The sequence below is a fragment of the Canis lupus genome, chromosome 20 (assembly GCF_048164855.1).
Source record: "Canis lupus baileyi chromosome 20, mCanLup2.hap1, whole genome shotgun sequence".
Taxonomy (NCBI): Eukaryota; Metazoa; Chordata; class Mammalia; order Carnivora; family Canidae; genus Canis; species Canis lupus.
Window position 1 is genome coordinate 111121 of NC_132857.1, and position 71543 is coordinate 182663.

Here is a 71543-nt window from a genome sequence, read left to right on the forward strand (position 1 = left end):
GTTGAATACAGCGATTTCCAAAGTCCTTCTTCATCAGAGTGTAGCTAGGTTCCCACTCGCATGTCCGAGTGGGTAGCAGACATCTGCCTCCCATGCATACCCACTTCTGAGAGTTGAGCTTATGGCCTGTAACCCTACCTCCTGCCTGCAGCTACCTTTCGCTTCCAAAAGGCCTAGGCTCGCTGCTTCACCGAAGTGTTGGGAGAGGTAACTGGAATCTGCCGGCACACAAGACTAGTGCCTCCAAGCTCAATCCAGCGATTTCCCAGTAATTCCTGGGGTAGACTGGTGCTACATACTAAGTTCCATATGTGAGAAGGTAGCTGAACGCCTTGTCCAAAATCATCTTACTGCTGAGAGTTGAGCTCACCCTCAGTCCCTCACAGTTCCACACTGCCTGCAGAGTGAGTTTCGCACGTCTTCACCAGAGACTTTTGCCAGAGGCCTCTGAGACGCAAGTTAACAATGCAGACCTGTAGGGTATCTCCAGGTGCAGTAGAGTGGTAATCTGGGAACCTCCTTACTCAGAATACTGCTACCTTCACACTGTCATAAGAATGCAGCTAGTTGAGAGCTGGCTTCTAGGCATGCTTCCCTGTGAGAGCTGAGGACAGGGCAGAACCCTCCCGCATCCTGCCTGACTGTAGACGTACCTGCTAACCTCCTTATGTTAGTGGCTGGGATAGGTTGTGGGAAACGCTTGTGTAAGCATTGGGCCTGAACTCCCGTGTATCTGAGTTGAATACAGCGATTTCCAACATCCTTCTTCAATAGGAGTGTAGCTAGGTTCCAACTCCCATGTCCGAGTGGGTAGCAGACATCTGCCTCCCATGCATACACACTTCTGAGAGTTGAGCTCATGGCCTGTAACCCTACATCCTGCCTGCAGCTACCTTTCACTTCCAAAAGGCCTAGGCTCGCTGCTTGACGCAAGTGTTGGGAGAGGTAACTGGAATCTCCCGGCACACAAGACGAGTGCCTCCAAGCTCAATCAAGCGATTTCCTAGTAATTCCTGGGGTAGACTGGTGCTACATACTAAGTTCCATACGTGAGTAGGTAGTTGAACGCCTTGTCCAAAAACATCTTACTTCTGAGAGTTGAGCTCACCCTCAGTCCCTCACAGTTCCACACTGCCTGCAGAGTGAGTTTCGCACGTCTTCACCAGACACGTTTGCCAGAGGCTTCTGAGACGCAAGTTAACAATGCAGACCTGGAAGGTATCTCCAGGTGCAGTAGAGTGGTAATCTGGGAACCTCCTGTCTCAGAATACTGCTACCTTCACCCTGCCATAAGAATGCAGCTAGTTGACAGCTGGCTTCAAGGCATGCTTCCCTGTGAGAGCTAAGGACAGGGCACAACCCTCCCGCATCCTCCTTGACTGTAGAAGGAGCTGCTAACGTCCTCATGTTAGTGGCAGGGAAAGGTTGTGAGAAAAGCATGTGGAATCGTTGTGCCTGAACCCACGTGTATCTGAGTTGAATACAGCGATTTCCAACATCCTTCTTCAATAGGAGTGTAGCTAGGTTCCCACTCGCATGTCCGAGTGGTTAGCAGACATCTGCCTCCCATGCATACCCACTTCTGAGAGTTGAGCTTATGGCCTGTAACCCTACCTCCTGCCTGCAGCTACCTTTCGCTTCCAAAAGGCCTAGGCTCGCTGCTTCACCGAAGTGTTGGGAGAGGTAACTGGAATCTGCCGGCACACAAGACTAGTGCCTCCAAGCTCAATCCAGCGATTTCCCAGTAATTCCTGGGGTAGACTGGTGCTACATACTAAGTTCCATATGTGAGAAGGTAGCTGAACGCCTTGTCCAAAATCATCTTACTGCTGAGAGTTGAGCTCACCCTCAGTCCCTCACAGTTCCACACTGCCTGCAGAGTGAGTTTCCCACGTCTTCACCAGAGACTTTTGCCAGAGGCCTCTGAGACGCAAGTTAACAATGCAGACCTGGACGGTATCTCCAGGTGCAGTAGAGTGGTAATCTGGGAACCTCCTGTCTCAGAATACTGCTACCTTCACACTGTCATAAGAATGCAACTAGTTGAGAGCTGGCTTCAGGCATGCTTCCCTGTGAGAGCTGAGGACAGGGCAGAACCCTCCCGCATCCTGCCTGACTGTAGACGTACCTGCTAACCTCCTTATGTTAGTGGCTGGGATAGGTTGTGGGAAAAGCATGTGTAAGCATTGGGCCTGAACTCCTGAGTATCTGAGTTGAATACAGTGATTTCCAACATCCTTCTTCAATAGGAGTGTAGCTAGGTTCCAACTCCCATATCCGAGTGGGTAGCAGACATCTGCCTCCCATGCATACACACTTCTGAGAGTTGAGCTCATGGCCTGTAACCCTACATCCTGCCTGCCGCTACCTTTCGCTTCCAAAAGGCCTAGGCTCGCTGCTTGACGCAAGTGTTGGGAGAGGTACCTGGAATCTCCCGGCACACAAGACGAGTGCCTCCAAGCTCAATCAAGCGATTTCCTAGTATTTCCTGGGATAGACTGGTGCTACATACTAAGTTCCATACGTGAGTAGGTAGTTGAACGCCTTGTCCAAAAACATCTTACTTCTGAGAGTTGAGCTCACCCTCAGTCGCTCACAGTTCCACACTGCCTGCAGAGTGAGTTTCGCACGTCTTCACCAGAGAGGTTTGCCAGAGGCTTCTGAGACGCAAGTTAACAATGCAGACCTGGAGGGTATCTCCAGGTGCAGTAGAGTGGTAATCTGGGAACCTCCTGTCTCAGAATACTGCTACCTTCACCCTCCCATAAGAATGCAGCTAGTTGACAGCTGGCTTCAAGGCATGCTTCCCTGTGAGAGCTAAGGAAAGGGCACAACCCTCCCGCATCCTGCTTGACTGTAGAAGGAGCTGCTAAAGTCCTCATGTTAGTGGCAGGGAAAGGTTGTGAGAAAAGCATGTGGAATCGTTGTGCCTGAACCCACGTGTATCTGAGTTGAATACAGCGATTTCCAAAGTCCTTCTTCATCAGAGTGTAGCTAGGTTCCCACTCACATGTCCGAGTGGGTAGCAGACATCTGCCTCCCATGCATACCCACTTCTGAGAGTTGAGCTTATGGCCGGTAACCCTACCTCCTGCCTGCAGCTACCTTTCGCTTCCAAAAGGCCTAGGCTCGCTGCTTCACCGAAGTGTTGGGAGAGGTAACTGGAATCTGCCGGCACACAAGACTAGTGCCTCCAAGCTCAATCCAGCGATTTCCCAGTAATTCCTGGGGTAGACTGGTGCTACATACTAAGTTCCATATGTGAGAAGGTAGCTGAACGCCTTGTCCAAAATCATCTTACTGCTGAGAGTTGAGCTCACCCTCAGTCCCTCACAGTTCCACACTGCCTGCAGAGTGAGTTTCGCACGTCTTCACCAGAGACGTTTGCCAGAGGCTATGAGACGCAAGTTAACAATGCAGACCTGGAGGGTATCTCCAGGTGCCGGATAGTGGTAATCTGGCAACCTCCTTACTCAGAATACTGCTACCTTCACACTGTCATAAGAATGCAGCTACTTGAGAGCTGGCTTCAAGGCATGCTTCCCTGTGAGAGCTAAGGACAGGGCACAACCCTCCCGCATCCTGCTTGACTGTAGAAGGAGCCTCTAACGTCCTCATGTTAGTGGCAGGGAAAGGTTGTGAGAAAAGCATGTGGAATCGTTGTGCCTGAACCCACGTGTATCTGAGTTGAATACAGCGATTTCCAAAGTCCTTCTTCATCAGAGTGTAGCTAGGTTCCCACTCGCATGTCCGAGTGGTTAGCAGACTTCTGCCTCCCATGCATACCCACTTCTGAGAGTTGAGTGGCCTGTAACCCTACCTCCTGCCTGCAGCTACCTTTCGCTTACCAAAGGCCTAGGCTCGCTGCTTCACCGAAGTGTTGGGAGAGGTAACTGGAGTCTGCCAGCACACAAGACTAGTGCCTCCAAGCTCAATCCAGCGATTTCCCAGTAATTCCTGGGGTAGACTGGTGCTACATACTAAGTTCCATATGTGAGAAGGTAGCTGAACGCCTTGTCCAAAATCATCTTACTGCTGAGAGTTGAGCTCACCCTCAGTCCCTCACAGTTCCACACTGCTTGCAGAGTGAGTTTCCCACGTCTTCACCAGAGACTTTTGCCAGAGGCCTCTGAGACGCAAGTTAACAATGCAGACCTGTAGGGTATCTCCAGGTGCAGTAGAGTGGTAATCTGGGAACCTCCTTACTCAGAATACTGCTACCTTCACACTGTCATAAGAATGCAGCTAGTTGAGAGCTGGCTTCTAGGCATGCTTCCCTGTGAGAGCTGAGGACAGGGCAGAACCCTCCCGCATCCTGCCTGACTGTAGACGTACCTGCTAACCTCCTTATGTTAGTGGCTGGGATAGGTTGTGGGAAACGCTTGTGTAACCATTGGGCCTGAACTCCCGTGTATCTGAGTTGAATACAGCGATTTCCAACATCCTTCTTCAATAGGAGTGTAGCTAGGTTCCAACTCCCATGTCCGAGTGGGTAGCAGACATCTGCCTCCCATGCATACACACTTCTGAGAGTTGAGCTCATGGCCTGTAACCCTACATCCTGCCTGCCGCTACCTTTCACTTCCAAAAGGCCTAGGCTCGCTGCTTGACGCAAGTGTTGGGAGAGGTAACTGGAATCTCCCGGCACACAAGACGAGTGCCTCCAAGCTCAATCAAGCGATTTCCTAGTAATTCCTGGGGTAGACTGGTGCTACATACTAAGTTCCATACGTGAGTAGGTAGTTGAACGCCTTGTCCAAAAACATCTTACTTCTGAGAGTTGAGCTCACCCTCAGTCCCTCACAGTTCCACACTGCCTGCAGAGTGAGTTTCGCACGTCTTCACCAGACACGTTTGCCAGAGGCTTCTGAGACGCAAGTTAACAATGCAGACCTGGAAGGTATCTCCAGGTGCAGTAGAGTGGTAATCTGGGAACCTCCTGTCTCAGAATACTGCTACCTTCACCCTGCCATAAGAATGCAGCTAGTTGACAGCTGGCTTCAAGGCATGCTTCCCTGTGAGAGCTAAGGACAGGGCACAACCCTCCCGCATCCTCCTTGACTGTAGAAGGAGCTGCTAACGTCCTCATGTTAGTGGCAGGGAAAGGTTGTGAGAAAAGCATGTGGAATCGTTGTGCCTGAACCCACGTGTATCTGAGTTGAATACAGCGATTTCCAACATCCTTCTTCAATAGGAGTGTAGCTAGGTTCCCACTCGCATGTCCGAGTGGGTAGCAGACATCTGCCTCCCATGCATACCCACTTCTGAGAGTTGAGCTTATGGCCTGTAACCCTACCTCCTGCCTGCAGCTACCTTTCGCTTCCAAAAGGCCTAGGCTCGCTGCTTCACCGAAGTGTTGGGAGAGGTAACTGGAATCTGCCGGCACACAAGACTAGTGCCTCCAAGCTCAATCCAGCGATTTCCCAGTAATTCCTGGGGTAGACTGGTGCTACATACTAAGTTCCATATGTGAGAAGGTAGCTGAACGCCTTGTCCAAAATCATCTTACTGCTGAGAGTTGAGCTCACCCTCAGTCCCTCACAGTTCCACACTGCCTGCAGAGTGAGTTTCCCACGTCTTCACCAGAGACTTTTGCCAGAGGCCTCTGAGACGCAAGTTAACAATGCAGACCTGGACGGTATCTCCAGGTGCAGTAGAGTGGTAATCTGGGAACCTCCTGTCTCAGAATACTGCTACCTTCACACTGTCATAAGAATGCAACTAGTTGAGAGCTGGCTTCAGGCATGCTTCCCTGTGAGAGCTGAGGACAGGGCAGAACCCTCCCGCATCCTGCCTGACTGTAGACGTACCTGCTAACCTCCTTATGTTAGTGGCTGGGATAGGTTGTGGGAAAAGCATGTGTAAGCATTGGGCCTGAACTCCTGAGTATCTGAGTTGAATACAGTGATTTCCAACATCCTTCTTCAATAGGAGTGTAGCTAGGTTCCAACTCCCATATCCGAGTGGGTAGCAGACATCTGCCTCCCATGCATACACACTTCTGAGAGTTGAGCTCATGGCCTGTAACCCTACATCCTGCCTGCCGCTACCTTTCGCTTCCAAAAGGCCTAGGCTCGCTGCTTGACGCAAGTGTTGGGAGAGGTAACTGGAATCTCCCGGCACACAAGACGAGTGCCTACAAGCTCAATCAAGCGATTTCCTAGTATTTCCTGGGGTAGACTGGTGCTACATACTAAGTTCCATACGTGAGTAGGTAGTTGAACGCCTTGTCCAAAAACATCTTACTTCTGAGAGTTGAGCTCACCCTCAGTCGCTCACAGTTCCACACTGCCTGCAGAGTGAGTTTCGCACGTCTTCACCAGAGAGGTTTGCCAGAGGCTTCTGAGACGCAAGTTAACAATGCAGACCTGGAGGGTATCTCCAGGTGCAGTAGAGTGGTAATCTGGGAACCTCCTGTCTCAGAATACTGCTACCTTCACCCTCCCATAAGAATGCAGCTAGTTGACAGCTGGCTTCAAGGCATGCTTCCCTGTGAGAGCTAAGGAAAGGGCACAACCCTCCCGCATCCTGCTTGACTGTAGAAGGAGCTGCTAAAGTCCTCATGTTAGTGGCAGGGAAAGGTTGTGAGAAAAGCATGTGGAATCGTTGTGCCTGAACCCACGTGTATCTGAGTTGAATACAGCGATTTCCAAAGTCCTTCTTCATCAGAGTGTAGCTAGGTTCCCACTCACATGTCCGAGTGGGTAGCAGACATCTGCCTCCCATGCATACCCACTTCTGAGAGTTGAGCTTATGGCCGGTAACCCTACCTCCTGCCTGCAGCTACCTTTCGCTTCCAAAAGGCCTAGGCTCGCTGCTTCACCGAAGTGTTGGGAGAGGTAACTGGAATCTGCCGGCACACAAGACTAGTGCCTCCAAGCTCAATCCAGCGATTTCCCAGTAATTCCTGGGGTAGACTGGTGCTACATACTAAGTTCCATATGTGAGAAGGTAGCTGAACGCCTTGTCCAAAATCATCTTACTGCTGAGAGTTGAGCTCACCCTCAGTCCCTCACAGTTCCACACTGCCTGCAGAGTGAGTTTCGCACGTCTTCACCAGAGACGTTTGCCAGAGGCTATGAGACGCAAGTTAACAATGCAGACCTGGAGGGTATCTCCAGGTGCCGGATAGTGGTAATCTGGCAACCTCCTTACTCAGAATACTGCTACCTTCACACTGTCATAAGAATGCAGCTAGTTGAGAGCTGGCTTCAAGGCATGCTTCCCTGTGAGAGCTAAGGACAGGGCACAACCCTCCCGCATCCTGCTTGACTGTAGAAGGAGCCTCTAACGTCCTCATGTTAGTGGCAGGGAAAGGTTGTGAGAAAAGCATGTGGAATCGTTGTGCCTGAACCCACGTGTATCTGAGTTGAATACAGCGATTTCCAAAGTCCTTCTTCATCAGAGTGTAGCTAGGTTCCCACTCGCATGTCCGAGTGGTTAGCAGACTTCTGCCTCCCATGCATACCCACTTCTGAGAGTTGAGTGGCCTGTAACCCTACCTCCTGCCTGCAGCTACCTTTCGCTTACCAAAGGCCTAGGCTCGCTGCTTCACCGAAGTGTTGGGAGAGGTAACTGGAGTCTGCCAGCACACAAGACTAGTGCCTCCAAGCTCAATCCAGCGATTTCCCAGTAATTCCTGGGGTAGACTGGTGCTACATACTAAGTTCCATATGTGAGAAGGTAGCTGAACGCCTTGTCCAAAATCATCTTACTGCTGAGAGTTGAGCTCACCCTCAGTCCCTCACAGTTCCACACTGCTTGCAGAGTGAGTTTCCCACGTCTTCACCAGAGACTTTTGCCAGAGGCCTCTGAGACGCAAGTTAACAATGCAGACCTGTAGGGTATCTCCAGGTGCAGTAGAGTGGTAATCTGGGAACCTCCTTACTCAGAATACTGCTACCTTCACACTGTCATAAGAATGCAGCTAGTTGAGAGCTGGCTTCTAGGCATGCTTCCCTGTGAGAGCTGAGGACAGGGCAGAACCCTCCCGCATCCTGCCTGACTGTAGACGTACCTGCTAACCTCCTTATGTTAGTGGCTGGGATAGGTTGTGGGAAACGCTTGTGTAACCATTGGGCCTGAACTCCCGTGTATCTGAGTTGAATACAGCGATTTCCAACATCCTTCTTCAATAGGAGTGTAGCTAGGTTCCAACTCCCATGTCCGAGTGGGTAGCAGACATCTGCCTCCCATGCATACACACTTCTGAGAGTTGAGCTCATGGCCTGTAACCCTACATCCTGCCTGCCGCTACCTTTCACTTCCAAAAGGCCTAGGCTCGCTGCTTGACGCAAGTGTTGGGAGAGGTAACTGGAATCTCCCGGCACACAAGACGAGTGCCTCCAAGCTCAATCAAGCGATTTCCTAGTAATTCCTGGGGTAGACTGGTGCTACATACTAAGTTCCATACGTGAGTAGGTAGTTGAACGCCTTGTCCAAAAACATCTTACTTCTGAGAGTTGAGCTCACCCTCAGTCCCTCACAGTTCCACACTGCCTGCAGAGTGAGTTTCGCACGTCTTCACCAGACACGTTTGCCAGAGGCTTCTGAGACGCAAGTTAACAATGCAGACCTGGAAGGTATCTCCAGGTGCAGTAGAGTGGTAATCTGGGAACCTCCTGTCTCAGAATACTGCTACCTTCACCCTGCCATAAGAATGCAGCTAGTTGACAGCTGGCTTCAAGGCATGCTTCCCTGTGAGAGCTAAGGACAGGGCACAACCCTCCCGCATCCTCCTTGACTGTAGAAGGAGCTGCTAACGTCCTCATGTTAGTGGCAGGGAAAGGTTGTGAGAAAAGCATGTGGAATCGTTGTGCCTGAACCCACGTGTATCTGAGTTGAATACAGCGATTTCCAACATCCTTCTTCAATAGGAGTGTAGCTAGGTTCCCACTCGCATGTCCGAGTGGGTAGCAGACATCTGCCTCCCATGCATACCCACTTCTGAGAGTTGAGCTTATGGCCTGTAACCCTACCTCCTGCCTGCAGCTACCTTTCGCTTCCAAAAGGCCTAGGCTCGCTGCTTCACCGAAGTGTTGGGAGAGGTAACTGGAATCTGCCGGCACACAAGACTAGTGCCTCCAAGCTCAATCCAGCGATTTCCCAGTAATTCCTGGGGTAGACTGGTGCTACATACTAAGTTCCATATGTGAGAAGGTAGCTGAACGCCTTGTCCAAAATCATCTTACTGCTGAGAGTTGAGCTCACCCTCAGTCCCTCACAGTTCCACACTGCCTGCAGAGTGAGTTTCCCACGTCTTCACCAGAGACTTTTGCCAGAGGCCTCTGAGACGCAAGTTAACAATGCAGACCTGGACGGTATCTCCAGGTGCAGTAGAGTGGTAATCTGGGAACCTCCTGTCTCAGAATACTGCTACCTTCACACTGTCATAAGAATGCAACTAGTTGAGAGCTGGCTTCAGGCATGCTTCCCTGTGAGAGCTGAGGACAGGGCAGAACCCTCCCGCATCCTGCCTGACTGTAGACGTACCTGCTAACCTCCTTATGTTAGTGGCTGGGATAGGTTGTGGGAAAAGCATGTGTAAGCATTGGGCCTGAACTCCTGAGTATCTGAGTTGAATACAGTGATTTCCAACATCCTTCTTCAATAGGAGTGTAGCTAGGTTCCAACTCCCATATCCGAGTGGGTAGCAGACATCTGCCTCCCATGCATACACACTTCTGAGAGTTGAGCTCATGGCCTGTAACCCTACATCCTGCCTGCCGCTACCTTTCGCTTCCAAAAGGCCTAGGCTCGCTGCTTGACGCAAGTGTTGGGAGAGGTAACTGGAATCTCCCGGCACACAAGACGAGTGCCTACAAGCTCAATCAAGCGATTTCCTAGTATTTCCTGGGGTAGACTGGTGCTACATACTAAGTTCCATACGTGAGTAGGTAGTTGAACGCCTTGTCCAAAAACATCTTACTTCTGAGAGTTGAGCTCACCCTCAGTCGCTCACAGTTCCACACTGCCTGCAGAGTGAGTTTCGCACGTCTTCACCAGAGAGGTTTGCCAGAGGCTTCTGAGACGCAAGTTAACAATGCAGACCTGGAGGGTATCTCCAGGTGCAGTAGAGTGGTAATCTGGGAACCTCCTGTCTCAGAATACTGCTACCTTCACCCTGCCATAAGAATGCAGCTAGTTGACAGCTGGCTTCAAGGCATGCTTCCCTGTGAGAGCTAAGGACAGGGCACAACCCTCCCGCATCCTGCTTGACTGTAGAAGGAGCTGCCTACGTCCTCATGTTAGTGGCAGGGAAAGGTTGTGAGAAAAGCATGTGGAATCGTTGTGCCTGAACCCACGTGTATCTGAGTTGAATACAGCGATTTCCAAAGTCCTTCTTCATCAGAGTGTAGCTAGGTTCCCACTCGCATGTCCGAGTGGGTAGCAGACATCTGCCTCCCATGCATACCCACTTCTGAGAGTTGAGCTTATGGCCTGTAACCCTACCTCCTGCCTGCAGCTACCTTTCGCTTCCAAAAGGCCTAGGCTCGCTGCTTCACCGAAGTGTTGGGAGAGGTAACTGGAATCTGCCGGCACACAAGACTAGTGCCTCCAAGCTCAATCCAGCGATTTCCCAGTAATTCCTGGGGTAGACTGGTGCTACATACTAAGTTCCATATGTGAGAAGGTAGCTGAACGCCTTGTCCAAAATCATCTTACTTCTGAGAGTTGAGCTCACCCTCAGTCCCTCACAGTTCCACACTGCCTGCAGAGTGAGTTTCGCACGTCTTCACCAGAGACGTTTTCCAGAGGCTATGAGACGCAAGTTAACAATGCAGACCTGGAGGGTATCTCCAGGTGCCGGATAGTGGTAATCTGGGAACCTCCTTACTCAGAATACTGCTACCTTCACACTGTCATAAGAATGCAGCTACTTGAGAGCTGGCTTCAAGGCATGCTTCCCTGTGAGAGCTAAGGACAGGGCACAACCCTCCCGCATCCTGCTTGACTGTAGAAGGAGCCTCTAACGTCCTCATGTTAGTGGCAGGGAAAGGTTGTGAGAAAAGCATGTGGAATCGTTCTGCCTGAACCCACGTGTATCTGAGTTGAATACAGCGATTTCCAAAGTCCTTCTTCATCAGAGTGTAGCTAGGTTCCCACTCGCATGTCCGAGTGGGTAGCAGACATCTGCCTCCCATGCATACCCACTTCTGAGAGTTGAGCTTATGGCCTGTAACCCTACCTCCTGCCTGCAGCTACCTTTCGCTTCCAAAAGGCCTAGGCTCGCTGCTTCACCGAAGTGTTGGGAGAGGTAACTGGAATCTGCCGGCACACAAGACTAGTGCCTCCAAGCTCAATCCAGCGATTTCCCAGTAATTCCTGGGGTAGACTGGTGCTACATACTAAGTTCCATATGTGAGAAGGTAGCTGAACGCCTTGTCCAAAATCATCTTACTTCTGAGAGTTGAGCTCACCCTCAGTCCCTCACAGTTCCACACTGCCTGCAGAGTGAGTTTCGCACGTCTTCACCAGAGACGTTTGCCAGAGGCTATGAGACGCAAGTTAACAATGCAGACCTGGAGGGTATCTCCAGGTGCCGGATAGTGGTAATCTGGGAACCTCCTTACTCAGAATACTGCTACCTTCACACTGTCATAAGAATGCAGCTACTTGAGAGCTGGCTTCAAGGCATGCTTCCCTGTGAGAGCTAAGGACAGGGCACAACCCTCCCGCATCCTGCTTGACTGTAGAAGGAGCCTCTAACGTCCTCATGTTAGTGGCAGGGAAAGGTTGTGAGAAAAGCATGTGGAATCGTTGTGCCTGAACCCACGTGTATCTGAGTTGAATACAGCGATTTCCAAAGTCCTTCTTCATCAGAGTGTAGCTAGGTTCCCACTCGCATGTCCGAGTGGTTAGCAGACTTCTGCCTCCCATGCATACCCACTTCTGAGAGTTGAGTGGCCTGTAACCCTACCTCCTGCCTGCAGCTACCTTTCGCTTACCAAAGGCCTAGGCTCGCTGCTTCACCGAAGTGTTGGGAGAGGTAACTGGAGTCTGCCAGCACACAAGACTAGTGCCTCCAAGCTCAATCCAGCGATTTCCCAGTAATTCCTGGGGTAGACTGGTGCTACATACTAAGTTCCATATGTGAGAAGGTAGCTGAACGCCTTGTCCAAAATCATCTTACTGCTGAGAGTTGAGCTCACCCTCAGTCCCTCACAGTTCCACACTGCTTGCAGAGTGAGTTTCCCACGTCTTCACCAGAGACTTTTGCCAGAGGCCTCTGAGACGCAAGTTAACAATGCAGACCTGTAGGGTATCTCCAGGTGCAGGAGAGTGGTAATCTGGGAACCTCCTTACTCAGAATACTGCTACCTTCACACTGTCATAAGAATGCAGCTAGTTGAGAGCTGGCTTCTAGGCATGCTTCCCTGTGAGAGCTGAGGACAGGGCAGAACCCTCCCGCATCCTGCCTGACTGTAGACGTACCTGCTAACCTCCTTATGTTAGTGGCTGGGATAGGTTGTGGGAAACGCTTGTGTAAGCATTGGGCCTGAACTCCCGTGTATCTGAGTTGAATACAGCGATTTCCAACATCCTTCTTCAATAGGAGTGTAGCTAGGTTCCAACTCCCATGTCCGAGTGGGTAGCAGACATCTGCCTCCCATGCATACACACTTCTGAGAGTTGAGCTCATGGCCTGTAACCCTACATCCTGCCTGCCGCTACCTTTCACTTCCAAAAGGCCTAGGCTCGCTGCTTGACGCAAGTGTTGGGAGAGGTAACTGGAATCTCCCGGCACACAAGACGAGTGCCTCCAAGCTCAATCAAGCGATTTCCTAGTAATTCCTGGGGTAGACTGGTGCTACATACTAAGTTCCATACGTGAGTAGGTAGTTGAACGCCTTGTCCAAAAACATCTTACTTCTGAGAGTTGAGCTCACCCTCAGTCCCTCACAGTTCCACACTGCCTGCAGAGTGAGTTTCGCACGTCTTCACCAGAGACGTTTGCCAGAGGCTTCTGAGACGCAAGTTAACAATGCAGACCTGGAAGGTATCTCCAGGTGCAGTAGAGTGGTAATCTGGGAACCTCCTGTCTCAGAATACTGCTACCTTCACCCTGCCATAAGAATGCAGCTAGTTGACAGCTGGCTTCAAGGCATGCTTCCCTGTGAGAGCTAAGGACAGGGCACAACCCTCCCGCATCCTCCTTGACTGTAGAAGGAGCTGCTAACGTCCTCATGTTAGTGGCAGGGAAAGGTTGTGAGAAAAGCATGTGGAATCGTTGTGCCTGAACCCACGTGTATCTGAGTTGAATACAGCGATTTCCAACATCCTTCTTCAATAGGAGTGTAGCTAGGTTCCCACTCGCATGTCCGAGTGGGTAGCAGACATCTGCCTCCCATGCATACCCACTTCTGAGAGTTGAGCTTATGGCCTGTAACCCTACCTCCTGCCTGCAGCTACCTTTCGCTTCCAAAAGGCCTAGGCTCGCTGCTTCACCGAAGTGTTGGGAGAGGTAACTGGAATCTGCCGGCACACAAGACTAGTGCCTCCAAGCTCAATCCAGCGATTTCCCAGTAATTCCTGGGGTAGACTGGTGCTACATACTAAGTTCCATATGTGAGAAGGTAGCTGAACGCCTTGTCCAAAATCATCTTACTGCTGAGAGTTGAGCTCACCCTCAGTCCCTCACAGTTCCACACTGCCTGCAGAGTGAGTTTCCCACGTCTTCACCAGAGACTTTTGCCAGAGGCCTCTGAGACGCAAGTTAACAATGCAGACCTGGACGGTATCTCCAGGTGCAGTAGAGTGGTAATCTGGGAACCTCCTGTCTCAGAATACTGCTACCTTCACACTGTCATAAGAATGCAACTAGTTGAGAGCTGGCTTCAGGCATGCTTCCCTGTGAGAGCTGAGGACAGGGCAGAACCCTCCCGCATCCTGCCTGACTGTAGACGTACCTGCTAACCTCCTTATGTTAGTGGCTGGGATAGGTTGTGGGAAAAGCATGTGTAAGCATTGGGCCTGAACTCCTGAGTATCTGAGTTGAATACAGTGATTTCCAACATCCTTCTTCAATAGGAGTGTAGCTAGGTTCCAACTCCCATATCCGAGTGGGTAGCAGACATCTGCCTCCCATGCATACACACTTCTGAGAGTTGAGCTCATGGCCTGTAAACCTACATCCTGCCTGCCGCTACCTTTCGCTTCCAAAAGGCCTAGGCTCGCTGCTTGACGCAAGTGTTGGGAGAGGTACCTGGAATCTCCCGGCACACAAGACGAGTGCCTCCAAGCTCAATCAAGCGATTTCCTAGTATTTCCTGGGATAGACTGGTGCTACATACTAAGTTCAATACGTGAGTAGGTAGTTGAACGCCTTGTCCAAAAACATCTTACTTCTGAGAGTTGAGCTTACCCTCAGTCGCTCACAGTTCCACACTGCCTGCAGAGTGAGTTTCGCACGTCTTCACCAGAGAGGTTTGCCAGAGGCTTCTGAGATGCAAGTTAACAATTCAGACCTGGAGGGTATCTCCAGGTGCAGTAGAGTGGTAATCTGGGAACCTCCTGTCTCAGAATACTGCTACCTTCACCCTCCCATAAGAATGCAGCTAGTTGACAGCTGGCTTCAAGGCATGCTTCCCTGTGAGAGCTAAGGACAGGGGACAACCCTCCCGCATCCTGCTTGACTTTAGAAGGAGCTGCTAACGTCCTCATGTTAGTGGCAGGGAAAGGTTGTGAGAAAAGCATGTGGAATCGTTGTGCCTGAACCCACGTGTATCTGAGTTGAATACAGCGATTTCCAAAGTCCTTCTTCATCAGAGTGTAGCTAGGTTCCCACTCGCATGTCCGAGTGGGTAGCAGACATCTGCCTCCCATGCATACCCACTTCTGAGAGTTGAGCTTATGGCCTGTAACCCTACCTACTGCCTGCAGCTACCTTTCGCTTCCAAAAGGCCTAGGCTCGCTGCTTCACCGAAGTGTTGGGAGAGGTAACTGGAATCTGCCGGCACACAAGACTAGTGCCTCCAAGCTCAATCCAGCGATTTCCCAGTAATTCCTGGGGTAGACTGGTGCTACATACTAAGTTCCATATGTGAGAAGGTAGCGGAACGCCTTGTCCAAAATCATCTTACTTCTGAGAGTTGAGCTCACCCTCAGTCCCTCACAGTTCCACACTGCCTGCAGAGTGAGTTTCGCACGTCTTCACCAGAGACGTTTGCCAGAGGCTATGAGACGCAAGTTAACAATGCAGACCTGGAGGGTATCTCCAGGTGCCGGATAGTGGTAATCTGGCAACCTCCTTACTCAGAATACTGCTACCTTCACACTGTCATAAGAATGCAGCTACTTGAGAGCTGGCTTCAAGGCATGCTTCCCTGTGAGAGCTAAGGACAGGGCACAACCCTCCCGCATCCTGCTTGACTGTAGAAGGAGCCTCTAACGTCCTCATGTTAGTGGCAGGGAAAGGTTGTGAGAAAAGCATGTGGAATCGTTGTGCCTGATCCCACGTGTATCTGAGTTGAATACAGCGATTTCCAAAGTCCTTCTTCATCAGAGTGTAGCTAGGTTCCCACTCGCATGTCCGAGTGGTTAGCAGACTTCTGCCTCCCATGCATACCCACTTCTGAGAGTTGAGTGGCCTGTAACCCTACCTCCTGCCTGCAGCTACCTTTCCCTTACCAAAGGCCTAGGCTCGCTGCTTCACCGAAGTGTTGGGAGAGGTAACTGGAGTCTGCCAGCAACAAGACTAGTGCCTCCAAGCTCAATCCAGCGATTTCCCAGTAATTCCTGGGGTAGACTGGTGCTACATACTAAGTTCCATATGTGAGAAGGTAGCTGAACGCCTTGTCCAAAATCATCTTACTGCTGAGAGTTGAGCTCACCCTCAGTCCCTCACAGTTCCACACTGCTTGCAGAGTGAGTTTCCCACGTCTTCACCAGAGACTTTTGCCAGAGGCCTCTGAGATGCAAGTTAACAATGCAGACCTGTAGGGTATCTCCAGGTGCAGTAGAGTGGTAATCTGGGAACCTCCTTACTCAGAATACTGCTACCTTCACACTGTCATAAGAATGCAGCTAGTTGAGAGCTGGCTTCTAGGCATGCTTCCCTGTGAGAGCTGAGGACAGGGCAGAACCCTCCCGCATCCTGCCTGACTGTAGACGTACCTGCTAACCTCCTTATGTTAGTGGCTGGGATAGGTTGTGGGAAAAGCTTGTGTAAGCATTGGGCCTGAACTCCCGTGTATCTGAGTTGAATACAGCGATTTCCAACATCCTTCTTCAATAGGAGTGTAGCTAGGTTCCAACTCCCATGTCCGAGTGGGTAGCAGACATCTGCCTCCCATGCATACACACTTCTGAGAGTTGAGCTCATGGCCTGTAACCCTACATCTTGCCTGCAGCTACCTTTCGCTTCCAAAAGGCCTAGGCTCGCTGCTTGACGCAAGTGTTGGGAGAGGTAACTGGAATCTCCCGGCACACAAGACGAGTGCCTCCAAGCTCAATCAAGCGATTTCCTAGTAATTCCTGGGGTAGACTGGTGCTACATACTAAGTTCCATACGTGAGTAGGTAGTTGAACGCCTTGTCCAAAAACATCTTACTTCTGAGAGTTGAGCTCACCCTCAGTCCCTCACAGTTCCACACTGCCTGCAGAGTGAGTTTCGCACGTCTTCACCAGAGACGTTTGCCAGAGGCTTCTGAGACGCAAGTTAACAATGCAGACCTGGAAGGTATCTCCAGGTGCAGTAGAGTGGTAATCTGGGAACCTCCTGTCTCAGAATACTGCTACCTTCACCCTGCCATAAGAATGCAGCTAGTTGACAGCTGGCTTCAAGGCATGCTTCCCTGTGAGAGCTAAGGACAGGGCACAACCCTCCCGCATCCTGCTTGACTGTAGAAGGAGCTGCTAACGTCCTCATGTTAGTGGCAGGGAAAGGTTGTGAGAAAAGCATGTGGAATCGTTGTGCCTGAACCCACGTGTATCTGAGTTGAATACAGCGATTTCCAACATCCTTCTTCAATAGGAGTGTAGCTAGGTTCCCACTCGCATGTCCGAGTGGGTAGCAGACATCTGCCTCCCATGCATACCCACTTCTGAGAGTTGAGCTTATGGCCTGTAACCCTACCTCCTGCCTGCAGCTACCTTTCGCTTCCAAAAGGCCTAGGCTCGCTGCTTCACCGAAGTGTTGGGAGAGGTAACTGGAATCTGCCGGCACAGAAGACTAGTGCCTCGAAGCTCAATCCAGGGATTTCCCAGTAATTCCTGGGGTAGACTGGTGCTACATACTAAGTTCCATATGTGAGAAGGTAGCTGAACGCCTTGTCCAAAATCATCTTACTTCTGAGAGTTGAGCTCACCCTCAGTCCCTCACAGTTCCACACTGCCTGCAGAGTGAGTTTCCCACGTCTTCACCAGAGACTTATGCCAGAGGCCTCTGAGACGCAAGTTAACAATGCAGACCTGGACGGTATCTCCAGGTGCAGTAGAGTGGTAATCTGGGAACCTCCTGTCTCAGAATACTGCTACCTTCACACTGTCATAAGAATGCAACTGGTTGAGAGCTGGCTTCAGGCATGCTTCCCTGTGAGAGCTGAGGACAGGGCAGAACCCTCCCGCATCCTGCCTGACTGTAGACGTACCTGCTAACCTCCTTATGTTAGTGGCTGGGATAGGTTGTGGGAAAAGCATGTGTAAGCATTGGGCCTGAACTCCTGAGTATCTGAGTTGAATACAGTGATTTCCAACATCCTTCTTCAATAGGAGTGTAGCTAGGTTCCAACTCCCATATCCGAGTGGGTAGCAGACATCTGCCTCCCATGCATACACACTTCTGAGAGTTGAGCTCATGGCCTGTAACCCTACATCCTGCCTGCCGCTACCTTTCGCTTCCAAAAGGCCTAGGCTCGCTGCTTGACGCAAGTGTTGGGAGAGGTACCTGGAATCTCCCGGCACACAAGACGAGTGCCTCCAAGCTCAATCAAGCGATTTCCTAGTATTTCCTGGGATAGACTGGTGCTACATACTAAGTTCCATACGTGAGTAGGTAGTTGAACGCCTTGTCCAAAAACATCTTACTTCTGAGAGTTGAGCTCACCCTCAGTCGCTCACAGTTCCACACTGCCTGCAGAGTGAGTTTCGCACGTCTTCACCAGAGAGGTTTGCCAGAGGCTTCTGAGACGCAAGTTAACAATGCAGACCTGGAGGGTATCTCCAGGTGCAGTAGAGTGGTAATCTGGGAACCTCCTGTCTCAGAATACTGCTACCTTCACCCTGCCATAAGAATGCAGCTAGTTGACAGCTGGCTTCAAGGCATGCTTCCCTGTGAGAGCTAAGGACAGGGCACAACCCTCCCGCATCCTGCTTGACTGTAGAAGGAGCTGCTAACGTCCTCATGTTAGTGGCAGGGAAAGGTTGTGAGAAAAGCATGTGGAATCGTTGTGCCTGAACCCACGTGTATCTGAGTTGAATACAGCGATTTCCAAAGTCCTTCTTCATCAGAGTGTAGCTAGGTTCCCACTCGCATGTCCGAGTGGGTAGCAGACATCTGCCTCCCATGCATACCCACTTCTGAGAGTTGAGCTTATGGCCTGTAACCCTACCTCCTGCCTGCAGCTACCTTTCGCTTCCAAAAGGCCTAGGCTCGCTGCTTCACCGAAGTGTTGGGAGAGGTAACTGGAATCTGCCGGCACACAAGACTAGTGCCTCCAAGCTCAATCCAGCGATTTCCCAGTAATTCCTGGGGTAGACTGGTGCTACATACTAAGTTCCATATGTGAGAAGGTAGCGGAACGCCTTGTCCAAAATCATCTTACTTCTGAGAGTTGAGCTCACCCTCAGTCCCTCACAGTTCCACACTGCCTGCAGAGTGAGTTTCGCACGTCTTCACCAGAGACGTTTGCCAGAGGCTATGAGACGCAAGTTAACAATGCAGACCTGGAGGGTATCTCCAGGTGCCGGATAGTGGTAATCTGGCAACCTCCTTACTCAGAATACTGCTACCTTCACACTGTCATAAGAATGCAGCTACTTGAGAGCTGGCTTCAAGGCATGCTTCCCTGTGAGAGCTAAGGACAGGGCACAACCCTCCCGCATCCTGCTTGACTGTAGAAGGAGCCTCTAACGTCCTCATGTTAGTGGCAGGGAAAGGTTGTGAGAAAAGCATGTGGAATCGTTGTGCCTGATCCCACGTGTATCTGAGTTGAATACAGCGATTTCCAAAGTCCTTCTTCATCAGAGTGTAGCTAGGTTCCCACTCGCATGTCCGAGTGGTTAGCAGACTTCTGCTTCCCATGCATACCCACTTCTGAGAGTTGAGTGGCCTGTAACCCTACCTCCTGCCTGCAGCTACCTTTCCCTTACCAAAGGCCTAGGCTCGCTGCTTCACCGAAGTGTTGGGAGAGGTAACTGGAGTCTGCCAGCAACAAGACTAGTGCCTCCAAGCTCAATCCAGCGATTTCCCAGTAATTCCTGGGGTAGACTGGTGCTACATACTAAGTTCCATATGTGAGAAGGTAGCTGAACGCCTTGTCCAAAATCATCTTACTGCTGAGAGTTGAGCTCACCCTCAGTCCCTCACAGTTCCACACTGCTTGCAGAGTGAGTTTCCCACGTCTTCACCAGAGACTTTTGCCAGAGGCCTCTGAGATGCAAGTTAACAATGCAGACCTGTAGGGTATCTCCAGGTGCAGTAGAGTGGTAATCTGGGAACCTCCTTACTCAGAATACTGCTACCTTCACACTGTCATAAGAATGCAGCTAGTTGAGAGCTGGCTTCTAGGCATGCTTCCCTGTGAGAGCTGAGGACAGGGCAGAACCCTCCCGCATCCTGCCTGACTGTAGACGTACCTGCTAACCTCCTTATGTTAGTGGCTGGGATAGGTTGTGGGAAAAGCTTGTGTAAGCATTGGGCCTGAACTCCCGTGTATCTGAGTTGAATACAGCGATTTCCAACATCCTTCTTCAATAGGAGTGTAGCTAGGTTCCAACTCCCATGTCCGAGTGGGTAGCAGACATCTGCCTCCCATGCATACACACTTCTGAGAGTTGAGCTCATGGCCTGTAACCCTACATCTTGCCTGCAGCTACCTTTCGCTTCCAAAAGGCCTAGGCTCGCTGCTTGACGCAAGTGTTGGGAGAGGTAACTGGAATCTCCCGGCACACAAGACGAGTGCCTCCAAGCTCAATCATGCGATTTCCTAGTAATTCCTGGGGTAGACTGGTGCTACATACTAAGTTCCATACGTGAGTAGGTAGTTGAACGCCTTGTCCAAAAACATCTTACTTCTGAGAGTTGAGCTCACCCTCAGTCCCTCACAGTTCCACACTGCCTGCAGAGTGAGTTTCGCACGTCTTCACCAGAGACGTTTGCCAGAGGCTTCTGAGACGCAAGTTAACAATGCAGACCTGGAAGGTATCTCCAGGTGCAGTAGAGTGGTAATCTGGGAACCTCCTGTCTCAGAATACTGCTACCTTCACCCTGCCATAAGAATGCAGCTAGTTGACAGCTGGCTTCAAGGCATGCTTCCCTGTGAGAGCTAAGGACAGGGCACAACCCTCCCGCATCCTGCTTGACTGTAGAAGGAGCTGCTAACGTCCTCATGTTAGTGGCAGGGAAAGGTTGTGAGAAAAGCATGTGGAATCGTTGTGCCTGAACCCACGTGTATCTGAGTTGAATACAGCGATTTCCAACATCCTTCTTCAATAGGAGTGTAGCTAGGTTCCCACTCGCATGTCCGAGTGGGTAGCAGACATCTGCCTCCCATGCATACCCACTTCTGAGAGTTGAGCTTATGGCCTGTAACCCTACCTCCTGCCTGCAGCTACCTTTCGCTTCCAAAAGGCCTAGGCTCGCTGCTTCACCGAAGTGTTGGGAGAGGTAACTGGAATCTGCCGGCACAGAAGACTAGTGCCTCGAAGCTCAATCCAGGGATTTCCCAGTAATTCCTGGGGTAGACTGGTGCTACATACTAAGTTCCATATGTGAGAAGGTAGCTGAACGCCTTGTCCAAAATCATCTTACTTCTGAGAGTTGAGCTCACCCTCAGTCCCTCACAGTTCCACACTGCCTGCAGAGTGAGTTGCGCACGTCTTCACCAGAGAGGTTTGCCAGAGGCTTCTGAGACGCAAGTTAACAATGCAGACCTGGAGGGTATCTCCAGGTGCAGTAGAGTGGTAATCTGGGAACCTCCTGTCTCAGAATACTGCTACCTTCACACTGTCATAAGAATGCAGCTAGTTGAGAGCTGGCTTCTAGGCATACTTCCCTGTGAGAGCTGAGGACAGGGCAGAACCCTCCCGCATCCTGCCTGACTGTAGACGTACCTGCTAACCTCCTTATGTTAGTGGCTGGGATAGGTTGTGGGAAAAGCATGTGTAAGCATTGGGCCTGAACTCCCCAGTATCTGAGTTGAATACAGCGATTTCCAACATCCTTCTTCAATAGGAGTGTAGCTAGGTTCCAACTCCCATATCCGAGTGGGTAGCAGACATCTGCCTCCCATGCATACACACTTCTGAGAGTTGAGCTCATGGCCTGTAACCCTACATCCTGCCTGCCGCTACCTTTCGCTTCCAAAAGGCCTAGGCTCGCTGCTTGACGCAAGTGTTGGGAGAGGTAACTGGAATCTCCCGGCACACAAGACGAGTGCCTACAAGCTCAATCAAGCGATTTCCTAGTATTTCCTGGGGTAGACTGGTGCTACATACTAAGTTCCATACGTGAGTAGGTAGTTGAACGCCTTGTCCAAAAACATCTTACTTCTGAGAGTTGATCTCACCCTCAGTCGCTCACAGTTCCACACTGCCTGCAGAGTGAGTTTCGCACGTCTTCACCAGAGAGGTTTGCCAGAGGCTTCTGAGACGCAAGTTAACAATGCAGACCTGGAGGGTATCTCCAGGTGCAGTAGAGTGGTAATCTGGGAACCTCCTGTCTCAGAATACTGCTACCTTCACCCTCCCATAAGAATGCAGCTAGTTGACAGCTGGCTTCAAGGCATGCTTCCCTGTGAGAGCTAAGGACAGGGCACAACCCTCCCGCATCCTGCTTGACTGTAGAAGGAGCTGCCTACGTCCTCATGTTAGTGGCAGGGAAAGGTTGTGAGAAAAGCATGTGGAATCGTTGTGCCTGAACCCACGTGTATCTGAGTTGAATACAGCGATTTCCAACATCCTTCTTCAATAGGAGTGTAGCTAGGTTCCCACTCGCATGTCCGAGTGGGTAGCAGACATCTGCCTCCCATGCATACCCACTTCTGAGAGTTGAGCTTATGGCCTGTAACCCTACCTCCTGCCTGCAGCTACCTTTCGCTTCCAAAAGGCCTAGGCTCGCTGCTTCACCGAAGTGTTGGGAGAGGTAACTGGAATCTGCCGGCACAGAAGACTAGTGCCTCGAAGCTCAATCCAGGGATTTCCCAGTAATTCCTGGGGTAGACTGGTGCTACATACTAAGTTCCATATGTGAGAAGGTAGCTGAACGCCTTGTCCAAAATCATCTTACTTCTGAGAGTTGAGCTCACCCTCAGTCCCTCACAGTTCCACACTGCCTGCAGAGTGAGTTTCCCACGTCTTCACCAGAGACTTATGCCAGAGGCCTCTGAGACGCAAGTTAACAATGCAGACCTGGACGGTATCTCCAGGTGCAGTAGAGTGGTAATCTGGGAACCTCCTGTCTCAGAATACTGCTACCTTCACACTGTCATAAGAATGCAACTGGTTGAGAGCTGGCTTCAGGCATGCTTCCCTGTGAGAGCTGAGGACAGGGCAGAACCCTCCCGCATCCTGCCTGACTGTAGACGTACCTGCTAACCTCCTTATGTTAGTGGCTGGGATAGGTTGTGGGAAAAGCATGTGTAAGCATTGGGCCTGAACTCCTGAGTATCTGAGTTGAATACAGTGATTTCCAACATCCTTCTTCAATAGGAGTGTAGCTAGGTTCCAACTCCCATATCCGAGTGGGTAGCAGACATCTGCCTCCCATGCATACACACTTCTGAGAGTTGAGCTCATGGCCTGTAACCCTACATCCTGCCTGCCGCTACCTTTCGCTTCCAAAAGGCCTAGGCTCGCTGCTTGACGCAAGTGTTGGGAGAGGTACCTGGAATCTCCCGGCACACAAGACGAGTGCCTCCAAGCTCAATCAAGCGATTTCCTAGTATTTCCTGGGATAGACTGGTGCTACATACTAAGTTCCATACGTGAGTAGGTAGTTGAACGCCTTGTCCAAAAACATCTTACTTCTGAGAGTTGAGCTCACCCTCAGTCGCTCACAGTTCCACACTGCCTGCAGAGTGAGTTTCGCACGTCTTCACCAGAGAGGTTTGCCAGAGGCTTCTGAGACGCAAGTTAACAATGCAGACCTGGAGGGTATCTCCAGGTGCAGTAGAGTGGTAATCTGGGAACCTCCTGTCTCAGAATACTGCTACCTTCACCCTCCCATAAGAATGCAGCTAGTTGACAGCTGGCTTCAAGGCATGCTTCCCTGTGAGAGCTAAGGACAGGGCACAACCCTCCCGCATCCTGCTTGACTGTAGAAGGAGCTGCTAACGTCCTCATGTTAGTGGCAGGGAAAGGTTGTGAGAAAAGCATGTGGAATCGTTGTGCCTGAACCCACGTGTATCTGAGTTGAATACAGCGATTTCCAAAGTCCTTCTTCATCAGAGTGTAGCTAGGTTCCCACTCGCATGTCCGAGTGGGTAGCAGACATCTGCCTCCCATGCATACCCACTTCTGAGAGTTGAGCTTATGGCCTGTAACCCTACCTCCTGCCTGCAGCTACCTTTCGCTTCCAAAAGGCCTAGGCTCGCTGCTTCACCGAAGTGTTGGGAGAGGTAACTGGAATCTGCCGGCACACAAGACTAGTGCCTCCAAGCTCAATCCAGCGATTTCCCAGTAATTCCTGGGGTAGACTGGTGCTACATACTAAGTTCCATATGTGAGAAGGTAGCTGAACGCCTTGTCCAAAATCATCTTACTTCTGAGAGTTGAGCTCACCCTCAGTCCCTCACAGTTCCACACTGCCTGCAGAGTGAGTTTCGCACGTCTTCACCAGAGACTTTTGCCAGAGGCCTCTGAGACGCAAGTTAACAATGCAGACCTGTAGGGTATCTCCAGGTGCAGTAGAGTGGTAATCTGGGAACCTCCTTACTCAGAATACTGCTACCTTCACACTGTCATAAGAATGCAGCTAGTTGAGAGCTGGCTTCTAGGCATGCTTCCCTGTGAGAGCTGAGGACAGGGCAGAACCCTCCCGCATCCTGCCTGACTGTAGACGTACCTGCTAACCTCCTTATGTTAGTGGCTGGGATAGGTTGTGGGAAACGCTTGTGTAAGCATTGGGCCTGAACTCCCGTGTATCTGAGTTGAATACAGCGATTTCCAACATCCTTCTTCAATAGGAGTGTAGCTAGGTTCCAACTCCCATGTCCGAGTGGGTAGCAGACATCTGCCTCCCATGCATACACACTTCTGAGAGTTGAGCTCATGGCCTGTAACCCTACATCCTGCCTGCAGCTACCTTTCACTTCCAAAAGGCCTAGGCTCGCTGCTTGACGCAAGTGTTGGGAGAGGTAACTGGAATCTCCCGGCACACAAGACGAGTGCCTCCAAGCTCAATCAAGCGATTTCCTAGTAATTCCTGGGGTAGACTGGTGCTACATACTAAGTTCCATACGTGAGTAGGTAGTTGAACGCCTTGTCCAAAAACATCTTACTTCTGAGAGTTGAGCTCACCCTCAGTCCCTCACAGTTCCACACTGCCTGCAGAGTGAGTTTCGCACGTCTTCACCAGACACGTTTGCCAGAGGCTTCTGAGACGCAAGTTAACAATGCAGACCTGGAAGGTATCTCCAGGTGCAGTAGAGTGGTAATCTGGGAACCTCCTGTCTCAGAATACTGCTACCTTCACCCTGCCATAAGAATGCAGCTAGTTGACAGCTGGCTTCAAGGCATGCTTCCCTGTGAGAGCTAAGGACAGGGCACAACCCTCCCGCATCCTCCTTGACTGTAGAAGGAGCTGCTAACGTCCTCATGTTAGTGGCAGGGAAAGGTTGTGAGAAAAGCATGTGGAATCGTTGTGCCTGAACCCACGTGTATCTGAGTTGAATACAGCGATTTCCAACATCCTTCTTCAATAGGAGTGTAGCTAGGTTCCCACTCGCATGTCCGAGTGGTTAGCAGACATCTGCCTCCCATGCATACCCACTTCTGAGAGTTGAGCTTATGGCCTGTAACCCTACCTCCTGCCTGCAGCTACCTTTCGCTTCCAAAAGGCCTAGGCTCGCTGCTTCACCGAAGTGTTGGGAGAGGTAACTGGAATCTGCCGGCACACAAGACTAGTGCCTCCAAGCTCAATCCAGCGATTTCCCAGTAATTCCTGGGGTAGACTGGTGCTACATACTAAGTTCCATATGTGAGAAGGTAGCTGAACGCCTTGTCCAAAATCATCTTACTGCTGAGAGTTGAGCTCACCCTCAGTCCCTCACAGTTCCACACTGCCTGCAGAGTGAGTTTCCCACGTCTTCACCAGAGACTTTTGCCAGAGGCCTCTGAGACGCAAGTTAACAATGCAGACCTGGACGGTATCTCCAGGTGCAGTAGAGTGGTAATCTGGGAACCTCCTGTCTCAGAATACTGCTACCTTCACACTGTCATAAGAATGCAACTAGTTGAGAGCTGGCTTCAGGCATGCTTCCCTGTGAGAGCTGAGGACAGGGCAGAACCCTCCCGCATCCTGCCTGACTGTAGACGTACCTGCTAACCTCCTTATGTTAGTGGCTGGGATAGGTTGTGGGAAAAGCATGTGTAAGCATTGGGCCTGAACTCCTGAGTATCTGAGTTGAATACAGTGATTTCCAACATCCTTCTTCAATAGGAGTGTAGCTAGGTTCCAACTCCCATATCCGAGTGGGTAGCAGACATCTGCCTCCCATGCATACACACTTCTGAGAGTTGAGCTCATGGCCTGTAACCCTACATCCTGCCTGCCGCTACCTTTCGCTTCCAAAAGGCCTAGGCTCGCTGCTTGACGCAAGTGTTGGGAGAGGTACCTGGAATCTCCCGGCACACAAGACGAGTGCCTCCAAGCTCAATCAAGCGATTTCCTAGTATTTCCTGGGATAGACTGGTGCTACATACTAAGTTCCATACGTGAGTAGGTAGTTGAACGCCTTGTCCAAAAACATCTTACTTCTGAGAGTTGAGCTCACCCTCAGTCGCTCACAGTTCCACACTGCCTGCAGAGTGAGTTTCGCACGTCTTCACCAGAGAGGTTTGCCAGAGGCTTCTGAGACGCAAGTTAACAATGCAGACCTGGAGGGTATCTCCAGGTGCAGTAGAGTGGTAATCTGGGAACCTCCTGTCTCAGAATACTGCTACCTTCACCCTCCCATAAGAATGCAGCTAGTTGACAGCTGGCTTCAAGGCATGCTTCCCTGTGAGAGCTAAGGAAAGGGCACAACCCTCCCGCATCCTGCTTGACTGTAGAAGGAGCTGCTAAAGTCCTCATGTTAGTGGCAGGGAAAGGTTGTGAGAAAAGCATGTGGAATCGTTGTGCCTGAACCCACGTGTATCTGAGTTGAATACAGCGATTTCCAAAGTCCTTCTTCATCAGAGTGTAGCTAGGTTCCCACTCACATGTCCGAGTGGGTAGCAGACATCTGCCTCCCATGCATACCCACTTCTGAGAGTTGAGCTTATGGCCGGTAACCCTACCTCCTGCCTGCAGCTACCTTTCGCTTCCAAAAGGCCTAGGCTCGCTGCTTCACCGAAGTGTTGGGAGAGGTAACTGGAATCTGCCGGCACACAAGACTAGTGCCTCCAAGCTCAATCCAGCGATTTCCCAGTAATTCCTGGGGTAGACTGGTGCTACATACTAAGTTCCATATGTGAGAAGGTAGCTGAACGCCTTGTCCAAAATCATCTTACTGCTGAGAGTTGAGCTCACCCTCAGTCCCTCACAGTTCCACACTGCCTGCAGAGTGAGTTTCGCACGTCTTCACCAGAGACGTTTGCCAGAGGCTATGAGACGCAAGTTAACAATGCAGACCTGGAGGGTATCTCCAGGTGCCGGATAGTGGTAATCTGGCAACCTCCTTACTCAGAATACTGCTACCTTCACACTGTCATAAGAATGCAGCTAGTTGAGAGCTGGCTTCAAGGCATGCTTCCCTGTGAGAGCTAAGGACAGGGCACAACCCTCCCGCATCCTGCTTGACTGTAGAAGGAGCCTCTAACGTCCTCATGTTAGTGGCAGGGAAAGGTTGTGAGAAAAGCATGTGGAATCGTTGTGCCTGAACCCACGTGTATCTGAGTTGAATACAGCGATTTCCAAAGTCCTTCTTCATCAGAGTGTAGCTAGGTTCCCACTCGCATGTCCGAGTGGTTAGCAGACTTCTGCCTCCCATGCATACCCACTTCTGAGAGTTGAGTGGCCTGTAACCCTACCTCCTGCCTGCAGCTACCTTTCGCTTACCAAAGGCCTAGGCTCGCTGCTTCACCGAAGTGTTGGGAGAGGTAACTGGAGTCTGCCAGCACACAAGACTAGTGCCTCCAAGCTCAATCCAGCGATTTCCCAGTAATTCCTGGGGTAGACTGGTGCTACATACTAAGTTCCATATGTGAGAAGGTAGCTGAACGCCTTGTCCAAAATCATCTTACTGCTGAGAGTTGAGCTCACCCTCAGTCCCTCACAGTTCCACACTGCTTGCAGAGTGAGTTTCCCACGTCTTCACCAGAGACTTTTGCCAGAGGCCTCTGAGACGCAAGTTAACAATGCAGACCTGTAGGGTATCTCCAGGTGCAGTAGAGTGGTAATCTGGGAACCTCCTTACTCAGAATACTGCTACCTTCACACTGTCATAAGAATGCAGCTAGTTGAGAGCTGGCTTCTAGGCATGCTTCCCTGTGAGAGCTGAGGACAGGGCAGAACCCTCCCGCATCCTGCCTGACTGTAGACGTACCTGCTAACCTCCTTATGTTAGTGGCTGGGATAGGTTGTGGGAAACGCTTGTGTAACCATTGGGCCTGAACTCCCGTGTATCTGAGTTGAATACAGCGATTTCCAACATCCTTCTTCAATAGGAGTGTAGCTAGGTTCCAACTCCCATGTCCGAGTGGGTAGCAGACATCTGCCTCCCATGCATACACACTTCTGAGAGTTGAGCTCATGGCCTGTAACCCTACATCCTGCCTGCCGCTACCTTTCACTTCCAAAAGGCCTAGGCTCGCTGCTTGACGCAAGTGTTGGGAGAGGTAACTGGAATCTCCCGGCACACAAGACGAGTGCCTCCAAGCTCAATCAAGCGATTTCCTAGTAATTCCTGGGGTAGACTGGTGCTACATACTAAGTTCCATACGTGAGTAGGTAGTTGAACGCCTTGTCCAAAAACATCTTACTTCTGAGAGTTGAGCTCACCCTCAGTCCCTCACAGTTCCACACTGCCTGCAGAGTGAGTTTCGCACGTCTTCACCAGACACGTTTGCCAGAGGCTTCTGAGACGCAAGTTAACAATGCAGACCTGGAAGGTATCTCCAGGTGCAGTAGAGTGGTAATCTGGGAACCTCCTGTCTCAGAATACTGCTACCTTCACCCTGCCATAAGAATGCAGCTAGTTGACAGCTGGCTTCAAGGCATGCTTCCCTGTGAGAGCTAAGGACAGGGCACAACCCTCCCGCATCCTCCTTGACTGTAGAAGGAGCTGCTAACGTCCTCATGTTAGTGGCAGGGAAAGGTTGTGAGAAAAGCATGTGGAATCGTTGTGCCTGAACCCACGTGTATCTGAGTTGAATACAGCGATTTCCAACATCCTTCTTCAATAGGAGTGTAGCTAGGTTCCCACTCGCATGTCCGAGTGGGTAGCAGACATCTGCCTCCCATGCATACCCACTTCTGAGAGTTGAGCTTATGGCCTGTAACCCTACCTCCTGCCTGCAGCTACCTTTCGCTTCCAAAAGGCCTAGGCTCGCTGCTTCACCGAAGTGTTGGGAGAGGTAACTGGAATCTGCCGGCACACAAGACTAGTGCCTCCAAGCTCAATCCAGCGATTTCCCAGTAATTCCTGGGGTAGACTGGTGCTACATACTAAGTTCCATATGTGAGAAGGTAGCTGAACGCCTTGTCCAAAATCATCTTACTGCTGAGAGTTGAGCTCACCCTCAGTCCCTCACAGTTCCACACTGCCTGCAGAGTGAGTTTCCCACGTCTTCACCAGAGACTTTTGCCAGAGGCCTCTGAGACGCAAGTTAACAATGCAGACCTGGACGGTATCTCCAGGTGCAGTAGAGTGGTAATCTGGGAACCTCCTGTCTCAGAATACTGCTACCTTCACACTGTCATAAGAATGCAACTAGTTGAGAGCTGGCTTCAGGCATGCTTCCCTGTGAGAGCTGAGGACAGGGCAGAACCCTCCCGCATCCTGCCTGACTGTAGACGTACCTGCTAACCTCCTTATGTTAGTGGCTGGGATAGGTTGTGGGAAAAGCATGTGTAAGCATTGGGCCTGAACTCCTGAGTATCTGAGTTGAATACAGTGATTTCCAACATCCTTCTTCAATAGGAGTGTAGCTAGGTTCCAACTCCCATATCCGAGTGGGTAGCAGACATCTGCCTCCCATGCATACACACTTCTGAGAGTTGAGCTCATGGCCTGTAACCCTACATCCTGCCTGCCGCTACCTTTCGCTTCCAAAAGGCCTAGGCTCGCTGCTTGACGCAAGTGTTGGGAGAGGTAACTGGAATCTCCCGGCACACAAGACGAGTGCCTACAAGCTCAATCAAGCGATTTCCTAGTATTTCCTGGGGTAGACTGGTGCTACATACTAAGTTCCATACGTGAGTAGGTAGTTGAACGCCTTGTCCAAAAACATCTTACTTCTGAGAGTTGAGCTCACCCTCAGTCGCTCACAGTTCCACACTGCCTGCAGAGTGAGTTTCGCACGTCTTCACCAGAGAGGTTTGCCAGAGGCTTCTGAGACGCAAGTTAACAATGCAGACCTGGAGGGTATCTCCAGGTGCAGTAGAGTGGTAATCTGGGAACCTCCTGTCTCAGAATACTGCTACCTTCACCCTCCCATAAGAATGCAGCTAGTTGACAGCTGGCTTCAAGGCATGCTTCCCTGTGAGAGCTAAGGAAAGGGCACAACCCTCCCGCATCCTGCTTGACTGTAGAAGGAGCTGCTAAAGTCCTCATGTTAGTGGCAGGGAAAGGTTGTGAGACAAGCATGTGGAATCGTTGTGCCTGAACCCACGTGTATCTGAGTTGAATACAGCGATTTCCAAAGTCCTTCTTCATCAGAGTGTAGCTAGGTTCCCACTCACATGTCCGAGTGGGTAGCAGACATCTGCCTCCCATGCATACCCACTTCTGAGAGTTGAGCTTATGGCCGGTAACCCTACCTCCTGCCTGCAGCTACCTTTCGCTTCCAAAAGGCCTAGGCTCGCTGCTTCACCGAAGTGTTGGGAGAGGTAACTGGAATCTGCCGGCACACAAGACTAGTGCCTCCAAGCTCAATCCAGCGATTTCCCAGTAATTCCTGGGGTAGACTGGTGCTACATACTAAGTTCCATATGTGAGAAGGTAGCTGAACGCCTTGTCCAAAATCATCTTACTGCTGAGAGTTGAGCTCACCCTCAGTCCCTCACAGTTCCACACTGCCTGCAGAGTGAGTTTCGCACGTCTTCACCAGAGACGTTTGCCAGAGGCTATGAGACGCAAGTTAACAATGCAGACCTGGAGGGTATCTCCAGGTGCCGGATAGTGGTAATCTGGCAACCTCCTTACTCAGAATACTGCTACCTTCACACTGTCATAAGAATGCAGCTAGTTGAGAGCTGGCTTCAAGGCATGCTTCCCTGTGAGAGCTAAGGACAGGGCACAACCCTCCCGCATCCTGCTTGACTGTAGAAGGAGCCTCTAACGTCCTCATGTTAGTGGCAGGGAAAGGTTGTGAGAAAAGCATGTGGAATCGTTGTGCCTGAACCCACGTGTATCTGAGTGGAATACAGCGATTTCCAAAGTCCTTCTTCATCAGAGTGTAGCTAGGTTCCCACTCGCATGTCCGAGTGGTTAGCAGACTTCTGCCTCCCATGCATACCCACTTCTGAGAGTTGAGTGGCCTGTAACCCTACCTCCTGCCTGCAGCTACCTTTCGCTTACCAAAGGCCTAGGCTCGCTGCTTCACCGAAGTGTTGGGAGAGGTAACTGGAGTCTGCCAGCACACAAGACTAGTGCCTCCAAGCTCAATCCAGCGATTTCCCAGTAATTCCTGGGGTAGACTGGTGCTACATACTAAGTTCCATATGTGAGAAGGTAGCTGAACGCCTTGTCCAAAATCATCTTACTGCTGAGAGTTGAGCTCACCCTCAGTCCCTCACAGTTCCACACTGCTTGCAGAGTGAGTTTCCCACGTCTTCACCAGAGACTTTTGCCAGAGGCCTCTGAGACGCAAGTTAACAATGCAGACCTGTAGGGTATCTCCAGGTGCAGTAGAGTGGTAATCTGGGAACCTCCTTACTCAGAATACTGCTACCTTCACACTGTCATAAGAATGCAGCTAGTTGAGAGCTGGCTTCTAGGCATGCTTCCCTGTGAGAGCTGAGGACAGGGCAGAACCCTCCCGCATCCTGCCTGACTGTAGACGTACCTGCTAACCTCCTTATGTTAGTGGCTGGGATAGGTTGTGGGAAACGCTTGTGTAACCATTGGGCCTGAACTCCCGTGTATCTGAGTTGAATACAGCGATTTCCAACATCCTTCTTCAATAGGAGTGTAGCTAGGTTCCAACTCCCATGTCCGAGTGGGTAGCAGACATCTGCCTCCCATGCATACACACTTCTGAGAGTTGAGCTCATGGCCTGTAACCCTACATCCTGCCTGCCGCTACCTTTCACTTCCAAAAGGCCTAGGCTCGCTGCTTGACGCAAGTGTTGGGAGAGGTAACTGGAATCTCCCGGCACACAAGACGAGTGCCTCCAAGCTCAATCAAGCGATTTCCTAGTAATTCCTGGGGTAGACTGGTGCTACATACTAAGTTCCATACGTGAGTAGGTAGTTGAACGCCTTGTCCAAAAACATCTTACTTCTGAGAGTTGAGCTCACCCTCAGTCCCTCACAGTTCCACACTGCCTGCAGAGTGAGTTTCGCACGTCTTCACCAGACACGTTTGCCAGAGGCTTCTGAGACGCAAGTTAACAATGCAGACCTGGAAGGTATCTCCAGGTGCAGTAGAGTGGTAATCTGGGAACCTCCTGTCTCAGAATACTGCTACCTTCACCCTGCCATAAGAATGCAGCTAGTTGACAGCTGGCTTCAAGGCATGCTTCCCTGTGAGAGCTAAGGACAGGGCACAACCCTCCCGCATCCTCCTTGACTGTAGAAGGAGCTGCTAACGTCCTCATGTTAGTGGCAGGGAAAGGTTGTGAGAAAAGCATGTGGAATCGTTGTGCCTGAACCCACGTGTATCTGAGTTGAATACAGCGATTTCCAACATCCTTCTTCAATAGGAGTGTAGCTAGGTTCCCACTCGCATGTCCGAGTGGGTAGCAGACATCTGCCTCCCATGCATACCCACTTCTGAGAGTTGAGCTTATGGCCTGTAACCCTACCTCCTGCCTGCAGCTACCTTTCGCTTCCAAAAGGCCTAGGCTCGCTGCTTCACCGAAGTGTTGGGAGAGGTAACTGGAATCTGCCGGCACACAAGACTAGTGCCTCCAAGCTCAATCCAGCGATTTCCCAGTAATTCCTGGGGTAGACTGGTGCTACATACTAAGTTCCATATGTGAGAAGGTAGCTGAACGCCTTGTCCAAAATCATCTTACTGCTGAGAGTTGAGCTCACCCTCAGTCCCTCACAGTTCCACACTGCCTGCAGAGTGAGTTTCCCACGTCTTCACCAGAGACTTTTGCCAGAGGCCTCTGAGACGCAAGTTAACAATGCAGACCTGGACGGTATCTCCAGGTGCAGTAGAGTGGTAATCTGGGAACCTCCTGTCTCAGAATACTGCTACCTTCACCCTGCCATAAGAATGCAGCTAGTTGACAGCTGGCTTCAAGGCATGCTTCCCTGTGAGAGCTAAGGACAGGGCACAACCCTCCCGCATCCTGCTTGACTGTAGAAGGAGCTGCCTACGTCCTCATGTTAGTGGCAGGGAAAGGTTGTGAGAAAAGCATGTGGAATCGTTGTGCCTGAACCCACGTGTATCTGAGTTGAATACAGCGATTTCCAAAGTCCTTCTTCATCAGAGTGTAGCTAGGTTCCCACTCGCATGTCCGAGTGGGTAGCAGACATCTGCCTCCCATGCATACCCACTTCTGAGAGTTGAGCTTATGGCCTGTAACCCTACCTCCTGCCTGCAGCTACCTTTCGCTTCCAAAAGGCCTAGGCTCGCTGCTTCACCGAAGTGTTGGGAGAGGTAACTGGAATCTGCCGGCACACAAGACTAGTGCCTCCAAGCTCAATCCAGCGATTTCCCAGTAATTCCTGGGGTAGACTGGTGCTACATACTAAGTTCCATATGTGAGAAGGTAGCTGAACGCCTTGTCCAAAATCATCTTACTTCTGAGAGTTGAGCTCACCCTCAGTCCCTCACAGTTCCACACTGCCTGCAGAGTGAGTTTCGCACGTCTTCACCAGAGACGTTTTCCAGAGGCTATGAGACGCAAGTTAACAATGCAGACCTGGAGGGTATCTCCAGGTGCCGGATAGTGGTAATCTGGGAACCTCCTTACTCAGAATACTGCTACCTTCACACTGTCATAAGAATGCAGCTACTTGAGAGCTGGCTTCAAGGCATGCTTCCCTGTGAGAGCTAAGGACAGGGCACAACCCTCCCGCATCCTGCTTGACTGTAGAAGGAGCCTCTAACGTCCTCATGTTAGTGGCAGGGAAAGGTTGTGAGAAAAGCATTTGGAATCGTTCTGCCTGAACCCACGTGTATCTGAGTTGAATACAGCGATTTCCAAAGTCCTTCTTCATCAGAGTGTAGCTAGGTTCCCACTCGCATGTCCGAGTGGGTAGCAGACATCTGCCTCCCATGCATACCCACTTCTGAGAGTTGAGCTTATGGCCTGTAACCCTACCTCCTGCCTGCAGCTACCTTTCGCTTCCAAAAGGCCTAGGCTCGCTGCTTCACCGAAGTGTTGGGAGAGGTAACTGGAATCTGCCGGCACACAAGACTAGTGCCTCCAAGCTCAATCCAGCGATTTCCCAGTAATTCCTGGGGTAGACTGGTGCTACATACTAAGTTCCATATGTGAGAAGGTAGCTGAACGCCTTGTCCAAAATCATCTTACTTCTGAGAGTTGAGCTCACCCTCAGTCCCTCACAGTTCCACACTGCCTGCAGAGTGAGTTTCGCACGTCTTCACCAGAGACGTTTGCCAGAGGCTATGAGACGCAAGTTAACAATGCAGACCTGGAGGGTATCTCCAGGTGCCGGATAGTGGTAATCTGGGAACCTCCTTACTCAGAATACTGCTACCTTCACACTGTCATAAGAATGCAGCTACTTGAGAGCTGGCTTCAAGGCATGCTTCCCTGTGAGAGCTAAGGACAGGGCACAACCCTCCCGCATCCTGCTTGACTGTAGAAGGAGCCTCTAACGTCCTCATGTTAGTGGCAGGGAAAGGTTGTGAGAAAAGCATGTGGAATCGTTGTGCCTGAACCCACGTGTATCTGAGTTGAATACAGCGATTTCCAAAGTCCTTCTTCATCAGAGTGTAGCTAGGTTCCCACTCGCATGTCCGAGTGGTTAGCAGACTTCTGCCTCCCATGCATACCCACTTCTGAGAGTTGAGTGGCCTGTAACCCTACCTCCTGCCTGCAGCTACCTTTCGCTTACCAAAGGCCTAGGCTCGCTGCTTCACCGAAGTGTTGGGAGAGGTAACTGGAGTCTGCCAGCACACAAGACTAGTGCCTCCAAGCTCAATCCAGCGATTTCCCAGTAATTCCTGGGGTAGACTGGTGCTACATACTAAGTTCCATATGTGAGAAGGTAGCTGAACGCCTTGTCCAAAATCATCTTACTGCTGAGAGTTGAGCTCACCCTCAGTCCCTCACAGTTCCACACTGCTTGCAGAGTGAGTTTCCCACGTCTTCACCAGAGACTTTTGCCAGAGGCCTCTGAGACGCAAGTTAACAATGCAGACCTGTAGGGTATCTCCAGGTGCAGGAGAGTGGTAATCTGGGAACCTCCTTACTCAGAATACTGCTACCTTCACACTGTCATAAGAATGCAGCTAGTTGAGAGCTGGCTTCTAGGCATGCTTCCCTGTGAGAGCTGAGGACAGGGCAGAACCCTCCCGCATCCTGCCTGACTGTAGACGTACCTGCTAACCTCCTTATGTTAGTGGCTGGGATAGGTTGTGGGAAACGCTTGTGTAAGCATTGGGCCTGAACTCCCGTGTATCTGAGTTGAATACAGCGATTTCCAACATCCTTCTTCAATAGGAGTGTAGCTAGGTTCCAACTCCCATGTCCGAGTGGGTAGCAGACATCTGCCTCCCATGCATACACACTTCTGAGAGTTGAGCTCATGGCCTGTAACCCTACATCCTGCCTGCCGCTACCTTTCACTTCCAAAAGGCCTAGGCTCGCTGCTTGACGCAAGTGTTGGGAGAGGTAACTGGAATCTCCCGGCACACAAGACGAGTGCCTCCAAGCTCAATCAAGCGATTTCCTAGTAATTCCTGGGGTAGACTGGTGCTACATACTAAGTTCCATACGTGAGTAGGTAGTTGAACGCCTTGTCCAAAAACATCTTACTTCTGAGAGTTGAGCTCACCCTCAGTCCCTCACAGTTCCACACTGCCTGCAGAGTGAGTTTCGCACGTCTTCACCAGAGACGTTTGCCAGAGGCTTCTGAGACGCAAGTTAACAATGCAGACCTGGAAGGTATCTCCAGGTGCAGTAGAGTGGTAATCTGGGAACCTCCTGTCTCAGAATACTGCTACCTTCACCCTGCCATAAGAATGCAGCTAGTTGACAGCTGGCTTCAAGGCATGCTTCCCTGTGAGAGCTAAGGACAGGGCACAACCCTCCCGCATCCTCCTTGACTGTAGAAGGAGCTGCTAACGTCCTCATGTTAGTGGCAGGGAAAGGTTGTGAGAAAAGCATGTGGAATCGTTGTGCCTGAACCCACGTGTATCTGAGTTGAATACAGCGATTTCCAACATCCTTCTTCAATAGGAGTGTAGCTAGGTTCCCACTCGCATGTCCGAGTGGGTAGCAGACATCTGCCTCCCATGCATACCCACTTCTGAGAGTTGAGCTTATGGCCTGTAACCCTACCTCCTGCCTGCAGCTACCTTTCGCTTCCAAAAGGCCTAGGCTCGCTGCTTCACCGAAGTGTTGGGAGAGGTAACTGGAATCTGCCGGCACACAAGACTAGTGCCTCCAAGCTCAATCCAGCGATTTCCCAGTAATTCCTGGGGTAGACTGGTGCTACATACTAAGTTCCATATGTGAGAAGGTAGCTGAACGCCTTGTCCAAAATCATCTTACTGCTGAGAGTTGAGCTCACCCTCAGTCCCTCACAGTTCCACACTGCCTGCAGAGTGAGTTTCCCACGTCTTCACCAGAGACTTTTGCCAGAGGCCTCTGAGACGCAAGTTAACAATGCAGACCTGGACGGTATCTCCAGGTGCAGTAGAGTGGTAATCTGGGAACCTCCTGTCTCAGAATACTGCTACCTTCACACTGTCATAAGAATGCAACTAGTTGAGAGCTGGCTTCAGGCATGCTTCCCTGTGAGAGCTGAGGACAGGGCAGAACCCTCCCGCATCCTGCCTGACTGTAGACGTACCTGCTAACCTCCTTATGTTAGTGGCTGGGATAGGTTGTGGGAAAAGCATGTGTAAGCATTGGGCCTGAACTCCTGAGTATCTGAGTTGAATACAGTGATTTCCAACATCCTTCTTCAATAGGAGTGTAGCTAGGTTCCAACTCCCATATCCGAGTGGGTAGCAGACATCTGCCTCCCATGCATACACACTTCTGAGAGTTGAGCTCATGGCCTGTAACCCTACATCCTGCCTGCCGCTACCTTTCGCTTCCAAAAGGCCTAGGCTCGCTGCTTGACGCAAGTGTTGGGAGAGGTACCTGGAATCTCCCGGCACACAAGACGAGTGCCTCCAAGCTCAATCAAGCGATTTCCTAGTATTTCCTGGGATAGACTGGTGCTACATACTAAGTTCAATACGTGAGTAGGTAGTTGAACGCCTTGTCCAAAAACATCTTACTTCTGAGAGTTGAGCTTACCCTCAGTCGCTCACAGTTCCACACTGCCTGCAGAGTGAGTTTCGCACGTCTTCACCAGAGAGGTTTGCCAGAGGCTTCTGAGATGCAAGTTAACAATTCAGACCTGGAGGGTATCTCCAGGTGCAGTAGAGTGGTAATCTGGGAACCTCCTGTCTCAGAATACTGCTACCTTCACCCTCCCATAAGAATGCAGCTAGTTGACAGCTGGCTTCAAGGCATGCTTCCCTGTGAGAGCTAAGGACAGGGGACAACCCTCCCGCATCCTGCTTGACTTTAGAAGGAGCTGCTAACGTCCTCATGTTAGTGGCAGGGAAAGGTTGTGAGAAAAGCATGTGGAATCGTTGTTCCTGAACCCACGTGTATCTGAGTTGAATACAGCGATTTCCAAAGTCCTTCTTCATCAGAGTGTAGCTAGGTTCCCACTCGCATGTCCGAGTGGGTAGCAGACATCTGCCTCCCATGCATACCCACTTCTGAGAGTTGAGTTTATGGCCTGTAACCCTACCTCCTGCCTGCAGCTACCTTTCGCTTCCAAAAGGCCTAGGCTCGCTGCTTCACCGAAGTGTTGGGAGAGGTAACTGGAATCTGCCGGCACACAAGACTAGTGCCTCCAAGCTCAATCCAGCGATTTCCCAGTAATTCCTGGGGTAGACTGGTGCTACATACTAAGTTCCATATGTGAGAAGGTAGCTGAACGCCTTGTCCAAAATCATCTTACTTCTGAGAGTTGAGCTCACCCTCAGTCCCTCACAGTTCCACACTGCCTGCAGAGTGAGTTTCGCACGTCTTCACCAGAGACGTTTGCCAGAGGCTATGAGACGCAAGTTAACAATGCAGACCTGGAGGGTATCTCCAGGTGCCGGATAGTGGTAATCTGGCAACCTCCTTACTCAGAATACTGCTACCTTCACACTGTCATAAGAATGCAGCTACTTGAGAGCTGGCTTCAAGGCATGCTTCCCTGTGAGAGCTAAGGACAGGGCACAACCCTCCCGCATCCTGCTTGACTGTAGAAGGAGCCTCTAACGTCCTCATGTTAGTGGCAGGGAAAGGTTGTGAGAAAAGCATGTGGAATCGTTGTGCCTGAACCCACGTGTATCTGAGTTGAATACAGCGATTTCCAAAGTCCTTCTTCATCAGAGTGTAGCTAGGTTCCCACTCGCATGTCCGAGTGGTTAGCAGACTTCTGCCTCCCATGCATACCCACTTCTGAGAGTTGAGTGGCCTGTAACCCTACCTCCTGCCTGCAGCTACCTTTCCCTTACCAAAGGCCTAGGCTCGCTGCTTCACCGAAGTGTTGGGAGAGGTAACTGGAGTCTGCCAGCAACAAGACTAGTGCCTCCAAGCTCAATCCAGCGATTTCCCAGTAATTCCTGGGGTAGACTGGTGCTACATACTAAGTTCCATATGTGAGAAGGTAGCTGAACGCCTTGTCCAAAATCATCTTACTGCTGAGAGTTGAGCTCACCCTCAGTCCCTCACAGTTCCACACTGCTTGCAGAGTGAGTTTCCCACGTCTTCACCAGAGACTTTTGCCAGAGGCCTCTGAGACGCAAGTTAACAATGCAGACCTGTAGGGTATCTCCAGGTGCAGTAGAGTGGTAATCTGGGAACCTCCTTACTCAGAATACTGCTACCTTCACACTGTCATAAGAATGCAGCTAGTTGAGAGCTGGCTTCTAGGCATGCTTCCCTGTGAGAGCTGAGGACAGGGCAGAACCCTCCCGCATCCTGCCTGACTGTAGACGTACCTGCTAACCTCCTTATGTTAGTGGCTGGGATAGGTTGTGGGAAAAGCTTGTGTAAGCATTGGGCCTGAACTCCCGTGTATCTGAGTTGAATACAGCGATTTCCAACATCCTTCTTCAATAGGAGTGTAGCTAGGTTCCAACTCCCATGTCCGAGTGGGTAGCAGACATCTGCCTCCCATGCATACACACTTCTGAGAGTTGAGCTCATGGCCTGTAACCCTACATCTTGCCTGCAGCTACCTTTCGCTTCCAAAAGGCCTAGGCTCGCTGCTTGACGCAAGTGTTGGGAGAGGTAACTGGAATCTCCCGGCACACAAGACGAGTGCCTCCAAGCTCAATCAAGCGATTTCCTAGTAATTCCTGGGGTAGACTGGTGCTACATACTAAGTTCCATACGTGAGTAGGTAGTTGAACGCCTTGTCCAAAAACATCTTACTTCTGAGAGTTGAGCTCACCCTCAGTCCCTCACAGTTCCACACTGCCTGCAGAGTGAGTTTCGCACGTCTTCACCAGAGACGTTTGCCAGAGGCTTCTGAGACGCAAGTTAACAATGCAGACCTGGAAGGTATCTCCAGGTGCAGTAGAGTGGTAATCTGGGAACCTCCTGTCTCAGAATACTGCTACCTTCACCCTGCCATAAGAATGCAGCTAGTTGACAGCTGGCTTCAAGGCATGCTTCCCTGTGAGAGCTAAGGACAGGGCACAACCCTCCCGCATCCTGCTTGACTGTAGAAGGAGCTGCTAACGTCCTCATGTTAGTGGCAGGGAAAGGTTGTGAGAAAAGCATGTGGAATCGTTTTGCCTGAACCCACGTGTATCTGAGTTGAATACAGCGATTTCCAACATCCTTCTTCAATAGGAGTGTAGCTAGGTTCCCACTCGCATGTCCGAGTGGGTAGCAGACATCTGCCTCCCATGCATACCCACTTCTGAGAGTTGAGCTTATGGCCTGTAACCCTACCTCCTGCCTGCAGCTACCTTTCGCTTCCAAAAGGCCTAGGCTCGCTGCTTCACCGAAGTGTTGGGAGAGGTAACTGGAATCTGCCGGCACAGAAGACTAGTGCCTCGAAGCTCAATCCAGGGATTTCCCAGTAATTCCTGGGGTAGACTGGTGCTACATACTAAGTTCCATATGTGAGAAGGTAGCTGAACGCCTTGTCCAAAATCATCTTACTTCTGAGAGTTGAGCTCACCCTCAGTCCCTCACAGTTCCACACTGCCTGCAGAGTGAGTTGCGCATGTCTTCACCAGAGAGGTTTGCCAGAGGCTTCTGAGACGCAAGTTAACAATGCAGACCTGGAGGGTATCTCCAGGTGCAGTAGAGTGGTAATCTGGGAACCTCCTGTCTCAGAATACTGCTACCTTCACACTGTCATAAGAATGCAGCTAGTTGAGAGCTGGCTTCTAGGCATACTTCCCTGTGAGAGTTGAGGACAGGGCAGAACCCTCCCGCATCCTGCCTGACTGTAGACGTACCTGCTAACCTCCTTATGTTAGTGGCTGGGATAGGTTGTGGAAAAAGCATGTGTAAGCATTGGGCCTGAACTCCCCAGTATCTGAGTTGAATACAGCGATTTCCAACATCCTTCTTCAATAGGAGTGTAGCTAGGTTCCAACTCCCATATCCGAGTGGGTAGCAGACATCTGCCTCCCATGCATACACACTTCTGAGAGTTGAGCTCATGGCCTGTAACCCTACATCCTGCCTGCCGCTACCTTTCACTTCCAAAAGGCCTAGGCTCGCTGCTTGACGCAAGTGTTGGGAGAGGTAACTGGAATCTCCCGGCACACAAGACGAGTGCCTCCAAGCTCAATCAAGCGATTTCCTAGTAATTCCTGGGGTAGACTGGTGCTACATACTAAGTTCCATACGTGAGTAGGTAGTTGAACGCCTTGTCCAAAAACATCTTACTTCTGAGAGTTGAGCTCACCCTCAGTCCCTCACAGTTCCACACTGCCTGCAGAGTGAGTTTCGCACGTCTTCACCAGAGACGTTTGCCAGAGGCTTCTGAGACGCAAGTTAACAATGCAGACCTGGAAGGTATCTCCAGGTGCAGTAGAGTGGTAATCTGGGAACCTCCTGTCTCAGAATACTGCTACCTTCACCCTGCCATAAGAATGCAGCTAGTTGACAGCTGGCTTCAAGGCATGCTTCCCTGTGAGATCTAAGGACAGGGCACAACCCTCCCGCATCCTGCTTGACTGTAGAAGGAGCTGCTAACGTCCTCATGTTAGTGGCAGGGAAAGGTTGTGAGAAAAGCATGTGGAATCGTTGTGCCTGAACCCACGTGTATCTGAGTTGAATACAGCGATTTCCAACATCCTTCTTCAATAGGAGTGTAGCTAGGTTCCCACTCGCATGTCCGAGTGGGTAGCAGACATCTGCCTCCCATGCATACCCACTTCTGAGAGTTGAGCTTATGGCCTGTAACCCTACCTCCTGCCTGCAGCTACCTTTCGCTTCCAAAAGGCCTAGGCTCGCTGCTTCACCGAAGTGTTGGGAGAGGTAACTGGAATCTGCCGGCACAGAAGACTAGTGCCTCGAAGCTCAATCCAGGGATTTCCCAGTAATTCCTGGGGTAGACTGGTGCTACATACTAAGTTCCATATGTGAGAAGGTAGCTGAACGCCTTGTCCAAAATCATCTTACTTCTGAGAGTTGAGCTCACCCTCAGTCCCTCACAGTTCCACACTGCCTGCAGAGTGAGTTGCGCACGTCTTCACCAGAGAGGTTTGCCAGAGGATTCTGAGACGCAAGTTAACAATGCAGACCTGGACGGTATCTCCAGGTGCAGTAGAGTGGTAATCTGGGAACCTCCTGTCTCAGAATACTGCTACCTTCACACTGTCATAAGAATGCAGCTAGTTGAGAGCTGGCTTCTAGGCATACTTCCCTGTGAGAGTTGAGGACAGGGCAGAACCCTCCCGCATCCTGCCTGACTGTAGACGTACCTGCTAACCTCCTTATGTTAGTGGCTGGGATAGGTTGTGGGAAAAGCATGTGTAAGCATTGGGCCTGAACTCCCCAGTATCTGAGTTGAATACAGCGATTTCCAACATCCTTCTTCAATAGGAGTGTAGCTAGGTTCCAACTCCCATATCCGAGTGGGTAGCAGACATCTGCCTCCCATGCATACACACTTCTGAGAGTTGAGCTCATGGCCTGTAACCCTACATCCTGCCTGCCGCTACCTTTCGCTTCCAAAAGGCCTAGGCTCGCTGCTTGACGCAAGTGTTGGGAGAGGTAACTGGAATCTCCCGGCACACAAGACGAGTGCCTACAAGCTCAATCAAGCGATTTCCTAGTATTTCCTGGGGTAGACTGGTGCTACATACTAAGTTCCATACGTGAGTAGGTAGTTGAACGCCTTGTCCAAAAACATCTTACTTCTGAGAGTTGATCTCACCCTCAGTCGCTCACAGTTCCACACTGCCTGCAGAGTGAGTTTCGCACGTCTTCACCAGAGAGGTTTGCCAGAGGCTTCTGAGACGCAAGTTAACAATGCAGACCTGGAGGGTATCTCCAGGTGCAGTAGAGTGGTAATCTGGGAACCTCCTGTCTCAGAATACTGCTACCTTCACCCTGCCATAAGAATGCAGCTAGTTGACAGCTGGCTTCAAGGCATGCTTCCCTGTGAGAGCTAAGGACAGGGCACAACCCTCCCGCATCCTGCTTGACTGTAGAAGGAGCTGCTAACGTCCTCATGTTAGTGGCAGGGAAAGGTTGTGAGAAAAGCATGTGGAATCGTTGTGCCTGAACCCACGTGTATCTGAGTTGAATACAGCGATTTCCAAAGTCCTTCTTCATCAGAGTGTAGCTAGGTTCCCACTCGCATGTCCGAGTGGGTAGCAGACATCTGCCTCCCATGCATACCCACTTCTGAGAGTTGAGCTTATGGCCTGTAACCCTACCTCCTGCCTGCAGCTACCTTTCTCTTCCAAAAGGCCTAGGCTCGCTGCTTCACCGAAGTGTTGGGAGAGGTAACTGGAATCTGCCGGCACACAAGACTAGTGCCTCCAAGCTCAATCCAGCGATTTCCCAATAATTCCTGGGGTAGACTGGTGCTACATACTAAGTTCCATATGTGAGAAGGTAGCTGAACGCCTTGTCCAAAATCATCTTACTTCTGAGAGTTGAGCTCACCCTCAGTCCCTCACAGTTCCACACTGCCTGCAGAGTGAGTTTCGCACGTCTTCACCAGAGACGTTTGCCAGAGGCTATGAGACGCAAGTTAACAATGCAGACCTGGAGGGTATCTCCAGGTGCCGGATAGTGGTAATCTGGGAACCTCCTTACTCAGAATACTGCAACCTTCACACTGTCATAAGAATGCAGCTACTTGAGAGCTGGCTTCAAGGCATGCTTCCCTGTGAGAGCTAAGGACAGGGCACAACCCTCCCGCATCCTGCTTGACTGTAGAAGGAGCCTCTAACGTCCTCATGTTAGTGGCAGGGAAAGGTTGTGAGAAAAGCATGTGGAATCGTTGTGCCTGAACCCACGTGTATCTGAGTTGAATACAGCGATTTCCAAAGTCCTTCTTCATCAGAGTGTAGCTAGGTTCCCACTCGCATGTCCGAGTGGTTAGCAGACTTCTGCCTCCCATGCATACCCACTTCTGAGAGTTGAGTGGCCTGTAACCCTACCTCCTGCCTGCAGCTACCTTTCGCTTACCAAAGGCCTAGGCTCGCTGCTTCACCGAAGTGTTGGGAGAGGTAACTGGAGTCTGCCAGCACACAAGACTAGTGCCTCCAAGCTCAATCCAGCGATTTCCCAGTAATTCCTGGGGTAGACTGGTGCTACATACTAAGTTCCATATGTGAGAAGGTAGCTGAACGCCTTGTCCAAAATCATCTTACTGCTGAGAGTTGAGCTCACCCTCAGTCCCTCACAGTTCCACACTGCTTGCAGAGTGAGTTTCCCACGTCTTCACCAGAGACTTTTGCCAGAGGCCTCTGAGACGCAAGTTAACAATGCAGACCTGTAGGGTATCTCCAGGTGCAGTAGAGTGGTAATCTGGGAACCTCCTTACTCAGAATACTGCTACCTTCACACTGTCATAAGAATGCAGCTAGTTGAGAGCTGGCTTCTAGGCATGCTTCCCTGTGAGAGCTGAGGACAGGGCAGAACCCTCCCGCATCCTGCCTGACTGTAGACGTACCTGCTAACCTCCTTATGTTAGTGGCTGGGATAGGTTGTGGGAAAAGCTTGTGTAAGCATTGGGCCTGAACTCCCGTGTATCTGAGTTGAATACAGCGATTTCCAACATCCTTCTTCAATAGGAGTGTAGCTAGGTTCCAACTCCCATGTCCGAGTGGGTAGCAGACATCTGCCTCCCATGCATACACACTTCTGAGAGTTGAGCTCATGGCCTGTAACCCTACATCCTGCCTGCCGCTACCTTTCACTTCCAAAAGGCCTAGGCTCGCTGCTTGACGCAAGTGTTGGGAGAGGTAACTGGAATCTCCCGGCACACAAGACGAGTGCCTCCAAGCTCAATCAAGCGATTTCCTAGTAATTCCTGGGGTAGACTGGTGCTACATACTAAGTTCCATACGTGAGTAGGTAGTTGAACGCCTTGTCCAAAAACATCCTACTTCTGAGAGTTGAGCTCACCCTCAGTCCCTCACAGTTCCACACTGCCTGCAGAGTGAGTTTCGCACGTCTTCACCAGAGACGTTTGCCAGAGGCTTCTGAGACGCAAGTTAACAATGCAGACCTGGAAGGTATCTCCAGGTGCAGTAGAGTGGTAATCTGGGAACCTCCTGTCTCAGAATACTGCTACCTTCACCCTGCCATAAGAATGCAGCTAGTTGACAGCTGGCTTCAAGGCATGCTTCCCTGTGAGAGCTAAGGACAGGGCACAACCCTCCCGCATCCTCCTTGACTGTAGAAGGAGCTGCTAACGTCCTCATGTTAGTGGCAGGGAAAGGTTGTGAGAAAAGCATGTGGAATCGTTGTGCCTGAACCCACGTGTATCTGAGTGGAATACAGCGATTTCCAACATCCTTCTTCAATAGGAGTGTAGCTAGGTTCCCACTCGCATGTCCGAGTGGGTAGCAGACATCTGCCTCCCATGCATACCCACTTCTGAGAGTTGAGCTTATGGCCTGTAACCCTACCTCCTGCCTGCAGCTACCTTTCGCTTCCAAAAGGCCTAGGCTCGCTGCTTCACCGAAGTGTTGGGAGAGGTAACTGGAATCTGCCGGCACACAAGACTAGTGCCTCCAAGCTCAATCCAGCGATTTCCCAGTAATTCCTGGGGTAGACTGGTGCTACATACTAAGTTCCATATGTGAGAAGGTAGCTGAACGCCTTGTCCAAAATCATCTTACTTCTGAGAGTTGAGCTCACCCTCAGTCCCTCACAGTTCCACACTGCCTGCAGAGTGAGTTTCCCACGTCTTCACCAGAGACTTTTGCCAGAGGCCTCTGAGACGCAAGTTAACAATGCAGACCTGGACAGTATCTCCAGGTGCAGTAGAGTGGTAATCTGGGAACCTCCTGTCTCAGAATACTGCTACCTTCACACTGTCATAAGAATGCAACTAGTTGAGAGCTGGCTTCAGGCATGCTTCCCTGTGAGAGCTGAGGACAGGGCAGAACCCTCCCGCATCCTGCCTGACTGTAGACGTACCTGCTAACCTCCTTATGTTAGTGGCTGGGATAGGTTGTGGGAAAAGCATGTGTAAGCATTGGGCCTGAACTCCTGAGTATCTGAGTTGAATACAGTGATTTCCAACATCCTTCTTCAATAGGAGTGTAGCTAGGTTCCAACTCCCATATCCGAGTGGGTAGCAGACATCTGCCTCCCATGCATACACACTTCTGAGAGTTGAGCTCATGGCCTGTAACCCTACATCCTGCCTGCCGCTACCTTTCGCTTCCAAAAGGCCTAGGCTCGCTGCTTGACGCAAGTGTTGGGAGAGGTACCTGGAAACTCCCGGCACACAAGACGAGTGCCTCCAAGCTCAATCAAGCGATTTCCTAGTATTTCCTGGGATAGACTGGTGCTACATACTAAGTTCCATACGTGAGTAGGTAGTTGAACGCCTTGTCCAAAAACATCTTACTTCTGAGAGTTGAGCTCACCCTCAGTCGCTCACAGTTCCACACTGCCTGCAGAGTGAGTTTCGCACGTCTTCACCAGAGAGGTTTGCCAGAGGCTTCTGAGACGCAAGTTAACAATGCAGACCTGGAGTGTATCTCCAGGTGCAGTAGAGTGGTAATCTGGGAACCTCCTGTCTCAGAATACTGCTACCTTCACCCTCCCATAAGAATGCAGCTAGTTGACAGCTGGCTTCAAGGCATGCTTCCCTGTGAGAGCTAAGGACAGGGCACAACCCTCCCGCATCCTGCTTGACTGTAGAAGGAGCTGCTAACGTCCTCATGTTAGTGGCAGGGAAAGGTTGTGAGAAAAGCATGTGGAATCGTTGTGCCTGAACCCACGTGTATCTGAGTTGAATACAGCGATTTCCAAAGTCCTTCTTCATCAGAGTGTAGCTAGGTTCCCACTCGCATGTCCGAGTGGGTAGCAGACATCTGCCTCCCATGCATACCCACTTCTGAGAGTTGAGCTTATGGCCTGTAACCCTACCTCCTGCCTGCAGCTACCTTTCGCTTCCAAAAGGCCTAGGCTCGCTGCTTCACCGAAGTGTTGGGAGAGGTAACTGGAATCTGCCGGCACACAAGACTAGTGCCTCCAAGCTCAATCCAGCGATTTCCCAGTAATTCCTGGGGTAGACTGGTGCTACATACTAAGTTCCATATGTGAGAAGGTAGCTGAACGCCTTGTCCAAAATCATCTTACTTCTGAGAGTTGAGCTCACCCTCAGTCCCTCACAGTTCCACACTGCCTGCAGAGTGAGTTTCGCACGTCTTCACCAGAGACGTTTGCCAGAGGCTATGAGACGCAAGTTAACAATGCAGACCTGGAGGGTATCTCCAGGTGCCGGATAGTGGTAATCTGGGAACCTCCTTACTCAGAATACTGCTACCTTCACACTGTCATAAGAATGCAGCTAGTTGAGAGCTGGCTTCAAGGCATGCTTCCCTGTGAGAGCTAAGGACAGGGCACAACCCTCCCGCATCCTGCTTGACTGTAGAAGGAGCCTCTAACGTCCTCATGTTAGTGGCAGGGAAAGGTTGTGAGAAAAGCATGTGGAATCGTTGTGCCTGAACCCACGTGTATCTGAGTTGAATACAGCGATTTCCAAAGTCCTTCTTCATCAGAGTGTAGCTAGGTTCCCACTCGCATGTCCGAGTGGTTAGCAGACTTCTGCCTCCCATGCATACCCACTTCTGAGAGTTGAGTGGCCTGTAACCCTACCTTCTGCCTGCAGCTACCTTTCGCTTACCAAAGGCCTAGGCTCGCTGCTTCACCGAAGTGTTGGGAGAGGTAACTGGAGTCTGCCAGCACACAAGACTAGTGCCTCCAAGCTCAATCCAGCGATTTCCCAGTAATTCCTGGGGTAGACTGGTGCTACATACTAAGTTCCATATGTGAGAAGGTAGCTGAACGCCTTGTCCAAAATCATCTTACTGCTGAGAGTTGAGCTCACCCTCAGTCCCTCACAGTTCCACACTGCTTGCAGAGTGAGTTTCCCACGTCTTCACCAGAGACTTTTGCCAGAGGCCTCTGAGACGCAAGTTAACAATGCAGACCTGTAGGGTATCTCCAGGTGCAGTAGAGTGGTAATCTGGGAACCTCCTTACTCAGAATACTGCTACCTTCACACTGTCATAAGAATGCAGCTAGTTGAGAGCTGGCTTCTAGGCATGCTTCCCTGTGAGAGCTGAGGACAGGGCAGAACCCTCCCGCATCCTGCCTGACTGTAGACGTACCTGCTAACCTCCTTATGTTAGTGGCTGGGATAGGTTGTGGGAAAAGCTTGTGTAAGCATTGGGCCTGAACTCCCGTGTATCTGAGTTGAATACAGCGATTTCCAACATCCTTCTTCAATAGGAGTGTAGCTAGGTTCCAACTCCCATGTCCGAGTGGGTAGCAGACATCTGCCTCCCATGCATACACACTTCTGAGAGTTGAGCTCATGGCCTGTAACCCTACATCTTGCCTGCAGCTACCTTTCGCTTCCAAAAGGCCTAGGCTCGCTGCTTGACGCAAGTGTTGGGAGAGGTAACTGGAATCTCCCGGCACACAAGACGAGTGCCTCCAAGCTCAATCAAGCGATTTCCTAGTAATTCCTGGGGTAGACTGGTGCTACATACTAAGTTCCATACGTGAGTAGGTAGTTGAACGCCTTGTCCAAAAACATCTTACTTCTGAGAGTTGAGCTCACCCTCAGTCCCTCACAGTTCCACACTGCCTGCAGAGTGAGTTTCGCACGTCTTCACCAGAGACGTTTGCCAGAGGCTTCTGAGACGCAAGTTAACAATGCAGACCTGGAAGGTATCTCCAGGTGCAGTAGAGTGGTAATCTGGGAACCTCCTGTCTCAGAATACTGCTACCTTCACCCTGCCATAAGAATGCAGCTAGTTGACAGCTGGCTTCAAGGCATGCTTCCCTGTGAGAGTTAAGGACAGGGCACAACCCTCCCGCATCCTGCTTGACTGTAGAAGGAGCTGCTAACGTCCTCATGTTAGTGGCAGGGAAAGGTTGTGAGAAAAGCATGTGGAATCGTTGTGCCTGAACCCACGTGTATCTGAGTTGAATACAGCGATTTCCAAAGTCCTTCTTCATCAGAGTGTAGCTAGGTTCCCACTCGCATGTCCGAGTGGGTAGCAGACATCTGCCTCCCATGCATACCCACTTCTGAGAGTTGAGCTTATGGCCTGTAACCCTACCTCCTGCCTGCAGCTACCTTTCGCTTCCAAAAGGCCTAGGCTCGCTGCTTCACCGAAGTGTTGGGAGAGGTAACTGGAATCTGCCGGCACAGAAGACTAGTGCCTCGAAGCTCAATCCAGGGATTTCCCAGTAATTCCTGGGGTAGACTGGTGCTACATACTAAGTTCCATATGTGAGAAGGTAGCTGAACGCCTTGTCCAAAATCATCTTACTTCTGAGAGTTGAGCTCACCCTCAGTCCCTCACAGTTCCACACTGCCTGCAGAGTGAGTTGCGCACGTCTTCACCAGAGAGGTTTGCCAGAGGCTTCTGAGACGCAAGTTAACAATGCAGACCTGGAGGGTATCTCCAGGTGCAGTAGAGTGGTAATCTGGGAACCTCCTGTCTCAGAATACTGCTACCTTCACACTGACATAAGAATGCAGCTAGTTGAGAGCTGGCTTCTAGGCATACTTCCCTGTGAGAGTTGAGGACAGGGCAGAACCCTCCCGCATCCTGCCTGACTGTAGACGTACCTGCTAACCTCCTTATGTTAGTGGCTGGGATAGGTTGTGGGAAAAGCATGTGTAAGCATTGGGCCTGAACTCCCCAGTATCTGAGTTGAATACAGCGATTTCCAACATCCTTCTTCAATAGGAGTGTAGCTAGGTTCCAACTCCCATATCCGAGTGGGTAGCAGACATCTGCCTCCCATGCATACACACTTCTGAGAGTTGAGCTCATGGCCTGTAACCCTACATCCTGCCTGCCGCTACCTTTCGCTTCCAAAAGGCCTAGGCTCGCTGCTTGACGCAAGTGTTGGGAGAGGTAACTGGAATCTCCCGGCACACAAGACGAGTGCCTACAAGCTCAATCAGCGATTTCCTAGTATTTCCTGGGGTAGACTGGTGCTACATACTAAGTTCCATACGTGAGTAGGTAGTTGAACGCCTTGTCCAAAAACATCTTACTTCTGAGAGTTGATCTCACCCTCAGTCGCTCACAGTTCCACACTGCCTGCAGAGTGAGTTTCGCACGTCTTCACCAGAGAGGTTTGCCAGAGGCTTCTGAGACGCAAGTTAACAATGCAGACCTGGAGGGTATCTCCAGGTGCAGTAGAGTGGTAATCTGGGAACCTCCTGTCTCAGAATACTGCTACCTTCACCCTGCCATAAGAATGCAGCTAGTTGACAGCTGGCTTCAAGGCATGCTTCCCTGTGAGAGCTAAGGACAGGGCACAACCCTCCCGCATCCTGCTTGACTGTAGAAGGAGCTGCTAACGTCCTCATGTTAGTGGCAGGGAAAGGTTGTGAGAAAAGCATGTGGAATCGTTGTGCCTGAACCCACGTGTATCTGAGTTGAATACAGCGATTTCCAAAGTCCTTCTTCATCAGAGTGTAGCTAGGTTCCCACTCGCATGTCCGAGTGGGTAGCAGACATCTGCCTCCCATGCATACCCACTTCTGAGAGTTGAGCTTATGGCCTGTAACCCTACCTCCTGCCTGCAGCTACCTTTCGCTTCCAAAAGGCCTAGGCTCGCTGCTTCACCGAAGTGTTGGGAGAGGTAACTGGAATCTGCCGGCACACAAGACTAGTGCCTCCAAGCTCAATCCAGCGATTTCCCAGTAATTCCTGGGGTAGACTGGTGCTACATACTAAGTTCCATATGTGAGAAGGTAGCTGAACGCCTTGTCCAAAATCATCTTACTTCTGAGAGTTGAGCTCACCCTCAGTCCCTCACAGTTCCACACTGCCTGCAGAGTGAGTTTCGCACGTCTTCACCAGAGACGTTTGCCAGAGGCTATGAGACGCAAGTTAACAATGCAGACCTGGAGGGTATCTCCAGGTGCCGGATAGTGGTAATCTGGGAACCTCCTTACTCAGAATACTGCTACCTTCACACTGTCATAAGAATGCAGCTACTTGAGAGCTGGCTTCAAGGCATGCTTCCCTGTGAGAGCTAAGGACAGGGCACAACCCTCCCGCATCCTGCTTGACTGTAGAAGGAGCCTCTAACGTCCTCATGTTAGTGGCAGGGAAAGGTTGTGAGAAAAGCATGTGGAATCGTTGTGCCTGAACCCACGTGTATCTGAGTTGAATACAGCGATTTCCAAAGTCCTTCTTCATCAGAGTGTAGCTAGGTTCCCACTCGCATGTCCGAGTGGTTAGCAGACTTCTGCCTCCCATGCATACCCACTTCTGAGAGTTGAGTGGCCTGTAACCCTACCTCCTGCCTGCAGCTACCTTTCGCTTACCAAAGGCCTAGGCTCGCTGCTTCACCGAAGTGTTGGGAGAGGTAACTGGAGTCTGCCAGCACACAAGACTAGTGCCTCCAAGCTCAATCCAGCGATTTCCCAGTAATTCCTGGGGTAGACTGGTGCTACATACTAAGTTCCATATGTGAGAAGGTAGCTGAACGCCTTGTCCAAAATCATCTTACTGCTGAGAGTTGAGCTCACCCTCAGTCCCTCACAGTTCCACACTGCTTGCAGAGTGAGTTTCCCACGTCTTCACCAGAGACTTTTGCCAGAGGCCTCTGAGACGCAAGTTAACAATGCAGACCTGTAGGGTATCTCCAGGTGCAGTAGAGTGGTAATCTGGGAACCTCCTTACTCAGAATACTGCTACCTTCACACTGTCATAAGAATGCAGCTAGTTGAGAGCTGGCTTCTAGGCATGCTTCCCTGTGAGAGCTGAGGACAGGGCAGAACCCTCCCGCATCCTGCCTGACTGTAGACGTACCTGCTAACCTCCTTATGTTAGTGGCTGGGATAGGTTGTGGGAAAAGCTTGTGTAAGCATTGGGCCTGAACTCCCGTGTATCTGAGTTGAATACAGCGATTTCCAACATCCTTCTTCAATAGGAGTGTAGCTAGGTTCCAACTCCCATGTCCGAGTGGGTAGCAGACATCTGCCTCCCATGCATACACACTTCTGAGAGTTGAGCTCATGGCCTGTAACCCTACATCCTGCCTGCCGCTACCTTTCACTTCCAAAAGGCCTAGGCTCGCTGCTTGACGCAAGTGTTGGGAGAGGTAACTGGAATCTCCCGGCACACAAGACGAGTGCCTCCAAGCTCAATCAAGCGATTTCCTAGTAATTCCTGGGGTAGACTGGTGCTACATACTAAGTTCCATACGTGAGTAGGTAGTTGAACGCCTTGTCCAAAAACATCTTACTTCTGAGAGTTGAGCTCACCCTCAGTCCCTCACAGTTCCACACTGCCTGCAGAGTGAGTTTCGCACGTCTTCACCAGAGACGTTTGCCAGAGGCTTCTGAGACGCAAGTTAACAATGCAGACCTGGAAGGTATCTCCAGGTGCAGTAGAGTGGTAATCTGGGAACCTCCTGTCTCAGAATACTGCTACCTTCACCCTGCCATAAGAATGCAGCTAGTTGACAGCTGGCTTCAAGGCATGCTTCCCTGTGAGAGCTAAGGACAGGGCACAACCCTCCCGCATCCTCCTTGACTGTAGAAGGAGCTGCTAACGTCCTCATGTTAGTGGCAGGGAAAGGTTGTGAGAAAAGCATGTGGAATCGTTGTGCCTGAACCCACGTGTATCTGAGTGGAATACAGCGATTTCCAACATCCTTCTTCAATAGGAGTGTAGCTAGGTTCCAACTCCCATATCCGAGTGGGTAGCAGACATCTGCCTCCCATGCATACACACTTCTGAGAGTTGAGCTCATGGCCTGTAACCCTACATCCTGCCTGCCGCTACCTTTCGCTTCCAAAAGGCCTAGGCTCGCTGCTTGACGCAAGTGTTGGGAGAGGTACCTGGAATCTCCCGGCACACAAGACGAGTGCCTCCAAGCTCAATCAAGCGATTTCCTAGTATTTCCTGGGATAGACTGGTGCTACATACTAAGTTCCATACGTGAGTAGGTAGTTGAACGCCTTGTCCAAAAACATCTTACTTCTGAGAGTTGAGCTCACCCTCAGTCGCTCACAGTTCCACACTGCCTGCAGAGTGAGTTTCGCACGTCTTCACCAGAGAGGTTTTCCAGAGGCTTCTGAGACGCAAGTTAACAATGCAGACCTGGAGGGTATCTCCAGGTGCAGTAGAGTGGTAATCTGGGAACCTCCTGTCTCAGAATACTGCTACCTTCACCCTCCCATAAGAATGCAGCTAGTTGACAGCTGGCTTCAAGGCATGCTTCCCTGTGAGAGCTAAGGACAGGGCACAACCCTCCCGCATCCTGCTTGACTGTAGAAGGAGCTGCTAACGTCCTCATGTTAGTGGCAGGGAAAGGTTGTGAGAAAAGCATGTGGAATCGTTGTGCCTGAACCCACGTGTATCTGAGTTGAATACAGCGATTTCCAAAGTCCTTCTTCATCAGAGTGTAGCTAGGTTCCCACTCGCATGTCCGAGTGGGTAGCAGACATCTGCCTCCCATGCATACCCACTTCTGAGAGTTGAGCTTATGGCCTGTAACCCTACCTCCTGCCTGCAGCTACCTTTCGCTTCCAAAAGGCCTAGGCTCGCTGCTTCACCGAAGTGTTGGGAGAGGTAACTGGAATCTGCCGGCACACAAGACTAGTGCCTCCAAGCTCAATCCAGCGATTTCCCAGTAATTCCTGGGGTAGACTGGTGCTACATACTAAGTTCCATATGTGAGAAGGTAGCTGAACGCCTTGTCCAAAATCATCTTACTTCTGAGAGTTGAGCTCACCCTCAGTCCCTCACAGTTCCACACTGCCTGCAGAGTGAGTTTCGCACGTCTTCACCAGAGACGTTTGCCAGAGGCTATGAGACGCAAGTTAACAATGCAGACCTGGAGGGTATCTCCAGGTGCCGGATAGTGGTAATCTGGGAACCTCCTTACTCAGAATACTGCTACCTTCACACTGTCATAAGAATGCAGCTACTTGAGAGCTGGCTTCAAGGCATGCTTCCCTGTGAGAGCTAAGGACAGGGCACAACCCTCCCGCATCCTGCTTGACTGTAGAAGGAGCCTCTAACGTCCTCATGTTAGTGGCAGGGAAAGGTTGTGAGAAAAGCATGTGGAATCGATGTGCCTGAACCCACGTGTATCTGAGTTGAATACAGCGATTTCCAAAGTCCTTCTTCATCAGAGTGTAGCTAGGTTCCCACTCGCATGTCCGAGTGGTTAGCAGACTTCTGCCTCCCATGCATACCCACTTCTGAGAGTTGAGTGGCCTGTAACCCTACCTCCTGCCTGCAGCTACCTTTCGCTTACCAAAGGCCTAGGCTCACTGCTTCACCGAAGTGTTGGGAGAGGTAACTGGAGTCTGCCAGCACACAAGACTAGTGCCTCCAAGCTCAATCCAGCGATTTCCCAGTAATTCCTGGGGTAGACTGGTGCTACATACTTAGTTCCATATGTGAGAAGGTAGCTGAACGCCTTGTCCAAAATCATCTTACTGCTGAGAGTTGAGCTCACCCTCAGTCCCTCACAGTTCCACACTGCTTGCAGAGTGAGTTTCCCACGTCTTCACAAGAGATTTTTGCCAGAGGCCTCTGAGACGCAAGTTAACAATGCAGACCTGTAGGGTATCTCCAGGTGCAGTAGAGTGGTAATCTGGGAACCTCCTTACTCAGAATACTGCTACCTTCACACTGTCATAAGAATGCAGCTAGTTGAGAGCTGGCTTCTAGGCATGCTTCCCTGTGAGAGCTGAGGACAGGGCAGAACCCTCCCGCATCCTGCCTGACTGTAGACGTACCTGCTAACCTCCTTATGTTAGTGGCTGGGATAGGTTGTGGGAAAAGCTTGTGTAAGCATTGGGCCTGAACTCCCGTGTATCTGAGTTGAATACAGCGATTTCCAACATCCTTCTTCAATAGGAGTGTAGCTAGGTTCCAACTCCCATGTCCGAGTGGGTAGCAGACATCTGCCTCCCATGCATACACACTTCTGAGAGTTGAGCTCATGGCCTGTAACCCTACATCTTGCCTGCAGCTACCTTTCGCTTCCAAAAGGCCTAGGCTCGCTGCTTGACGCAAGTGTTGGGAGAGGTAACTGGAATCTCCCGGCACACAAGACGAGTGCCTCCAAGCTCAATCAAGCGATTTCCTAGTAATTCCTGGGGTAGACTGGTGCTACATACTAAGTTCCATACGTGAGTAGGTAGTTGAACGCCTTGTCCAAAAACATCTTACTTCTGAGAGTTGAGCTCACCCTCAGTCCCTCACAGTTCCACACTGCCTGCAGAGTGAGTTTCGCACGTCTTCACCAGAGACGTTTGCCAGAGGCTTCTGAGACGCAAGTTAACAATGCAGACCTGGAGGGTATCTCCAGGTGCAGTAGAGTGGTAATCTGGGAACCTCCTGTCTCAGAATACTGCTACCTTCACCCTGCCATAAGAATGCAGCTAGTTGACAGCTGGCTTCAAGGCATGCTTCCCTGTGAGAGCTAAGGACAGGGCACAACCCTCCCGCATCCTGCTTGACTGTAGAAGGAGCTGCTAACGTCCTCATGTTAGAGGCAGGGAAAGGTTGTGAGAAAAGCATGTGGAATCGTTGTGCCTCAACCCACGTGTATCTGAGTTGAATACAGCGATTTCCAAAGTCCTTCTTCATCAGAGTGTAGCTAGGTTCCCACTCGCATGTCCGAGTGGGTAGCAGACATCTGCCTCCCATGCATACCCACTTCTGAGAGTTGAGCTTATGGCCTGTAACCCTACCTCCTGCCTGCAGCTACCTTTCGCTTCCAAAAGGCCAAGGCTCGATGCTTCACCGAAGTGTTGGGAGAGGTAACTGGAATCTCCCGGCACACAAGACTAGTGCCTCGAAGCTCAATCCAGCGATTTCCCAGTAATTCCTGGGGTAGACTGGTGCTACATACTAAGTTCCATATGTGAGAAGGTAGCTGAACGCCTTGTCCAAAATCATCTTACTTCTGAGAGTTGAGCTCACCCTCACTCCCTCACAGTTCCACACTGCCTGCAGAGTGAGTTTCGCACGTCTTCACCAGAGACGTTTGCCAGAGGCTATGAGAGGCAAGTTAACAATGCAGACCTGGAAGGTATCTCCAGGTGCAGTAGAGTGGTAATCTGGGAACCTCCTGTCTCAGAATACTGCTACCTTCACCCTGCCATAAGAATGCAGCTACTTGAGAGCTGGCTTCAAGGCATGCTTCCCTGTGAGAGCTAAGGACAGGGCACAACCCTCCCGCATCCTGCTTGACTGTAGAAGGAGCTGCTAACGTCCTCATGTTAGTGGCAGGGAAAGGTTGTGAGAAAAGCATGTGGAATCGTTGTGCCTGAACCCACGTGTATCTGAGTGGAATACAGCGATTTCCAAAGTCCTTCTTCATCAGAGTGTAGCTAGGTTCCCACTCGAATGTACGAGTGGGTAGCAGACATCTGCCTCCCATGCATACCCACTTCTGAGAGTTGAGCTTATGGCCTGTAACCCTACCTCCTGCCTGCAGCTACCTTTCGCTTCCAAAAGGCCTAGCCTCGCTGCTTCACCGAAGTGTTGGGAGAGGTAACTGGAATCTGCCGGCACACAAGACTAGTGCCTCCAAGCTCAATCCAGCGATTTCCCAGTAATTCCTGGGGAAGACTGGTGATACATACTAAGTTCCATATGTGAGAAGGTAGCTGAACGCCTTGTCCAAAATCATCTTACTTCTGAGAGTTGAGCTCACCCTCAGTCCCTCACAGTTCCACACTGCCTGCAGAGTGAGTTTCGCACGTCTTCACCAGAGACGTTTGCCAGAGGCTATGAGACGCAAGTTAACAATGCAGACCTGGAGGGTATCTCCAGGTGCAGTAGAGTGGTAATCTGGGAACCTCCTGTCTCAGAATACTGCTACCTTCACCCTGCCATAAGAATGCAGCTAGTTGACAGCTGGCTTCAAGGCATGCTTCCCTGTGAGAGCTAAGGACAGGGCACAACCCTCCCGCATCCTGCTTGACTGTAGAAGGAGCCGATAACGTCCTCATGTTAGTGGCAGGGAAAGGTTGTGAGAAAAGCATGTGGAATCGTTGTGCCTGAACCCACGTGTATCTGAGTTGAATACAGCGATTTCCAAAGTCCTTCTTCATCAGAGTGTAACTAGATACCCACTCGCATGTCCGAGTGGGTAGCAGACATCTGCCTCCCATGCATACCCACTTCTGAGAGTTGAGCTTATGGCCTGTAACCCTACCTCCTGCCTGCAGCTACCTTTCGCTTCCAAAAGGCCTAGGCTCGCTGCTTCACCGAAGTGTTGGGAGAGGTAACTGGAATCTGCCGGCACACAACACTAGTGCCTCCAAGCTCAATCCCGCGATTTCCCAATAATTCCTGGGGTAGACTGGTGCTACATACTAAGTTCCATATGTGAGAAGGTAGCTGAACGCCTTGTCCAAAATCATCTTACTTCTGAGAGTTGAGCTCACCCTCAGTCCCTCACAGTTCCACACTGCCTGCAGAGTGAGTTGCGCACGTCTTCACCAGAGAGGTTTGCCAGAGGCTTCTGAGACGCAAGTTAACAATGCAGACCTGGAGGGTATCTCCAGGTGCAGTAGAGTGGTAATCTGGGAACCTCCTGTCTCAGAATACTGCTACCTTCACCCTGCCATAAGAATGCAGCTAGTTGACAGCTGGCTTCAAGGCATGCTTCCCTGTGAGAGCTAAGGACAGGGCACAACCCTCCCGCATCCTGCTTGACTGTAGAAGGAGCTGCTAACGTCCTCATGTTAGTGGCAGGGAAAGGTTGTGAGAAAAGCATGTGGAATCGTTGTGCCTGAACCCACGTGTATCTGAGTTGAATACAGCGATTTCCAAAGTCCTTCTTCATCAGAGTGTAGCTAGGTTCCCACTCGCATGTCCGAGTGGGTAGCAGACATCTGCCTCCCATGCATACCCACTTCTGAGAGTTGAGCTTATGGCCTGTAACCCTACCTCCTGCCTGCAGCTACCTTTCGCTTCCAAAAGGCCTAGGCTCGCTGCTTCACAGAAGTGTTGGGAGAGGTAACTGGAATCTGCCGGCACACAAGACTAGTGCCTCCAAGCTCAATCCAGCGATTTCCCAGTAATTCCTGGGGTAGACTGGTGCTACATACTAAGTTCCATATGTGAGAAGGTAGCTGAACGCCTTGTCCAAAATCATCTTACTGCTGAGAGTTGAGCTCACCCTCAATCTCTCACAGTTCCACACTGCCTGCAGAGTGAGTTTCCCACGTCTTCACCAGAGACATTTGCCAGAGGCCTCTGAGACGCAAGTTAACAATGCAGACCTGGACGGTATCTCCAGGTGCAGTAGAGTGGTAATCTGGGAACCTCCTGTCTCAGAATACTGCTACCTTCACACTGTCATAAGAATGCAGCTAGTTGAGAGCTGGCTTCTAGGCATGCTTCCCTGTGAGAGCTGAGGACAGGGCAGAACCCTCCCGCATCCTGCCTGACTGTAGATGTACCTGCTAACCTCCTTATGTTAGTGGCTGGGATAGGTTGTGGGAAAAGCATGTGTAAGCATTGGGCCTGAACTCCCGTGTATCTGAGTTGAATACAGCGATTTCCAACATCCTTCTTCAATAGGAGTGTAGCTAGGTTCCAACTCCCATGTCCGAGTGGGTAGCAGACATCTGCCTCCCATGCATACACACTTCTGAGAGTTGAGCTCATGGCCTGTAACCCTACATCCTGCCTGCCGCTACCTTTCGCTTCCAAAAGGCCTAGGCTCGCTGCTTGACGCAAGTGTTGGGAGAGGTAACTGGAATCTCCCGGCACACAAGACGAGTGCCTCCAAGCTCAATCAAGCGATTTCCTAGTAATTCCTGGGGTAGACTGGTGCTACATACTAAGTTCCATACGTGAGTAGGTAGTTGAATGCCTTGTCCAAAAACATCTTACTTCTGAGAGTTGAGCTCACCCTCAGTCCCTCACAGTTCCACACTGCCTGCAGAGTGAGTTTCGCACGTCTTCACCTGAGACATTTGCCAGAGGCCTCTGAGACGCAAGTCAACAATGCAGACCAGGAGGGTATCTCCAGGTGCAGTAGAGTGGTAATCTGGGAACCTCCTGTCTCAGAATACTGCTACCTTCACCCTGCCATAAGAATGCAGCCAGTTGACAGGTGGCTTCAAGGCATGCTTCCCTGTGAGAGCTAAGGACAGGGCACAACCCTCCCGCATCCTGCTTGACTGTAGAAGGAGCTGAAACGTCCTCATGTTAGTGGCAGGGAAAGGTTGTGAGAAAAGCATGTGGAATCGTTGTGCCTGAACCCACGTGTATCTGAGTTGAATACAGCGATTTCCAAAGTCCTTCTTCATCAGAATGTAGCTAGGTTCCCACTCGCATGTCCGAGTGGGTAGCAGACATCTGCCTCCCATGCATACCCACTTCTGAGAGTTGAGCTTATGGCCTGTAACCCTACCTCCTGCCTGCAGCTAGCTTTCGCTTCCAAAAGGCCTAGGCTCGCTGTTTCACCGAAGTGTTGGGAGAGGTAACTGGAATCTGCCGGCACAGAAGACTAGTGCCTCGAAGCTCAATCCAGGGTTTACCCAGTAATTCCTGGGGTAGACTGGTGCTACATACTAAGTTCCATATGTGAGAAGGTAGCTGAACGCCTTGTCCAAAATCATCTTACTTCTGAGAGTTGAGCTCACCCTCAGTCCCTCACAGTTCCACACTGCCTGCAGAGTGAGTTTCGCACGTCTTCACCAGAGACGTTTGCCAGAGGCTATGAGACGCAAGTTAACAATGCAGACCTGGAAAGTATCTCCAAGTGCAGTAGAGTGGTAATCTGGGAACCTCCTGTCTCAGAATACTACTACCTTCACCCTGCCATAAGAATGCAGCTAGTTGACAGCTGGCTTCAAGGCATGCTTCCCTGTGAGAGCTAAGGACAGGGCACAACCCTCCCGCATCCTGCTTGACTGTAGAAGGAGCTGCTAACGTCCTCATGTTAGTGGCAGGGAAAGGTTGTGAGAAAAGCATGTGGAATCGTTGTGCCTGAACCCACGTGTATCTGAGTTGAATACAGCGATTTCCAAAGTCCTTCTTCATCAGAGTGTAGCTAGGTTCCCACTCGCATGTCCGAGTGGGTAGCAGACATCTGCCTCCCATGCTTACCCACTTCTGAGAGTTGAGCTTATGGCCTGTAACCCTACCTCCTGCCTGCAGCTACCTTTCGCTTCCAAAAGGCCAAGGCTCGCTGCTTCACCGAAGTGTTGGGAGAGGTATCTGGAATCTGCCGGCACACAAGACTAGTGCCTCCAAGCTCAATCCAGCGATTTCCCAGTAATTCCTGGGGTAGACTGGTGCTACATACTAAGTTCCATATGTGAGAAGGTAGCTGAACGCCTTGTCCAAAATCATCTTACTGCGGAGAGTTGAGCTCACCCTCAGTCCCTCACAGTTCCACACTGCCTGCAGAGTGAGTTTCCCACGTCTTCACCAGAGACTTTTGCCAGAGGCCTCTGAGACGCAAGTTAACAATGCAGACCTGTCGGGTATCTCCAGGTGCAGTAGAGTGGTAATCTGGGAACCTCCTTACTCAGAATACTGCTACCTTCACACTGTCATAAGAATGCAGCTAGTTGAGAGCTGGCTTCAAGGCATGCTTCCCTGTGAGAGCTGAGGATAGGGCAGAACCCTCCCGCATCCTGCCTGACTGTAGACGTACCTGCTAACCTCCTTATGTTAGTGGCTGGGATAGGTTGTGGGAAAAGCATGTGTAAGCATTGGGCCTGAACTCCCGTGTATTTGAGTTGAATACAGCGATTTCCAACATCCTTCTTCAATAGGAGTGTAGCTAGGTTCCAACTCCCATGTCCGAGTGGGTAGCAGACATCTGCCTCCCATGCATACACACTTCTGAGAGTTGAGCTCATGGCCTGTAACCCTACATCCTGCCTGCCGCTACCTTTCGCTTCCAAAAGGCCTAGGCTCGCTGCTTGACGCAAGTGTTGGGAGAGGTAACTGGAATCTCCCGGCACACAAGACGAGTGCCTCCAAGCTCAATCAAGCGATTTCCCAGTAATTCCTGGGGTAGACTGGTGCTACATACTAAGTTCCATACGTGAGTAGGTAGTTGAACGCCTTGTCCAAAAACATCTTACTTCTGAGAGTTGAGCTCACCCTCAGTCCCTCACAGTTCCACACTGCCTGCAGAGTGAGTTTCGCACATCTTCACCAGAGACGTTTGCCAGAGGCTATGAGACGCAAGTTAACAATGCAGACCTGGAGGGTATCTCCAGGTGCAGTAGAGTGGTAATCTGGGAACCTCCTGTCTCAGAATACTGCTACCTCCACCCTGCCATAAGAATGCAGGTAGTTGACAGCTGGCTTCAAGGCATGCTTCCCTGTGAGAGCTAAGGACAGGGCACAACCCTCCCGCATCCTGCTTGACTGTAGAAGGAGCTGCTAACGTCCTCATGTTAGTGGCAGGGAAAGGTTGTGAGAAAAGCATGTGGAATCGTTGTGCCTGAACCCACGTGTATCTGAGTTGAATACAGCGATTTCCAAAGTCCTTCTTCATCAGAGTGTAGTTAGGTTCCCACTCGCATGTCCGAGTGGTTAGCAGACTTCTGCCTCCCATGCATACCCACTTCTGAGAGTTGAGTGGCCTGTAACCCTACCTCCTGCCTGCAGCTACCTTTCGCTTCCCAAAGGCCTAGGCTCGCTGCTTCACCGAAGTGTTGGGAGAGGTAACTGGAATCTCCCGGCACACAAGACTAGTGCCTCCAGCTCAATCCAGCGATTTCCCAGTAATTCATGGGGTAGACTGGTGCTACATACTAAGTTCCATATGTGAGAAGGTAGCTGAACGCCTTGTCCAAAATCATCTTACTGCTGAGAGTTGAGCTCACCCTCAGTCCCTCACAGTTCCACACTGCCTGCAGAGTGAGTTTCCCACGTCTTCACCAGAGACTTTTGCCAGAGGCTTCTGAGACGCAAGTTAACAATGCAGACCTGGAGGGTATCTCCAGGTGCAGTAGAGTGGTAATCTGGGAACCTCCTGTCTCAGAATACTGCTACCTTCACTCTGCCATAAGAATGCAGCTAGTTGACAGCTGGCTTCAAGGCATGCTTCCCTGTGAGAGCTAAGGACAGGGCACAACCCTCCCGCATCCTGCTTGAGTGTAGAAGGAGCTGCTAACGTCCTCATGTTAGTGGCAGGGAAAGGTTGTGAGAAAAGCATGTGGAATCGTTGTGCCTGAACCCACGTGTATCTGAGTTGAATACAGCGATTTCCAAAGTCCTTCTTCATCAGAATGTAGCTAGGTTCCCACTCGCATGTCCGAGTGGGTAGCAGACATCTGCCTCCCATGCATACCCACTTCTGAGAGTTGAGCTTATGGCCTGTAACCCTACCTCCTGCCTGCTGCTACCTTTCGCTTCCAAAAGGCCTAGGCTCGCTGCTTCACCGAAGTGTTGGGAGAGGTAACTGGAATCTGCCGGCACACAAGACTAGTGCCTCCAAGCTCAATCCAGCGATTTGCCAGTAATTCCTGGGGTAGACTGCTGCTACATACTAAGTTCCATATGTGAGAAGGTAGCTGAACGCCTTGTCCAAAATCATCTTACTGCTGAGAGTTGAGTTCACCCTCAGTCCCTCACAGTTCCACACTGCCTGCAGAGTGAGTTTCCCACGTCTTCACCAGAGACTTTTGCCAGAGGCCTCTGAGACGCAAGTTAACAATGCAGACCTGGAGGGTATCTCCAGGTGCCGGAGAGTGGTAATCTGGGAACCTCCTTACTCAGAATACTGCTACCTTCACACTGTCATAAGAATGCAGCTAGTTGAGAGCTGGCTTCTAGGCATGCTTCCCTGTGAGAGCTGAGGACAGGGCAGAACCCTCCCGCATCCTGCCTGACTGTAGACGTACCTGCTAACCTCCTTATGTTAGTGGCTGGGATAGGTTGTGGGAAAAGCATGTGTAAGCATTGGGCCTGAACTCCCGTGTATCTGAGTTGAATACAGCGATTTCCAACATCCTTCTTCAATAGGAGTGTAGCTAGGTTCCAACTCCCATGTCCGAGTGGGTAGCAGACATCTGCCTCCCATGCATACACACTTCTGAGAGTTGAGCTTATGGCCTGTAACCCTACATCCTGCCTGCTGCTACCTTTCCCTTCCAAAAGGCCTAGGCTCGCTGCTTGACGCAAGTGTTGGGAGAGGTAACTGGAATCTCCCGGCACACAAGACGAGTGCCTCCAAGCTCAATCAAGTGATTTCCTAGTAATTCCTGAGGTAGACTGGTGCTACATACTAAGTTCCATACGTGTGTAGGTAGTTGAACGCCTTGTCCAAAAACATCTTACTTCTGAGTGTTGAGCTCACCCTCAGTCCCTCACAGTTCCACACTGCCTGCAGAGTGAGTTTCGCACGTCTTCACCAGAGACGTTTGCCAGAGGCTTCTGAGACGCAAGTTAACAATGCAGACCTGGAGGGTATGTCCAGGTGCAGTAGAGTGGTAATCTGGGAACCTCCTGTCTCAGAATACTGCTACCTTCACCCTGAGATAAGAATGCAGCTAGTTGACAGGTGGCTTCAAGGCATGCTTCCCTGTGAGAACTAAGGACAGGGCACAACCCTCCCGCATCCTGCTTGACTGTAGAAGGAGCTGCTAACGTCCTCATGTCAGTGGCAGGGAAAGGTTGTGAGAAAAGCATGTGGAATCGTTGTGCCTGAACCCACGTGTATCTGAGTTGAATACAGCGATTTCCAAAGTCCTTCTTCATCAGAGTGTAGCTAGGTTCCCACTCGCATGTCCGAGTGGGTAGCAGACATCTGCCTCCCATGCATACTCACTTCTGAGAGTTGAGCTTATGGCCTGTAACCCTACCTCCTGCCTGCCGCTACCTTTCGCTTCCAAAAGGCCTAGGCTCGCTGCTTCACCGAAGTGTTGGGAGAGGTAACTGGAAACTGCCGGCACACAAGACTAGTGCCTCCAAGCTCAATCCAGCGATTTCCCAGTAATTCCTGGGGTAGACTGCTGCTACATCCTAAGTTCCATATGTGAGAAGGTAGCTGAACGCCTTGTCCACAATCATCTTACTGCTGAGAGTTTAGCTCACCCTCAGTCCCTCACAGTTCCACACTGCCTGCAGAGTGAGTTTCCCACGTCTTCACCAGAGACTTTTGCCAGAGGCCTCTGAGACGCAAGTTAACAATGCAGACCTGGAGGGTATCTCCAGGTGCCGGAGAGTGGTAATCTGGGAACCTCCTTACTCAGAATACTGCTACCTTCACACTGTCATAAGAATGCAGCTAGTTGAGAGCTGGCTTCTAGGCATGCTTCCCTGTGAGAGCTGAGGACAGGGCAGAACCCTCCCGCATCCTGCCTGACTGTAGACGTACCTGCTAACCTCCTTATGTTAGTGGCTGGGATAGGTTGTGGGAAAAGCATGTGTAAGCATTGGGCCTGAACTCCCGTGTATCTGAGTTGAATACAGCGATTTCCAACATCCTTCTTCAATAGGAGTGTAGCTAGGTTCCAACTCCCATGTCCGAGTGGGTAGCAGACATCTGCCTCCCATGCATACACACTTCTGAGAGTTGAGCTTATGGCCTGTAACCCTACATCCTGCCTGCTGCTACCTTTCCCTTCCAAAAGGCCTAGGCTCGCTGCTTGACGCAAGTGTTGGGAGAGGTAACTGGAATCTGCCGGCACACAAGACTAGTGCCTCGAAGCTCAATCAAGTGATTTCCTAGTAATTCCTGAGGTAGACTGGTGCTACATACTAAGTTCCATACGTGAGTCGGTAGTTGAACGCCTTGTCCAAAAACATCTTACTTCTGAGTGTTGAGCTCACCCTCAGTCCCTCACAGTTCCACACTGCCTGCAGAGTGAGTTTCGCACGTCTTCACCAGAGATGTTTGCCAGAGGCTTCTGAGACGCAAGTTAACAATGCAGACCTGGAGGGTATGTCCAGGTGCAGTAGAGTGGTAATCTGGGAACCTCCTGTCTCAGAATACTGCTATATTCACCCTGCCATAAGAATGCAGCTAGTTGACAGGTGGCTTCAAGGCATGCTTCCCTGTGAGAGCTAAGGACAGGGCACAACCCTCCCGCATCCTGCTTGAGTGTAGAAGGAGCTGCTAACGTCCTCATGTCAGTGGCAGGGAAAGGTTGTGAGAAAAGCATGTGGAATCGTTGTGCCTGAACCCACGTGTATCTGAGTTGAATACAGCGATTTCCAAAGTCCTTCTTCATCAGAGTGTAGCTAGGTTCCCACTCGCATGTCCGAGTGGGTAGCAGACATCTGCCTCCCATGCATACCCACTTCTGAGAGTTGAGCTTATGGCCTGTAACCCTACCTCCTGCCTGCCGCTACCTTTCGCTTCCAAAAGCCTAGGCTCGCTGCTTCACCGAAGTGTTGGGAGAGGTAACTGGAATCTGCCGGCACACAAGACTAGTGCCTCCAAGCTCAATCCAGCGATTTCCCAGTAATTCCTGGGGTAGACTGCTGCTACATCCTAAGTTCCATATGTGAGAAGGTAGCTGAACGCCTTGTCGACAATCATCTTACTGCTGAGAGTTGAGCTCACCCTCAGTCCCTCACAGTTCCACACTGCCTGCAGAGTGAGTTTCCCACGTCTTCACCAGAGACTTTTGCCAGAGGCCTCTGAGACGCAAGTTAACAATGCAGACCTGGATGGTATCTCCAGGTGTCGGAGAGTGGTAATCTGGGAACCTCCTTACTCAGAATACTGCTACCTTCACACTGTCATAAGAATGCAGCTAGTTGAGAGCTGGCTTCTAGGCATGCTTCCCTGTGAGAGCTGAGGACAGGGCAGAACCCTCCCGCATCCTGCCTGACTGTAGACGTACCTGCTAACCTCCTTATGTTAGTGGCTGGGATAGGTTGTGGGAAAAGCATGTGTAAGCATTGGGCCTGAACTCCCGTGTATCTGAGTTGAATACAGCGATTTCCAACATCCTTCTTCAATAGGAGTGTAGCTAGGTTCCAACTCCCATGTCCGAGTGGGTAGCAGACCTCTGCCTCCCATGCATACCCACTTCTGAGAGTTGAGCTTATGGCCTGTAACCCTACCTCCTGCCTGCAGCTACCTTTCGCTTCCAAAAGGCCTAGGCTCGCTGCTTCACCGAAGGGTTGGGAGAGGTAACTGGAATCTGCCGGCACACAAGACTAGTGCCTCCAAGCTCAATCCAGCGATTTCCCAGTAATTCCTGGGGTAGACTGCTGCTACATCCTAAGTTCCATATGTGAGAAGGTAGTTGAACGCCTTGTCCAAAATCATCTTACTGCTGAGAGTTGAGCTCACCCTCAGTCCCTCACAGTTCCACACTGCCTGCAGAGTGAGTTTCGCACGTCTTCACCAGAGACGTTTGCCAGAGGCTTCTGAGACGCAAGTTAACAATGCAGACCTGGATGGTATCTCCAGGTGCAGTAGAGTGGTAATCTGGGAACCTCCTGCCTCAGAATACTGCTACCTTCACCATGCCATAAGAATGCAGCTAGTTGACAGGTGGCTTCAAGGCATGCTTCCCTGTGAGAGCTGAGGACAGGGCACAAACCTCCCGCATCCTGCCTGACTGTAGAAGGAGCTGCTAACGTCCTCATGTCAGTGGCAGGGAAAGGTTGTGAGAAAAGCATGTGGAATCGTTGTGCCTGAACCCACGTGTATCTGAGTTGAATACAGCGATTTCCAACATCCTTCTTCATCAGAGTGTAGCTAGGTTCCCACTCGCATGTCCGAGTGGGTAGCAGACATCTGCCTCCCATGCATACCCACTTCTGAGAGTTGAGCTTATGGCCTGTAACCCTACCTCCTGCCTGCCGCTAACTTTCGCTTCCAAAAGGCCTAGGCTCGCTGCTTGACGCAAGTGTTGGGAGAGGTAACTGGAATCTGCCGGCACACAAGACTAGTGCCTCCAAGCTCAATCCAGCGATTTCCCAGTAATTCCTGGGGTAGACTGCTGCTACATCCTAAGTTCCATATGTGAGAAGGTAGCTGAACGCCTTGTCCACAATCATCTTACTGCTGAGAGTTGAGCTCACCCTCAGTCCCTCACAGTTCCACACTGCCTGCAGAGTGAGTTTCGCACGTCTTCACCAGAGACGTTTGCCAGAGGCTATGAGACGCAAGTTAATGCAGACCTGGAGGGTTTCTCCAGGTGCAGTAGAGTGGTAATCTGGGAACCTCCTGTCTCAGAATACTGCTACCTTCACCCTGTCATAAGAATGCAGCTAGTTGTCAGTTGCCTTCAAGGCATGCTTCCCTGTGAGAGCTAAGGACAGGGCACAACCCTCCCGCATCCTGCTTGACTGTAGAAGGAGCTGCTAACGTCCTCATGTTAGTGGCAGGGAAAGGTTGTGAGAAAAGCATGTGGAATCGTTGTGCCTGAACCCACGTGTATCTGAGTTGAATACAGCGATTTCCAAAGTCCTTCTTCATCAGAGTGTAGCTAGGTTCCCACTCGCATGTCCGAGTGTATAGCAGACATCTGCCTCCCATGCATACCCACTTCTGAGAGTTGAGCTTATGGCCTGTAACCCTACCTCCTGCCTGCAGCTACCTTTCGCTTCCAAAAGGCCTAGGCTCGCTGATTCACTGAAGTGTTGGGAGAGGTAACTGGAATCACCCGGCACACAAGACTAGTGCCTCCAAGCTCAATCCAGCGATTTCCCAGTAATCCCTGGGGTAGACTGGTGCTACATACTAAGTTCCATATGTGAGAAGGTAGCTGAACGCCTTGTCCAAAATCATCTTACTTCTGAGAGTTGAGCTCACCCTCAGTCCCTCACAGTTCCACACTGCCTGCAGAGTGAGTTTCGCACGTCTTCACCAGAGACGTTTGCCAGAGGCTATGAGACGCAAGTTAATGCAGACCTGGAGGGTTTCTCCAGGTGCAGTAGAGTGGTAATCTGGGAACCTCCTGTCTCAGAATACTGCTACCTTCACCCTGCCATAAGAATGCAGCTAGTTGACAGCTGCCTTCAAGGCATGCTTCCCTGTGAGAGCTAAGGACAGGGCACAACCCTCCCGCATCCTGCTTGACTGTAGAAGGAGCTGCTAACGTCCTCATGTTAGTGGCAGGGAAAGGTTGTGAGAAAAGCATGTGGAATCGTTGTGCCTGAACCCACGTGTATCTGAGTTGAATACAGCGATTTCCAAAGTCCTTCTTCATCAGAGTGTAGCTAGGTTCCCACTCGCATGTCCGAGTGGGTAGTAGACATCTGCCTCCCATGCATACCCACTTCTGAGAGTTGAGCTTATGCCCTGTAACCCTACCTCCTGCCTGCAGCTACCTTTCGCTTCCAAATGGCCTAGGCTCCCTGCTTCAACGAAGCGTTGGGAGAGGTAACTGGAATCTCCCGGCACACAAGACTAGTGCCTCCAAGCTCAATCCAGCATTTCCCAGTAATTCCTGGGGTAGACTGGTGCTACATACTAAGTTCCATATGTGAGAAGGTAGCTGAACGCCTTTCCAAAATCATCTTACTGCTGAGAGTTGAGCTCACCCTGAGTCCCTCACAGTTCCACACTGCCTGCAGAGTGTTTCCCACGTCTTCACCAGAGACTTTTGCCAGAGGCCTCTGAGACGCAAGTTAACAATGCAGACCTGGACGGTATCTCCAGGTGCAGTAGAGTGGTAATCTGGGAACCTCCTTACTCAGAATACTGCTACCTTCACACTGTCATAAGAATGCAGCTAGTTGAGAGCTGGCTTCTAGGCATGCTTCCCTGTGAGAGCTGAGGACAGGGCAGAACCCTCCCGCATCCTGCCTGACTGTAGACGTACCTGTTAACCTCCTTATGTTAGTGGCTGCGATAGGTTGTGGGAAAAGCATGTGTAAGCATTGGGCCTGAACTCCCGTGTATCCTGAGTTGAATACAGCGATTTCCAACATCCTTCTTCAATAGGAGTGTAGCTAGGTTCCCACTCCCATGTCCGAGTGGGTAGCAGACATCTGCCTCCCATGCATACACACTTCTGAGAGTTGAGCTTATGGCCTGTAACCTTACATCCTGCCTGCTGCTACCTTTCACTTCCAAAAGGCCTTGGCTCGCTGCTTGACGCAAGTGTTGGGAGAGGTAACTGGAATCTCCCGGCACACAAGACGAGTGCCTCCAAGCTCAATCAAGCGATTTCCTAGTAATTCCTGGGGTAGACTGGTGCTACATACTAAGTTCCATACGTGAGTAGGTAGTTGAACGCCTTGACCAAAAACATCTAACTTCTGAGAGTTGAGCTCACCCACAGTCCCTCACAGTTCCACACTGCCTGCAGAGTGAGTTTCGCACATCTTCACCAGAGACGTTTGCCAGAGGCTTCTGAGACGCAAGTTAACAATGCAGACCTGGAGGGTATCTCCAGGTGCAGTAGAGTGGTAATCTGGGAACCTCCTGTCTCAGAATACTGCTACCTTCACACTGCCATAAGAATGCAGCTAGTTGACAGCTGCCTTCAAGGTATGCTTCCCTGTGAGAGCTAAGGACAGGGCACAACCCTCCCGCATCCTGCTTGACTGTAGAAGGAGCTGCTAACGTCCTCATGTTAGTGGCAGGGAAAGGTTGTGAGAAAAGCATGTGGAATTGTTGTGCCTGAACCCACGTGTATCTGAGTTGAATACAGCTATTTCCAACATCCTTCTTCAATAGGAGTGTAGCTAGGTTCCCACTCGCATGTCCGAGTGGGTAGCAGACATCTGCCTCCCATGCATACCCACTTCTGAGAGTTGAACTTATGGCCTGTAACCCTACCTCCTGCCTGCAGCTACATTTCGCTTCCAAAAGCCTAGGCTCGCTGCTTCACTGAAGTGTTGAGAGAGGTAACTGGAATCTCCCGGCACACAAGACTAGTGCCTCCAAGCTCAATCCAGCGATTTCCCAGTAATCCCTGGGGTAGACTGGTGCTACATACTAAGTTCCATATGTGAGAAGGTAGCTGAACGCCTTGTCCAAAATCATCTTACTTCTGAGAGTTGAGCTCACCCTCAGTCCCTCACAGTTCCACACTGCCTGCAGAGTGAGTTTCACACGTCTTCACCAGAGACGTTTGCCAGAGGCTATGAGACGCAAGTTAATGCAGACCTGGAGTGTTTCTCCAGGTGCAGTAGTGTGTTAATCTGGGAACCTCCTGTCTCAGAATACTGCTACCTTCACCCTGCCATAAGAATGCAGCTAGTTGACAGATGGCTTCAAGGCATGCTTCCCTGTGAGAGCTAAGGACAGGGCACAACCCTCCCGCATCCTGCTTGACTGTAGAAGGAGCTGCTAACGTCCTCATGTTAGTGGCAGGGAAAGGTTGTGAGAAAAGCATGTGGAATCGTTGTGCCTGAACCCACGTGTATCTGAGTTGAATACAGCGATTTCCAACGTCCTTCTTCAATAGGAGTGTAGCTAGGTTCCCACTCGCATGTCCGAGTGGGTAGCAGACATCTGCCTCCCATGCATACCCACTTCTGAGAGTTGAGCTTATGGCCTGTAACCCTACCTCCTGCCTGCAGCTACCTTTCGCTTCCAAAAGGCCTAGGCTCGCTGCTTCACCGAAGTGTTGGGAGAGGTAACTGGAATCTGCCGGCACACAAGACTAGTGCCTCCAAGCTCAATCCAGCGATTTCCCAGTAATTCCTGGGGTAGACCGGTGCTACATACTAACTTCCATATGTGAGAAGGTAGCTGAACGCCTTGTCCAAAATCATCTTACTGCTGAGAGTTGAGCTCACCCTCAGTCCCTCACAGTTCCACACTGCCTGCAGAGTGAGTTTCCCACGTCTTCACCAGAGACTTTTGCCAGAGGCCTCTGAGACGCAAGTTAACAATGCAGACCTGGACGGTATCTCCAGGTGCAGTAGAGTGGTAATCTGGGAACATCCTGTCTCAGAATACTGCTACCTTCACACTGTCATAAGAATGCAACTAGTTGAGAGCTGGCTTCAGGCATGCTTCCCTGTGAGAGCTGAGGACAGGGCAGAACCCTCCCGCATCCTGCCTGACTGTAGACGTACCTGCTAACCTCCTTATGTTAGTGGCTGGGATAGGTTGTGGGAAAAGCATGTGTAAGCATTGGGCCTGAACTCCTGAGTATCTGAGTTGAATACAGTGATTTCCAACATCCTTCTTCAATAGGAGTGTAGCTAGGTTCCAACTCCCATATCCGAGTGGGTAACAGACATCTGCCTCCCATGCATACACACTTCTGAGAGTTGAGCTCATGGCCTGTAACCCTACATCCTGCCTGCCGCTACCTTTCGCTTCCAAAAGGCCTAGGCTCGCTGCTTGACGCAAGTGTTGGGAGAGGTACCTGGAATCTCCCGGCACACAAGACGAGTGCCTCCAAGCTCAATCAAGCGATTTCCTAGTATTTCCTGGGGTAGACTGGTGCTACATACTAAGTTCCATACGTGAGTAGGTAGTTGAACGCCTTGTCCAAAAACATCTTACTTCTGAGAGTTGAGCTCACCCTCAGTCGCTCACAGTTCCACACTGCCTGCAGAGTGAGTTTCGCACGTCTTCACCAGAGAGGTTTGCCAGAGGCTTCTGAGACGCAAGTTAACAATGCAGACCTGGAGGGTATCTCCAGGTGCAGTAGAGTGGTAATCTGGGAACCTCCTGTCTCAGAATACTGCTACCTTCACCCTCCCATAAGAATGCAGCTAGTTGACAGCTGGCTTCAAGGCATGCTTCCCTGTGAGAGCTAAGGACAGGGCACAACCCTCCCGCATCCTGCTTGACTGTAGAAGGAGCCGCTAACGTCCTCATGTTAGTGGCAGGGAAAGGTTGTGAGAAAAGCATGTGGAATCGTTGTGCCTGAAACCACGTGTATCTGAGTTGAATACAGCGATTTCCAAAGTCCTTCTTCATCAGAGTGTAGCTAGGTTCCCACTCGCATGTCCGAGTGGGTAGCAGACATCTGCCTCCCATGCATACCCACTTCTGA